Source organism: Peromyscus leucopus, chromosome 15 (genome assembly GCF_004664715.2).
Source record: "Peromyscus leucopus breed LL Stock chromosome 15, UCI_PerLeu_2.1, whole genome shotgun sequence".
Classification (NCBI taxonomy): domain Eukaryota; kingdom Metazoa; phylum Chordata; class Mammalia; order Rodentia; family Cricetidae; genus Peromyscus; species Peromyscus leucopus.
The window spans coordinates 83,784,854-83,856,942 of NC_051076.1; the positions used below are offsets into that span (position 1 = coordinate 83,784,854).

Consider the following 72,089-nt stretch of genomic DNA (forward strand, 5'->3'; position numbering starts at 1 on the left):
TCCAGGATAGGCACCAAAACTACACAGAGAAATCCTGTCTTGAAAGACAAAAAAAAAATAATTAAAAAGTTTCTGTTAAAGAGATAACCATTTGTAGAATGGTGTCAGCTTAAACTCTCTAGGAAGGTTTTGCACGGATCCCATTGAGCCATGGGCGGCAGCTCTCAGGTCCATCAGTAGATGGCAGCTGTGGTCTCATGAAAAAGAGGAGGGTGTGGTTGATGGATTGTATTTGTCAATCGTGTCTTAAATCCCCATGATAAAATAGTTTATGTGTAGTTTCAACTCGTTTATAAATCTCTATTAGAATTATACTATAATTTTCTTTTGATACTAATTAAATAGCTTCAGTTTGTCTTTTGATTTTTCAGTGTACCCAAAATTTGTTAAAGGATTCTTGGCTACCTGTTAGGGAAGCTGGCTGTCTTATTCATGTCTCCTTCTAGAACACTATCTGGAGTACAGTGGGACTCCATATTTAAAAGCATCTTTTTTCATTTTCAACAAATGGTGCTGGCATAACTGGATGTCAACATATAGAAGAATGCAAATAAATCCGTATCTGTCACCATACACAAAACTCAAGTCCAAGTGAATCAAAGACCTCAACATAAATCCAGCTACACTGAACCTGATAGAGGAGAAAGTGGGAAGTAGCCTTGAATACATTGGCACAGGAGACAACTTCCTAAATATCACACCAGTAGCACAGACACTGAGATTGACAATTAATAAATGGGACCTCTTGAAACTGAAAAGCTTCTGTAAGGCAAAGGACACTGTCAACAAGACAAAATGGCAGCCTACAGAATGGTAGATCTTCATCAACCCCACATCTGACAGAGGGCTGATCTCCAAAATATATAAAGAACTCAAGAAAATAAAAATCAAAATACCTAATAATCAAATTTTAAAAATGGGCTACAGAGCCAAACAGAGAATTCTCAACAGAAGAATTTCAAATGGCTCAAAGACATTTAAGGAATTTCTCAACATCCTTAGTCATCAGGGAAATGCAAATCAAAACGACTCTGAGATACCATCTTACACCTGTCAAAATGGCTAAGATCAAAAACACTGATGACAGCTTATGTTGGAGAGGATGTGGAGTAAGTGGAACACTCCTTCACTGCTGGTGGGAGTACAAACTTGTACAACTACTTTGGAAATCAGTATGGTGGTTTCTCAGAAAATTGGGAGTCAATCTACCTCAAGACCCAGCGATACCACCCAAAGGATGCTCAATAATATCACAAGGACAGTTGCTCAACTATGTTTATAGAGCATTATTCATAATATTTAGAACCTGGAAACAACCTAGATGCCCCTCAATAGAAAATGTGGTACATATACACAATGGAGTATTACTTAGTGGTAAAAATCAATGACATCATGAAATTTGCAGGTAAATGGATGGAACTAGAAAAAAAAAAACATCCTGAGTGAACTAACCCAGACACAGAAAGACAAACATGGTACGCACTCAATCATAAGTGGATATTAAATGTAAAGCAAAGGACAACCAGGCTAAAATCCACAACCCCAGAGAAACTAGGCAACAAGGAGAACCCTAAAAGGGACTCATCATTTGCTCTAGGAAATGAAATAGGTGAGATCTCCTAAGTAAACTGGGGGTGGGGTTGGTAGAGGGGAGGGAATGAAGGAACATGAAGTATCTAGATGGTTGAGTTGGGGGAGGGGTGGAGAGGGAGATCAACAAAAGAGATATCTTGATAGAGGGCGCCATTGTGGGGTTAGAGAAAAACCCGGGGCCAGAGAAACTCACAGGAATCCACAAGGATGAACCCAGCTAAGGCTCCTAGCAATAGTGGAGAGGGTACTGGAACTGTCCTTCTCCTATAATCAAATTGGTGACTACCCTAGTTGTCAACACAGAACCTTCATCCAGTAACTGATGGAAGCAGATGCAGAGATCCACAGCCAAGCACTGGGCTGAGCTCCAGGAGCCCAGTTGAAAAGAGGGAGGAGGGATTATATGAACAACAGGGGTCAAGACTGTGATGGGGAAATCCAGAGAGACAGCTGACTGGAGCTCATGGGAGCGAAGGACTCTAGACTGACAGCTAAAGAGCCTGCATGGGACTGACCTAGACCCTCTGCATGTGGTGACAGTTGTGTAGCTTGGTCTGTTTGTGGGGCCCCTAGCAGTGGGACTAGGATCTGTCCCTAGCCCATGAGTTAATGTTCTGGATCCTATTCCTCAAGGTGAGATGCCTCACTCAGCCTTGATGCAGAGGGGAAGAGCTTGGTCCTGCCTCAACTTGATATGCCATACTTTGTTGGCTCCCATGGGAGACCTTATCTTTTCTAAGGAGTGCATGGGGTTTGGGGGCAGAAAGGAGGTGGGGAGAGGAAATGGGAGGAGAGGAGGGAGGGGAAACTGGTTGGTATGCAAAATAAATAAAAATTTAATCAAAAGCATATTTTATTTTGAAGAATTTTAATCTTATATAAAGCCTTTTGAAAGTTACAGATATATATGCAGTACAATGTGGTGGACAGGTTCATGCAAACGTTGTGTAATGATCAAATAAACATATCCACAGCTTTAAATATTTATCATTTCTTGAAGGTGATAACATTCAAAATGTGCTAGTTTTGCTATTTTGAAGTGTACGATACTTTGTTATTTGGTATAGCCACAGAAGAAAAGAACTCATTCATTCTTCTTATGTAACTGAAACTTACTGGATTTACATGACATGTTTAAAACAATAGATTTTTTTAAAAATAGTATGACATGGAAATGATTTAGGACAATAACATAAAATTATGTTTAGTAAATAGGGAAACTGAGTAAATTACACGATCAAAACATATTATCAAGAAATAAAGAAATCAGAGGCTGAGTTGATGGTTCAGTATTCAATAACACTTGATGCTTCTCTTCACTAGGGTTTCTATTGCTGTGAGGAGATGCCATGACCACAGCAACTCTTGTAAAGGAAAACATCTAATTGGAATGGCTTACCATTCAGAGGTTCATTCCATTATCATCACAGCAGAGAGCATGAAAGTGTGCAGGCAGACATGGTGCTGGCTACATCTTGATCAGAAGGCAATAGGAAGTACACTGAGACACTGGGTGGTATCTTGAGCATATGAGACCTCACAGCCCACCTCCACTGTGACACACTTCCTTCAACAAGGTAACACTTACTCCAAGAAAGCCACATCTCCTAGTACTTCCACTTCGTTTGGGGGCATTTTCTTTCAAACCACCACATTCCACTCCCTAATCTCTAAAGACATATAGCCATATCATAATGCAAATATGCGTTCAGTCCAACTTCAAAAGTCCCCATATTCTATCATAGTCTCAACAATGTTTAAAGTCCAAAGTTCAAAATCTCTTCTGAGATTTATGCAATCTTTTAAATGTAACATCAAAATAAAAAAGCAGATCATATACTTTCAACATAAATAGCACAGGATATATATATATATATATATATATATATATATACACACACACACACACACACACACACACACACACACACACACACACACATATATATATATATATATATATATAGGGAAGGGAGCATAGTGAGACAATACTGGACCCAAGCAAGACTGAAAACCAGCTGAGCAAACCCCAAACTCTGCATCTCCATGTCTGATGTCAAAACATTCTTCAGATCTCCAACTCCTTTCAGCTTTGTTGACTGCAACATACTTCTTTCTCTTGGGCTGGTTCTACTCCCTGTTAGCAGCTTTCCTTGGCAGGTATCCCATGGCTTTGGCATCTCCAACATCTTGGGGTCTTCAAGGCAATCCAGGCTTCAACTTCACAGCTTCAATCAATGGCCTCCATGTAGGGATATCCTTGACATATGTCTGGCCTCAGAGGATTTCCTTAGGTACTGAGGCAAATTCCATAAACCTTTTTTTCTATCCTTAACTCTAAAGCCATAACTACATGATGAAAGCTGCCAAATTCTGTTTTCTGGGGCTGGAACATGGACCCCCTTGTTCAAGTATGTCTGTACCAGCATTCCATCCTTTACTGCCTAAGATTGCTGCCCTGAAACTTGCTCTGTAGAACAGACTGGCCCCAAACTCAGAGATCCATCAGCCTCTGCCTTCAGAGTGCTGGGCTTATTTCTAAGGCAGGTACCACCACACTTGGCTCTTAGCTTTTCTTTAATTCCTTTTCACAAGTTGGAAATTTAGCTGGATAGGATCTTGCCCTTTATTCCATTTTGTAATCTGTTTATCTCCTTGAATCTAGGACTTAGCTACATTCCACTTTCTGATGCTCCTCAAATATTTTTCTTTGTCCAGCTTTCTCCTTTTCATTTTAACTCTGTATAAGAGTGACCAGTAATAACCATACAACAGAGTCAATACTAGGCTGTTTCAAGATTTCCTCTGCCAATGGAATTAACCCAAATCTCTTCACATTAGCCTCAGGTAGAGTCTTCAGACAAAGGCAAAAAGCAACCACATTTTTCACCAAAATATCACAGGAACGATCTCTAGGCCACATACTAACATTCTTTTTCTCTGGAACCTCTTGATTCCCACAGTTCATCAAATCACACTCAGCACCACTGTCTTCCATGCTCCTACTAGAATGACACATTAAACAGCACTTAAAGCATTCAACTGTTTTTCTTTTTTCTTTTTGGTTTTTGGAGTCAACTGTTTTTCTAATCCACAGTCCAAGACCCATATTTCTTCAAACAAAAGCATGGTCTGGCCTATCACAGCAATACCCCAGTCCCTTAGTACCTTCTGTCTTAGTTAGGGTTTCTATTGTTGTGAAGAGACACCATGACTACAGCGACTCTGATAAAGGAAAAACATTCAGTTGGGATGGTGACTCATAGTTTCAGAGGTTTAGAGGTTTAGTTCATTTCATGATGGCAGGGAGCATGGGGGAGTGCAGGCAGACATGGTGCTGGCTACATCGTGATCAGAAGACAGAAGGAAGCGTGATGACATACTGGTTAGTATCTCGAGCATCTATGAGATCAAAGCCATAGTGACACACTTCCTCTAACAAGGCCACATCTACTCCAACCCAGTACCTCCTAGTACTGCCAATTCCTTTGGGGGCCATTTTCTTCCAAATTACCACACTATTATTGTAGATGACCTGAGTTTATTTCTTAGCATCCATGTTGAGCAGCTCACAACCTCCTGTAACTCAAGATCCAAAAGAGCTAACATCGTCCTTAGCTTCTATTGGTACCAGCATATGTGTGAACCTACAGACAAATCACACACACACACACACACACACACACACACACCCCAAATTCAAATATTTAAACAAATACATAAATCAGTGTAATCTCATGATAATACTGAATATAATGGAAATTGTGAGACTTGAAATAGCCACAGAGTTTTATATATACATATATATATATTTATATATATATTTATTTATATATGGATATTATAGGTGGAGCACATACATGTCATGGAGTTTCCAAGACTGTCTCAACCTATTATTACACTAATAGCTACATTCATTAGGTACTTAGTCTACATGAATTACTTTACATATTAATTATAATCACCTCAGCCTTAAAGTTACTAAAATTGCCCACATTTTTCAAACAAGTAAAGCAAGATGTAAAGCCATAGAATAACTTGTCCAAAGGCACATGGATTCAAGGTAAGAAGCTGGAATTTGAACCTATTATGACTCTAAAGGTTTTGGTACCACACAATAGCTCATGTTCTGTGATCACAAGCATTCTTCCCAGGAAATATGCACTGGTTTTTAGCTAAGAATATATAGTCTCTGTTATGAGTGTAAGATATTGATCTTTCTTCTGAGCTGCACATTTGTTATTTATTAGTGGCAAAAGTTGCCAGATGTTGCAAGCTTATCCTGATATCAGGAACTTGAGCCCCTTAATCTTTCAGGAACACCATATGAACTTGAGCTAATGACTGCCCAGGAAATGGATAAAACCTAGGCACCCAGTCTTAGTCCTGGGTAGAGGACCAGCTTGTCTCAATCATCTTCTCCTGGGTTCTGTTCTTCTGGCTCTCATTGCTGGTTTAACTTGTATTATTCCCTATGCCCTAGTACATATGGCTTGGGTGTGTGTAGGGACAGCCTTTAGAAACCTTTGCTTCTCTGGTTTGTTGGGTTTGCTTCCCATGATCAGTGGAAGGAGAAGTTATGTGACATCATACCTTGAGATAAACATCCTGTGGGGCAGGACAGGGAAGCCCATGTGGAGCCTCTTCTTAGTGTCCCTTCCATGAACATGATTTTCCTCTTAGTGAAGTCTGGGAAGGAGGAGGGACTTCATTCATTGCTGTCACTGCTGCTAGGTTCCTGTTGTCAACCTCTCCCTTGGGAGTTAAGCCAATGGGAAGTCTGGAGAATCTTCCCAGTGTCTTGGCAGAAGTGTGCAGGGAGGAGCAGAGAGTCTTAGGGAGAAGGAGGCAGGAGGAGCTGGAGCCAAGCAGTGAAGGTCCCAGAGCTGCAGTGGGAGGAGGTGAGTGGCACTCTTATGCATGCTGATTTATTTTAGGCTTCTAAATATGAGTGACTGGTGCTCAATAATCTGTATGTTATGAGCATTCATCTACTCTTCAAGTGACAGCTGAATGTCTAAGACCTGGCAGTCACACCCCATTACTTGGGTACAATTGTCCCCTTCACTCTTCTGAGGGGGTCTTAAGCTCCCCTACCCCAATCTCTGGGTTCTGTGGGGTTTGTGGTAGAATTAACTTCAGAATAACAGTGACAGTGGATGGCAATATCTATTACATTGATCAACACACCCTACATATAAGAAGCACCTTTATTCTTCACTTTGTAAGAAAAAGCCTACCATTGCTGCCTGGTATTCAAGTTTATAAAAGATGACATGCACAAGAAATGCAGTGAATATCCAAAGACCAGAGTCTGGGCTTTGGCAGGACTGAATAAATATCTGTGAATGAACAAATGAATGAAAGGTTATTTACAAGATACTCATTTCTACCTCCTTTTCTAAAGCAATGGTTTAAAAATCCTACCATACAAGTTACATGCCAACCCCAGGTCTAGAGGCCATAACACAATAATGGTAACTCCCTCAAAGGTCTGCTGAGTTAGATAGTCCCTGTTGAACATATTTTGCTTATTATAAAGATTCAGCAACTTTTGATGGTAAACTTGGGAACTTCTATTTAAAAACAAAGAGAAATGTTTTTCAGTTTTTAAACTCTCCAACAGGTCCAAAGCTGGGACAGTTGAGCTTTGAAATATTTCTATACTGTAACTGTCTTCTACAATTTATAGCCTCAACACCTCTGCTAGTGATTTTGCCCATGATGAAAAACAACTCAAAAGTGTTGTTTATGTGGAAAAAAGTTTTCTTTGTGTTTGTGAGGTTCTAATATTTGTGGTGATTAAGGCACCAATTTCAAGAAGAAACCTCTTACTTACTCATAATTGCATCTGAAAGATTTAGATTCCATGTTTGCAACAGGGTTTTCAATGTTAATACATGACTGGAGATGTTCATATTTAAGTCACATTAAATCCTCTATAGGAATCTAGTAAATCTATTCAATTATTCTTTAAAAAACAAGTGTGAATTCTTCAGTTTTTCTGAAGAGTGCTTTAGAGACCAGCAGATGGCAGACACAGGAAGAAGGCAACTCCACATCAGGAGATCACAGTGTCATCCCTGCTTGATGCGCAAAGCTAGCTTTAAGTTGAGTTTATTTCTGAGGAAACACAGATTTCCTAATTTGTTCTCTGAGAACAAAATGAAGTGTGTTTTCCTGTCTGAAGTTGGCTGTGCTGTCCCTGGATGTGCTAAGTGGAACATCACCAGAAGAGCCTAGCTTCCTAAGTCACACTTAGGTGTGAGCCCTGGAGCCTCATCAGTTTCCCTGGCTGGATAAGGGGTGACCACAGATGACACTGGTCATCAGAGCAGTCCAGAGAGGCTGGAGTGATGGGCACCAGGCAGGCAGGCCCCTCCCTCTTGCTTTGCCAGCCGCTGGCTTCCGTTCTCTTGCTGTATTCTGCTCGGAAGCCTTCTGCAAGCCTTCCTGTTCTCCAAGCACTTTACAGAAACTCTGCAATTGCTCCGTTTCTAACTGAGCAGATCACAGGCTACTGCAGGTGGGGAAGAACGCTGTCTTACTGTTTTCTTGGTACTGGTAGTGCTTTAAACTGGGGTATTAGGAGATTTAAGAGTTCTTGGTTTTCAGGAGCCTTTAATCCAGGCCACAGAAGCTTTAGATTTGTGTTTCCTTTTTTATGAAATGTGAAGCATTGTGCTGCGTTCTCCCATCTTCCCTGCTTTTAACTGTGATTTCCCTGTGAAAAGCTGAGAGAAACCTGGGGACTGCAGAAGGTATTCAAGGGACAGATTAGACTGATCCTAATTTCTTCTTCCTAGTTAAGTAAACCTATTACATCTGTGGAAAGTGGAGATCCTGAATGAGCTGAATGAAACTCACTAGCAAAAGCATGTGTCAGACAAGTGAAGGAGAAACTGTGCCTGACGAACAAGCCTGTAACTTGAAGACAGTTTGAAATGTCCATTAAACAGTTTACAACAATTATATCACTCTGTGAACAAAAGTTTAAGTTTCTCTCAATTATGCCATTAACTATTATTTGCTATCTATAATGAAAGGTGAAAACTAACAATAGTGTTCGTATATCAAGTTGGCCACCTGTATTCAGAGGTTCCACTCAGCCAGCAGCAAATCCAAAACATTCATGGAGAGAAACAAACCACACTGAAAACAAACATAACATTACTTTTCTTGACATTATTCCACAAAAATACAAAACAGCTATTATTTGCATTGTTTGTATTGTATTAGTTATAATAAGTGCTCTAAACATAATTTTCACTTTCAGAGAAGGACATGGGTAGATTACACACAAATCCTAAAGTGCTTTATGGAGGGGAGCTTGAACAGCTAAAGCTTTCCTAGAATCCATACCCTGTGGACTCGGTAGGACATTCATACATTTAAGGTTTTCACATGAGTGAACTTTTGAAATCTGAAAGTAGGATGCTTTTGTTCCCACATGTTATGTAACAAGAACACGCCTCAGGGGATACAAAGAGAAAACCAGAAATACGTTTCTCAGTGTGCTGTTTCTTGTTTTGATGACAAATCCTGAATTCTACTGTACGAGGTCACAAACAGCCATCATATTGCATGGTTGTGTGGAACGGTTATGAACCATAGGATCAAGTAGCTAACAGAGAATGAAACAAAATGCCACAAGATTCTTTCCTAGGGATGCTCTCTGCTTCATTGTAATACATAGGACCTAAGTGCATCCAGGTCCAAGGTTTTGCAGAAACTACCTCTTATTTTCTCCTTTTTATTGAAAATAGATTTTTCACATAATATATCCTGATTATAGTTTCCCCTCCCTCTGTTCCTCCCAGGCCCTCCTTACCTTCCCTCCCTTCTTGATTGTGTTACTGCTGATTAGCCCCATTTCCTTGGTTCCAACTAAGATCTCTTTGTGGCGTCTCATCCTGCCTTGTCAACGTTTGTCACTTGTCTGTCAGTCAATTTGGGCCTAGAATGTGTCATTGTCCTCTGGTATCTATAATATGGGTAAAGCCCAACCTCTCCTATGATGATGCTGAAAATATATCCAAATAATAAGTAGAGAGAAGAAAGGCTAGTAGACAAAGGTTTTAAATGACCAAACTGATTAATATAGTTCTACCATGGTTCATGCTCTTTGTGGAGGTGCTGGAGATTGAGCCTAGAGCCTTGAACAGTCTAGATAAGTGTGATGCCCCGTACCACACTTTTTAGTTTCACATACAATGCCAAACTGTCCATAGAATTTCCTAAATAAGAAGTGATATTGTGACATAAGAAAAACCATTTTTTCTCTCACCTCTTGAATTTTAGTATTTGTGTGATAATTCTGGATTCACTTGCCAAGATTTTTCAGGGTTTTTTGTTTGTTTCTTTGTTTTTGTTTTTGTTTTTCAAGACAGGTTTCCCTGTGTAGTTTTGGTGTCTATCCTGGATCTTGCTCTGTAGACCAGACCGGCCTTGAACTCACAGAGATCCACCTGGATCTACCTCCCTAGTGCTGGGATTTAAAGGTGTGCACCATCGCTGCCTGGCTGATTTTCCAGCTTCATTGAGTATGATTAATAAGCTGTTGTGGAAGCTAAAAACTGGAAGATACTGAAACATCTTAGAAATAAATGAGGGCCACTAGAAAATGGTAAAAGATTATGTATATTAAGGATCCAGCTCCACACACACACACACCTATATCACAAAGGAACAATAAAACCAACCAATCCCCCCTCCCCCCCCCCCCCCCCACACTCACATATTTGTTCTCTTAGCCTTCTGGAGCAACGAGATGGAAATGAAAGTGTCAGGAAGACTGCGGTGAGATCCTGGTTGGGTTTGCTTTCTCTTATAGCTTCTGCTCTGTCTTCTCTCTCTCTCTCTCTCTCTCTCTCTCTCTCTCTCTCTCTCTCTCTCTCTCGGGCATTAGCATTGGATTTAGGTACCACTTGAGTATTTCATGATGATCTTATTTCATATTATTAGTAAAATCTGCAAAAGCTCTGTTTGTAATGAGGCTGCTCAGACTTTGCACCCAAGCAGCCAGAAGGACAGAAGTGCCCTTTCCTGCAATGAGGAAAGCTGGGGGAGGAGGAGTGAATTGGGGAAATTTACAGATTTATGTTCAAATACAAGAAGTTTAAGATGCCTGTAAGACATCAAAGGCTTGAGCTTCTGTTCTTACTAGTTAGTTATTTGAATAATCTCAACATAAAATCATTTCATATTTAAGTCGGTCTAAATATCTTAATATTTAAAAATTAGCAAATAATCTGGTGTGTGTGTGAGAAGATATAAGAACATATTTGTTTCAAGATAATCCTGATGAGTCATGACCAGATTCTGTATGTGATGGGGTTTAAGTTTGTAAGATACTTGGCCTAAAGGAGGCTCACTGGTCCAAAATTTAAACAGTTAATGTTAAGGTCATATGGGAATATAAGGCACCCCTGAAAAGTACTTTAAATCTTAGAAACCCAGAGCAGGAGGGTGACATGACTTTAATGGTTTGCAGCCTCCAGTGTTGACTCTGCAGTTAGCAAAGCAGTCGCTGGCCACCAGGCAGCGTGCTGTTTCTTCTGCTTCAGCCCATCACTCTGCTGAACGTTCCAGAGACTTCCCTACAGGTCCATCCTTCTTAGTGCACACTTGTTATTTCACTAAGTTAAACAGTCAATGTGGGCCATTTTGAATCATCACATTTCACATGCTATGTTTTGGGAACTCCGTAAGTTAGGAACACATTCCAAGCTGTGGAACACACGAAAGAACAAGTCTGACCTGTGCTGCTAAGTAGGTCACAGCGCAGAACTGCACTGCAAGGGATTGCCGTCCAGTGGCTGTCCCACGTTATGAAAGCAGAAACTTACCATGCCACTGTGGGGTTTGAGCAAAGTGAAGACTGGCCATAGAACGAAGCTTAACCAGTTTTCAGGGAAAAAGAATGTGGACCCTGAGGAGTGTTGGTTGACCTGGTATCAGTCACTTACAGCCTTGCTTCTAGACATTTGAGGTAGAATGACACAGAGGTGCATGGAATGCTGGGAAATCCCCTCTAGTCGGCTGCCGAATTATTACTCTATTAGAGGGTTTTAAAGACAAACTTGGTTTCTGACTCAAAGGAAGCTGGCTGGTCAGTGTCCATTCTTTTCTGCCTTCTAAGCCACAGAGTAGCATGTCCACATTTTAATTACAAAAAGATTTTAGATTTATTACTTTTATTTTTCTCATTTGTTGTCATTGTGTGTGCATAATGTTTGTGTGTGAGAGTACAGGCAGGCACATGCCACTGCTGTGTGGGGCAAGAGGTCAACTTTCAGGAATCAGTTTTTTTCTCTTGCACTGGGGTTCTGGGGAGCTAACTCAGGTCATTTGGTTTACATGGCAAGGGCTAAGTGATCAAGCCAGTCCTTCATATTTTTAAATTAGCACAAAAGTATTATGTTTCATAGTGGATTTTCATACATGCTTTTGCTGCTATAATCCTGTTTCCTCCATCTCCACTGCAGTGGCCCCTCCCCATGCCTATCCATTCCTCCCACCATTAGCCCTCACTCCACTTTCATGTCACACATATCCTTTCTCCTTTCTTCTTCCCACTCTATACCCCCTGTGAGTGCCAGTGTTTATGTGGAGGAGGAGAGAAAACAACTTTTGAGAATTGAACTCAGTTCCTTAGGTCTGCTCAGGCAAACACATTTATCTGGTGAGTCATCATCTAAGTGTCCCCATCTCAACATTTTGCAGGATGAATCATATCCATCAGCGTTTCATTGTGCTATAGTGTTGGTCATCTGAAAAACTCCACAATGACACACTGGGCTATATCCAGTTTCCAGGGAACTTTGGATCTCCATATTCACCAATGCAGCAAAGCCTTTTGAATACTAATTGAACAATACTGTTTTTATACACTCAACTTTCATTCAGGTTTTAACCTTCCCCGTTGCATCCCAAGTGCCTTGCTATGGTCCCCACTCACCTATCCTGCCAAGGGACATGGATGTTTCTTGGTTTCTGTGTTCCCAGCACTACCCTTCCATCTTTGGGGGTCTCTGTGCAGCCCAACTAATTACTCCATTATTTCCCACGGCTTTCCTCCTAAGCTGGGTGGAACCACAGACCCTGCCTTTCTCTAGTCTCTGGTGTTTGTCCTGTGGTTTTGTCCCAGGGGAGTTCTGTATTTGTTCCTGGCACTCCCAACCATTGATTCAACTCTTCCATGAGCAGCTGACAAGCACCTCAGACTCAGACCCCCAGACCTTAGCAACCTCTGCAGAATTTCACATGTACCTTGTGAACATTTGTTTAGTTGTTAACTAAAATCCAAATAATACCTTCTTGTATTTTCTTCCCTTCCCCTCCCAAATCAAATCCATCCATTTACCCTGAAGGTAATATTTAACTGGTGACATTTCGGAATACATATGAACATACATATATGTGTGCAACAACAATTAATGAAAAAGGAGGCCATGGATTTGAAGTGAGCAAGGCAGGATATATGGGAAGATTTTGAGGGAGAAATGCTAAGGAAAAATAACGTAACTATATCATAATCTCAAAAATGAAAGAAATAATGTTTAAAAGATTCTCCTTCTGAAGTTTGGTCTCACTTTTCTGCATCTTACCGCTGCTCCTGCCCCTTACCTCTGTCACCTTGGGCTGGACTGTGGAAATCATCCTTTTTGTTTGGTTTCCCCTCTTGTCAATGTATAATCTACTCTATAGAGTAGCTAGAGTATTTTTTCACTGGACCCTCTGACCCTTTTGGATAAAGCCCAACTTTCTTAAATAAACTTATAGCTGGAGCCTCACTGGACAATCAAATAGCAATGGATAGCTTCCTTTTCTTTCTTCTTTCTAGGAAGCTCACTTCCCCTTCTGATCACCATCTACACACATTAGAGGTTTACTCTTACCTTTTAGACTTGATTTTCGATGCTTATTTCCTGTGAAAACCTCCCTTGACCATACAATCTAAATTAGTGATTCCCATCTCATTATCTTATTTCTAGGAGTCTGTGAGTTTCTCTTTACTACACTTAATAATTTATAGTGTAGATTTTACACGCATGTTTAATATGTTAAACGTAATTTGAGAACTTTCACACAGCTGAGAATAGCCTTTAACCTTTTGTGTAGAGGTTCAGTTAGGTGAATGAGTGGCTGCCGGCCTTTCATCAGGTGGATCTAAGTCAGGACAGATGTCTCTGATTCTTCTGTTCTTTCTGTTGGAATTCTCCCCAAAAGACAAGGAGTTTTCTCTATATCCCCAGCAGGCAGAAATGCCATCACCATCTCCTAACATTAAAAAATAAAACATAATGGGCACATAATAAAGGAGTCACAATTTTTTTAGAAGTTTCTTGGAAGCCTCTGTCCAGGAGCCTCTGTTTGCGTGACTCTTGGCTAGTCTCTAGAAACATGGTCCCTCCTGTCTGCACAGGAGATGAGAAATGGATTTTAATGGAAGAAGAATTATTCTCCCCCAAATTAATTTCACTTTGAATAAAGATGGACACTGAATATTGAGTAGATTATCCGAAAACTTGGCTACAGCATACATGTTAGTTTGATGCCTGTTTTCTTCATTATGTCCTAAGTTCCTTAAGGAAGAACTATACTTTCTCTCTCTGGAAATGAGAACAGTCAACAAATTGAACCTTTCTGGTAATCATAGGATAGCCTTTTCTCAGCAATCCAGGTGGGGATGCTACATCCAGGAGGCCAGGTTCCCCAGAAATCTAAACTTTCCATGCCATATTGACTTCTATCATTTTGTACCACATTTGTGGGTTCTTTTGAAATCACCACCTCCTGAACTTCCTCTGATTTCTCCATAGCTTACTTTTCATATTGACTTTCCCCTTCTGTCTGTGATGGTCTGTCCACGTCCTTAGCTCTCCTTCTTCTGCATGCAGCCACTCGGCAAATCTTTGATCCCCAGAGCTCAGAAGCATGGATTCTGCTAAAGCAAATGATAGCCTCCTGCTTCACTTGCTTTTCCTGTTGTTGTTGTCATAAAACTTAGGAAAGCAGCTTAAAGGTGAGAGGGTTCACTGAGGCTCACAGGTCCTGTTTAGTCCAGCATGGAGAAGCGTCAAGGAAGCAGGAGTTTGAAGCAGCTCCTCATCACATCCACAGTCAGGAAGCAGAGAAGGCCAAGCACACACACTGCTCAGCATCTCCACTTTAGTCTAAGGTCTGGCTAGGGATGGCACCACACATACCTGAAAGGTCTTGCCACCTCAATGCAATCAAGATAATCTTGCAGTGAAGAGCACAAGCAATTGGTTATCCAGTCCTGAATGGTCAGCCCTGAAAACATACACACAAGCAACATTATACAGACTGAGCAGTTATATTGAGGAATAGATATGTATATACATATTTGTCTAATAACAATTAGCGAAAGGAGGGGCTAAGCATTTGAAGGAAAGTAGTGAAGAGTATATGGGGAGGTTTGGAGGGAGGAAAGAGAAGGGAAACGTTGTAATTATATTAAATCTCAAAAATAAAATTAAAAAATTCATGAGAGAGAGAGAGGAGAAAGAGAAAGAGAGAGGAAGGGGGAGAGAGATCATCTCCCATAAGCATGCCTAGAAGTCTGTCTTCCCGGTGATTCTAGATTCTGTTGACAACACTAACCATCACAACTCTAGACTGTTGCTTTCATGAATATTAAATTTTCATAAAATCCTTGCATACATACACTAGCCATGCATACATTTGTATCTGACTTTGATATTTGGCTTTATAGTAAGAATCATTTTAATAATGTCATTTCATATTAGTTTAATACTATTTCTGATTTAAGCCAAGCAAATAGCACAGCTAATGCCAACCTCTCTTACAAACTTATTATTGGAAAATTCTAAGAAATCCAGATCTCATGTACAGATGGAAAGATATATATATATATATATATATATATATATATATGATTACATTCACATATATTTGATATGGCACACTAGATATTAAAAAAGATTTAGTGTTTCTGGTTTTAGGATGCCCTTTTGGACAACTGAGTAGATAGACGCATTTGTATTTTTTATATTCCATTTTTACTTACCTGAAAGGCATTATATCATAGACAATTACTGTTTTATTTTCTGTACTATTTTTAGTTCAAAATTTCTTCCTTCATTGTTAAGAGCCTCATGTATCCCATTGTTTGGACACATCACAGTTTATTCAAATGCCTCCTATACATTGAGGTTATTTATGGCACTTTGGATTTTTAAAATATTTAATTTTCTTTTATGTATATAAATGTTTTGCCTGAATGTATGTCTATGTACCATGTGTGTGCTCATACCTGGTGCACTGGTGCACACAAAGGCCAGAAGAGGGTGTTGGATCCCCTGGGATTGGAGTCACAGATGGTTGTGAGTTTTCATGTGGGTGCTAGGAATCAAACTCAGTTCCTCTGGAAGAGCAGAAAGTCCTCTCCTAACTACTGAATCTCCTCTCCACTTCTTATTTGTGATACTGTGTAATTACAAACAATAATAAGATGAATAATCTCATATATCAACATTTTTATATTGTCAGAAGTGCATCTTGATAGTCCCAGAGCTCTAATTGTTGGGTCCAGATGATTGCCTTTGCAGCTTTTTAAAAGATATTGCCAAAGTATGTAGTTTTCATCCTCTTATCAATGTCTTTAACAGAGTGAATCTTCTACATTTTAATGGAGTTTAATGGATCAGTTTTCTGTTTATGCACCATGTGTTTGGTGTATGCTTTAAAATCTGCTGGTCTAAATCATGAAAACATTCTGCTATGATTTATATTTCATATTTCAGATATAGATCTATGGTCTCTATTTTCCTAGTTTGTGCACACTATACAGGAGGTCATATTCAATTGTCTCATGACCATTTGCTGAACAGATAAACTTTCCACACTGAGTTGCCTTTGTATGTATTTCAGAACAGATCAGACATGAACTTGCCTCAAGGCTGGAGTGGTTTTCAGTGACTTCTGTGTCTTTCTCCGTCAGCAGGCCTTGAACTTGAACATGAGTTCTTCTAACTCTGTTATTGAAATCATTTTAGTCATTTGGTTGCCTTTCTACTTCATTTAAAATTTAGAATTATTTTATTCTATAAAAATCCTCAGTAATTACATTAAAATTCAGAAAATGTAGGGGACTTTACTTATTTTTAATGTATGAAAGATTTGCTTGTATGTGTGCACATGCATCGTGTGTGTGCCTGGCTGCAGAGGCCAGAAGAGGGCACGAGAACCCTTGTAATCAGAGTGACAGACAGGTGTGACCTACCATGTTGAGCAGTGGTAACAGAACCCAGGACCTCTGCAATAGCAACAAGCGCTCTCTCCAGCCTTTTAAAACATTTTTTACTAATTCTTTGAGAATTTCTTATATCCACAAAATGTATTTTGATCAAATCTTACTGTTGTATTCATGCAATGAAAAGCTATGACCAAGGCAATTTATAAAAGGAAGCATTCGATTTAGGGCTCCATTACAGTTTCAGAGGGAAGTTGACCTTGATTATCATGGTGGGGAGAGTGATGGTAGGCAAGCAGGCATGGCCCTGGAGCAGTAGCTGAGAGCTCATTTGACCCAAAGGTTACAGGCAGAGAGAGACAGAGACAGACAGAGACAGAGATACACACAGAGAGACAGACAGAGAGAGACAGAGACGCAGATGGGGACAGACAGAGACAGAGATACACAGAGAGAGACAGACACAGAGATATAGACAAAGACACACACACACACACACACACACACACACACACAGAGAGAGAGAGAGAGAGAGAGAGAGAGAGAGAGAGAGAGAGAGAGCAATTTCAAAGCCCACCCTCAGTGACACATGTTCTCCAACAACCCTATACTTTCCAATCCTTTCCAAGCAGTTCAACTAACTGGAGATCATGTATTCAATTTGTAGGGACCATTCTCATCCAAATCACCAGAGATCATATCTGCCCACTCCCCCTAACTACTCCCAAATCTATTTCCTACCCCTTACCCCTTCCAAACTTTCTGTTTTCTGGTTTTGTTTGTTTAATGACCACTTAGTCAGATTAGTGCTCCTGTGTCCTCATAGCTGTGGGACCATGCACTGGAGCAGGGTACACCTACCAGAGGTTGTATCCTTAAAAGACACCAGCTTTCCCTTCCCCAGAAGCCACCCCCCGCCCATGGATACTCAGTAGAGCCGGGGGCTCACGAGTCTCTTTGTTCTCTGTGCTGCAATGCGGCCTGACTGGAACTCGGGCAGGCCACCACAGCTGCTATAACTTCATGAGTGCAGACGTTCGTCGTGTTCAGGAACACTGCTGCACTCTGGTCCTCCATGCCCTCTGGCTCTTACAAGCTTTCTGCCCCCTCTTGAGGGAGTAGGTGTGATACAGATGTGCTCTTATAGCTGAGCATTCCAGACACTTATTCTGCACTTTCACTAGTGAGTTTCTGCATTAACCACCATCCTTCATCCCACTTAATTTTTATCTATTCCTCTTTTCTTTTTGCTTGTGTTGTGCTAACTCTCTTTCAAATTTCCTTCACTGGTTTTGAAACATGGGGATTTTTTAGACATTGAGTTGTATTGGGTGGCTTTATGTCAACTTGACACAAACAAGGATGATTTGAGAAGAGAGAATTTCAATTGAGAAAATGTCCCTATCAGATTGGCCTGTAGGCAAGCGTGTGGGGCATTTTCTTGATTGATAATTTATGTGAGAGGACCCAGATCACTGTGGGCAGTGCTGCCCTTGGGATGGTTGTTTTGGGTGTTTTAAGAAAGTATGCTGAGCAAGTTGTGAGGAACAAACCAGTAAGTAAAGTTCCTCCATGACTGCTTCAGTTTCTGCTCCAGGATTCCCACTGTGCTTGAGTTCCTGCCCTGACTTCCCTCAGTGATGGACTGTGGTGTGTGATGGGAAATAAACTCTTTTATCCCCAAGTTTCTTTTGGTTGGTTCTTTATTACAGCAACAGAAAACTCACCTAAGACAGAATTGGGGATTTGAAATAGGTTTTTGCTGTAAAAGCCTTGACCATGTGTTTTTGGGGAGGATTGTGGTGTCATTTGATCTTTGGGCTGGAAAACCCATTCAGTGCACATTGTTCCGTGGATTGTCCTGTGGGATTTTGGAAGATACAACTGTTGAGAGCAGTGCAGATGATAGAAGTCTGGCCTGTGAAGCTCAAGAGGGATGTTTGAGAGGTACCTAAAGGTTTTATCAGGGAATTTGATATTTTGAATTAAGAATCAGTGATTCTGATCAGTTGGGGCTAAAGAGTCAGCCATGATTAAGACCAGCATCACTGAGGTGAAGTCTTCTGGGAAGTGTTTCCTCAGAGTCAGCACACAGAAGCTGTGTTCCAGCGGCAGCCAAAGTTGTACATCATCTTGGAAGCCAAATTTGATAATGTGTAAGAGTTTACAAGGTGGTGCTGGTTTTGAAGGCAGGTGGTAGAAGCCCAGGATTGCAGTGTTCATGGGGAGAAGTTGAGGCTTGGCACCATGACCTCTGCTTCAGTTCCTGCCTCCAGGCTCCTGTTGTGACTTCCCTCAGGGATGGATGGTAATTTGTGAGGTGAAATAAACCCTTTGCTCAGTAAATAGGTTTTGGTCATGGTGTTTATTTATCACAGCAATAGAAGTCATAACTAAGGCAGGAATAATGTATTCTTCTAGCATTTTTCATTTTCCCTCTTTGTTTCTTTTCTGGAAGTCAGTCCAGTGATACAAACATTAGCCTGCTCATTGTTGTCTCATGAGTACTTGAAACACTGGTCATTTGAAAAAAATCAAAGGGGATATTTTGTTTCTCATCTGCTTAATTTAGAAAATACCTGTCGATTTTTCTTTAAGTTTACTAACTCTTCTTCCTGCTGTTTCAATATACTATTCTTCAGTGACATTGTATTTATTTTGTTTGTGGTGATTGTGTATATGGGATGGGGAATGTTCTCTTATTGTTCTTCATCGTATGTTTTGAGAAAGAGTCTCTCAGTTAACCCAGAGACCACTGATTCATCTAGGCTGGATGGCTGGGGAGTTTCGGGAATTCTCCTGCATCCACCTGCCAACCATTAGGCCTTTTACATGGATGGTAGATCTCTGACTGACTGAGTCTTTTCACAAGTCCTCAGTTTTGTTTTAATTTTTATTACATTTGATTCTAAATATTCAGTTTGGTTCTGTTTTCCACTTATTGTAGGAACATTTTAAATCATTTTTAAAACACTGTTTTTCTGTTATTACTGGTTCTTTCAATAAATAGATTTTTATTGTTCTTTCTTAATAATTTGTGTACAATTAGTCAATTCATTTCACTAACCATTAATTCCCTTAGACAAACTCCAGGGTAAGGGAAGCAGTGCTATCTAAATTAATTTTGCAGGGGTTAACTTTTCTGTGTTATAAATATAATTATATATGTAAACTTAAAGCATCCCTTCTCCATCTCCCACATATTTGTACTCAAGCAAAAAAGATTTTAAAGTCACACTTCAAGTGGGAGACTTTGAATAGAAGCTCTATGGTTATCACTGGAAGCTGGAATAAAACTCTTAATTGATATGAAAAATAGAAGCAAATAGATAAGCTAAATGTGTTGTTTGCATTGAACTTAGTCACTGGACTTGAAAGACTGATTCTTCCTGATAGATATAGAATAACACATTTATTTGGGAAGTTGAAATTCTAAAGTGGAAGGTAAACTTTTTCTTTTTAAGAAGCTTGAGTTGAATTTTATTTATGAAACTCTCATCATCAATCTGATTATAAATGTCAGCAGAACTAAGTTCAAGGAGAGAGGATGGTTAACAAGCAAAAGAGTGACTCAGTTGTTGGGCATTTGCATTTGTTGTTCGTTACTATTCATTATGGTTGTCACTATGACAACATGAGGAAATAACATGACACAAATAAATGAAAACCAATATGGCCTTCACTATTTGGGTTTCTGATAGAAGGAGATTAGAAGTCTCGACAATTGCATTCATTTAAATGTCTGAGAAGGATGTTATTTATCGCTGAGTGAAAGCTAAAGACTATTTGTTTCATAAGTAGAAGATAATGAGAAGAGCTTGGAAGACATAGAGCAAGAAGACACGGTAAATATTTACATAAAAACAAGATAAGTAGACTAGTTGAATTCATTTGTGCTCTGCCCTCAAAACAGTGACAAAAATGTACTAAGAAATAAAAATAGACAAAACATACAATCACTTAAAATGAATGTATCCCAGTACAACATGTAATTAAGCCTTGGAACTTGCTCCTACAGGATTTTATTCAAATAAATAGCTCAAATCAACTGAAAGGATATAGTAAACACGGTTTATATAAAAAAAATCTCAAAGCTTGGAATTTGGAACAAGTAATGTGTTAAGCAAACAAATGAAATACAAACAGCTTAATCTTCAAGGTAATGTGTTGGCATGTTTTATGATGTGCAGCGTATTTCCCTTAGTTTGAGTCATTTTTTTTCATTATTGTGCCTTATGTATTACTATCCACTTACCAGAGAGATTTTACACTGTCAGTCTAACTACAGTTTTTCTTTTATAAACATGTGGAACTGAACTCAGGACCTCATTCCTGCTTCAAGTCCTCTGCCCCCAAGCTATACACCCTGCCCCTCAACCTACCTATAGCTACAGCTGCAGTTGGAATGGAAACTCCTCTGGGAGAGGGGTGTCACATACATCATAGTGAGTGAGAATAATCTACTATAAAATTCAGGTCATTGTCATTTGTGTGGTCTCAAATGCGCTTGGAGGATGGCAAGGTCAATGGAAATTTGGGCCACAATTGTCTGGCAAGAGAGAATAATTGACATGACACTCCAGTTCTGTTCCCATGACTGAATTTTCTTCTTGGACTTATGTCACTTTGGGATTGGTTGGTTGTAAATAAATGGTTGCAGACACTGGAGTGAGGGGGATTTCTGAGTATAGTGGAGAAGAAAACAATCACAAGAAGATCTTTAATTAAGGTGGACTTGAAAATCCCGGGAGGATTTTTCAGTTGGCATGTCATTTGGGTCCCTGGCATTTAATTAACCTTCTAGTCACTTGTAACTTTATCTCTACAGTAGAGGCAGAAGACTAAGGATATAGGCTTAGAGGGGTTTGGAATCACTGTAGTCAATTATCACCTTCATTAGAAGAGAAAATAGGGAATCCATTCATAAGCTTTAACTTTTCCATCTTAACAGCAATCTCCATCAGAAAGTTTACTGCAACAGCTACTTCAAAAATTAGTTTTAATGATTATCCATGATTTTATTTATTTATTTATTTATTTTTGCTGTTACAGTGGTCATAACGCATCATGGAGGCAATCAATAGCTAGTTGGTTTTTAGCAAGCAAGCTCTCTTTCTTCACTGGAAAGAGGCAGACGTGAAGAAAATGAACAAACACCTCTATGGTGATGGTACTGTTTAATTCTGGTAGCCTTTTACAATAGAGGAGGGAGTCACTTTGCTGACATTAACTGTTCTTTGGAAGCCATCCAGATGGAAAATTTTGGACTATAGTCCTGTGTGTGGTAGGCTGTGGTGGTTATAACACAAAGCTCAGTGTTGTGATGGGAGATCCTGGAATGTTTGTGTGGTTTGTTCTGCAGGCAAAGGGGTGAGCAGTTGATTGGACACTTTTAGTACATCCCATCACTTTTCAGGGTACAAATCCTCCTCATTGAGCTCCAGCCCATAGGATGACAGGATAAATCTGGGTGGTGTGGTGTGGCTTTCCATTGCCAGTCAGGAGGGTGGAGGACAGGCTGGCACAATGACAAGAATGAACTACCTGAAGCTTTCTCAGTTCAGAGAAGAATCTGGAGAGGTCAAGTGCAATGATTAACTCCACAGATACTTCTCTGGAAAATTACAGGAAGGAGCAAGGGAGGGTGGAAAATGGTAGAAAAGGAAGCCAGACCAAGTTAGGGTACAGAAGAGTGTTTGAGTTTAATGAATGATAAAAACGCTGTGTTCAATTCTGTTTTAGATCATTACTTTAGGAAAATTTGCCTAAGTTATGAAAAATTGAGCCATAAGAGATCAATACCAAATTACAATAAAACTGAATATTAAATTTGGAATCACAGCTGTTTTCAATCTCGATATAGTCTTATAGAGGAGAATATTATGAGATGGGCTAATGAAGACTGTTGTCTTAATTTATTTGCAAGAGTATCTTTAACTATTTTACTATAAAGAGCAGAGATGGGAAAATTACCTTCTTAAATCTCACTCACATCCAAACTGAATGAACCACATAATGATCATCTTAGTCAGATACTATTTTGAAACCTCGTGGAAAGCTAAATGCTTGTTAACTTCTGTGGCGACAGTACTGTGCTCTGAGTCATGGAGGATCCACCCCAAAAGTGACATGAAAGCATCAGTAAGCAGGTCCATGGGAGACGGCATCTAGGGACAGCCCTAAGACCTAATTCTAATGTTTTTTTTTTTGAACAAATTGGACTAGGAATGCCTGCTTTGGCTCCTTAAATAGTGATAAGTGAGGTTCTCACTTTGGCCTCCGCTTCGTTCCAACGTGCATGACATGGACATTGAGTGCTGGAGAGCAGGGTGGGGATGTTTGCCTGTGAGTGAGTGTAATTATCATCACTGCTTCTGTGTGTAGGGATGCTCCTGCAAACACCTTGCTGTTTTTCATATTCAAATATGCCTCTCTTAGCCACTGTTGTGGGTGACAGCTGAGTTCACTGTTCACAGTCAGTTGTATATGATAGAGGCCATATGCAGAGTTCTAAAATCTGTCTAGGTTGTCTTCTTGGAAGTGGTAGTGCAGCTTGCGTTTCTAGCAGTTATTGTGCTTAGATTTGGGCTTGCAGAAGGAAACTCAGTCAGTCTCAGCCATAGGCTGTAGCTGTCAGTCCTCTCGGCTTCACTGTGCACCCTCTCATGACTTGTTTATCCTTAACTAGGATTCCAGTCCACCCTCTAACAGAACTTTGTATCAGAATTAGAATGCTAGTCAGCTGTATACATTGAGCTGTGGACCTACCATTGATGTATTTCCTTATTTTCTTGTAGAGGTTTTAAAAATTATGAACTGTAACTCAGAAACAAAGCTGCTCTTGATGTATTCACATAACTTCACAGAAAGAACATTTCCAGTGTTCCCAACACCTCTTTCTAAATTCTGTGCTCAAGAAAACCTCCCTCCCTCTCATGGGGACTAAGGTAACTATTTCCTCTGAATTGTGTGTTCACCCACGGGAGCATCCTTATACATATATCCTTCTTGGATTAGTCTTTGGTAGACTATTATACTGTATACATGTTTTGTGGTGAATATTTGATTTCTAAACCTCAATTCTGTAAGTACCACGGGAGCCCTTTGTCCTGATGAAGAGATTTTAGTCATCAAATGGTAGCATAATTGAAGGAACTAGAATATCCGGTGAGAATTGGGACTGTTCTGTGAGGAGCCTTGTTTGGAGATGTCCTAGATAAGTAGAGGTCGTGTGAGAAGAAGTGGATGAGTCTTTATAAAGGTCACCTTAGACTGAGCGAGTTCGGGATGCTGAGAACAGAAATCCTGGGGACACTGGGCTGAGGTGAGCATCTTCTCTGCACCTCAGCCACCTCTTCTTCCTGCTGTTTGTGCTGAACATTCAATCTCATCTGCCTTACCCTCTGCAGTCCTCTTGTGATTAAAATCCTTATGTACTTTAGTAAAATATTTAATAAAATATTAATTTGTATTATTATTTGATAAATAAAGAATTGAGCCACCAAAAAATCAAGTTGCTTGTTCAAGGGCACGGCTAGTTGGAGTTGCCCAGCTGGAACATAAGGCTGGACTTAGTAGTTTATTCTGTATTTTCTTTCCAGGTTACATATGGTGTAAGTAATGAGGAGTCCAAATGCTAGACCATGTGAAACAGCCGTCCACACTTGCCTCCACCTCCCACCTTTCCTCACACTTACTGCAACAACAGCACTCAGCTGCTTTGAACCATGTCTTGTTCTCCAGATACCCAACCAGCTTGCTAATGTCACTCATTTTTGCCTTCTGCTAATGATTATCTTTAGACATCCCTTCATATGAAAACATGGTATATGTTTTGAGTATTCTGCTCTTCACAACACTCCCTAAAATCCAACTGTCTTCCCTCTAGAGAAATATATCATACTTTTTATTTGCATGCAATATTTATCACAAGTCAGAGAAATTTATTCACAGATGCTCTAGACGTTGTCTTATGATATCTGTTTCACAGCACAATCTTTTTTATAATGGTAATGATGACCACTTTATCTTTTTCTATATGTTTGGTTTCTATTTTCTTCAGCGGTTTGTTTCTCTACTGATGAAGGTAGCTGTCTCTGTCCATAGGTTCAGTGTCCTGGTCTAAGAGGACATTCATTTAGAGAATCTTGAATGATCAAGATTATTCAATGTTAGTGTTAAGCCATACAATTATAATGAAGGCAATGCTAGAACTGGGGGAATAACATATGAGGTCAACTCAGAATCACTAATTTAACTACAAGCATGCTTCTCCGGAAAGAGTCAGCTCACTGTCTTCCTCACGTACAGTATTCCCTTGTCCAAACTTGCTAGTAAATGAGTCTTGTGGGGAGGCACTTTACTGTGTTTCCTGTTATCTGCTAAAATCAGAAGGGGAGAGGAAGAGAGAAGACAGCAATATCACAAATCAGCCACTGAACTTCATATGTAAAATGCCTTATGTACATGTTTAAAAAACACTGCTATAATAATAATATCAAATACATTCAATCTCATGAGAAAATATATATTCTGACAACTTTGAATTGAAGCCATAGTTAATCACAAATTTTCGCCACTTTGCTTTATAAAAGGCCTGAGCACAATTTCACCTAAGTAGATTATTTTTAAGCTATTGTGGTCATCATAGTAGGAAAAGGGGAGTGTCTGAGTCAGAGGCTTTATATTTCAGAGTAATGCAGGGAACTCTTTCAGACTCACCCAACCAGCTGCAACTTCCTCTATGAAGACAGTAAGGTAAATGCTCCAATGTCCACAGTGTAAAGTTGAGAGAGAGAGAGAGAGAGAGAGAGAGAGAGAGAGAGAGAGAGAGAGAGAGAGAGAGAGAGAGAATGAATCTTGGCTACTTTTCTGTATGTGAGACTTTAAATGCATCAAGGTTTCAAATGTGCTTCAGTTCTCTCTGGCTCATGGCTTCTCCTGACTGACTTTGACTAGCGTGGTGGAGAATGGTAATTGCCACAGTGTGCAAGATCAGCTATCAGTCAAAATTTTATGTTCAGTCTTTGAGTAGATAAATTGAGAATTACATATAAATCGAGATTTTGTATTTCCAGTGCTCCTACTTACATCACCATATGCTAGAATTTACCAGTTCTTTAAAATAGAATCAATCAAAAGGGAGAGAATCATAAATTTATCAAAGTTTAAAAATTTTAAATAAATGGAAAGATTTGAGAATACTTCTAGAGCAGCAATTGTCTTGTAATATAATATTTAGAGTACTGGTAAGAAATAAAAATTAAATTTGTTTAATAGTTATTCTGTTCTAATATATAATTTTAATTCAGTAATTATAAAAGCTTTCCTCCAATAATTAATTAATAAGACCAACTAATTTTTCTTGTATAATAAAAATTACTCTAAGATTACATATGCTTTTACTGTGCAGTTAAACCATGTATTTTATCAATCAGATGCGAGTATTGGACCATGAAACAGAATCATTCTAATTCCATGGTTTACTGAAGTTGTTTCATGCCTAGGTTTGCTTATGATTCATTTTAAAACCATTTTCTTGATAGTTTAACTAGATTATTAAAACAAAGCTGTACTTTTAGGGTTTTTGCTTTTGTTTTTTCATAAATAAGTTGACGCCAGAAGAGGGAAGGAAAACTTCGCCAGTTTTGAAACATTCCACAGATGACCAAGTAGCCTTCAGGTAGCAATGATTTTTGTCTGAAATTTGGGATTTAAGACATTACACGAGACATTTCTATTTTTTATTAACTTTAAAATTATGAACTATTTTTTATTATTTTGTAGTTTTATACTAAGCTGACATATATATGCAAGAAACACAAGATTGTGGTATTTGGGGGTTAAAAGAAAAAATCCTCTGCCTAGTCAAATTCTTTTATTATTGAAGTTTTTTTTTTGTCATTATACTATCTCAACAGCAGTGAGCTGGGTGATGATACTGCAGGGACACCTGTAACTCAGTGAGCTGGGTGATGATACTGCAGGGACACCTGTAACTCAGTGAGCTGGGTGATACTGCAGGGACACCTGTAACTCAGTGAGCTGGGTGATACAACAGGGACACCTTCTGTAGCTTGAACCTGGATTATTTTTCTTTACAGTTGCCTTGGTTATGTAACTAAGTGCCAAACATTTGCGACTCATTGGTGCTTTTCTTTTCATACACAGTTAATTTTATTGGCATTTTACATATTTATTTTTAAGTTACTACCAAGTTATTATAGGAGAAAGGAAAACTCTTTTTGATGCTAATTTTTACTCATGTCTCAGCATTTGGAACTTTGAGGCATAAAGTCACTGAATCAGTCTTAAGTTAAGTTGTCTGTCTGCCAGTGGAATTCAGGCTTCACCTATGAAAAGGAGGGAATTTTGCTTTCATTTCCCAAACATATGATGCATCTTAGATAGAGAAAGTTAATAAAATCAGTTATGCAAAGTAGAATTTTTCTGAATTTATCTTCAACATGTGTGAGCCTGTTTGCATGGGTTATTGAATGAATTTAGTGCTATCCATCATGCTAAAAGTTAGGGCTTCAGGATTTATTATTGTCTAGGAATGTCTTGGCTCATCTTTTTCCATAATAACTTTTTATCAGTATGATGTCTATGTCCTGAAATCTATCTTAGCTGATGAAAATAGTTACACTAATTTTTTTTAATGAGCAAATTTGTGCATTAGTTTTCTTTTCTTTTTGATATCATGACAATTTTATGAAACGTTACCATGTTGACTTAAAGTTTAGAAAATAAAAGCTTTTATTGTTTTGGAATGTAAAGAAGAATAATGTCGAAAAGTCAGAAATTATTTTTTAACCCAAAATGTAAATCAATAAGACACAATTTGTAAAGAAGTGGGCAGAATTGGGGTTTAACTTGTGATATCATTTTACTGGATAACCTCCATGGGCCTGAAAATCCCTTTAGTTTCATTTTAATGGTTCTAGCCTGTGCCGTGTCAGTGTGTTAAAACAGACGATGCACACAATTCCCCTGTGATATTTAAGACGGGTTACTGTGCTTTTTCCTAAGAGTGATTCCTTTCCTGTGCACCGAGTCTCTGCCACCCACACAGACTCTTCTGCAGAGAGAGGTTCTAAACACATCGTCCTTGTGGAAGTAATGAAATTCTGATGCCTCTAAGCTTAATGAAAAACATCAGTGTGTGTTCCATTTTTGCTTCATGTTTTTATTCATTTGGTTCCTAATTTTTCAAGCTATAGATGTAATCCTCTTTTCCACAGCCAAAATACAATTGAGTCTCTAAAGGTTTGGGGACCATAGACACTGTCAGTGTCACGCAGTGAGCAAAGGTGGCCTGCACTACTGAATCCATCCAGAGCCCTGACTTGTATTTTTCTTTTTATGTTTTGCTGGAATCTTTTATTTGTAGTATTAATGGCAGTCACCAGTGCTCTTTGTCCTGTATTAGTTGGATATGATATGAAAATAATTTCATAGTTTTCTGGGTAGTTTTTATCTGATTTTGATTTTGACATTGCTAGAGAACCCAGAGCCTTGTGTATTCTGGGCTACTGAATTTCACTTTCAGCTCTAAATTACATTTTCTCTTCCTTCTCTAAACTACACTTTGTTGTGCTTTTTTTCTGTTTTTTGTTTGTTTGTTTGTTTTGAGATAGGGACTCACTGTGTATCCCTGGCTGCTCTGGAGTTCACTGCGTAGACCAGGGTGGACTTGAATTCATAGAGGTCTCCACCTCTGGAGTCCTGGGATTAAAGGCCTGAGCCACTACATCCAGCCTCCTAAATAATTTACAAAAAGAACATAGGTATTCTTTCTTGGAATAAAGTGTGTGTTCAGTGTGACTGATTTTCTTATTCTATGTTCCTGGAATATAACTTGTAAAAATTGGCAATTTTAGAATATACCTTTGTGCTATTTGTATCTTCTTCCTGGAGATCATCGTTATCTCTCATACTTCTGCTTCTCCAACCTGATGACTGATATAAAAATTTTCTCCTTTTATAGAGTAAGGGGCAGAAGGATGCATGATTTTTTGTTGCATATCATTACTGTAGTTCCAATAAAAGATCATCTCATGGAATAAGCTAAAAGTTAGATTAGAAGAGTGAAAAACTTGCTCCAGTTCATGTAACTATTAACAACATGTGTTGGACCTCCTGAATAGCTGCCGTGGTATCAGATGAAATAGTAAGGAGAGTAGTTTGGAGCATCCATTCAAATTCACTTCATCAGAGCCAGGTCCCCTGTGACATTGGACTTACTAAACTGGGGAGAAAATCTTCAAAGAAACGCTGAGTCGGTAACTGGGGAATTCCAGGGTGGGATCACTGCCCTGTATTGCAGCAACAATGCCATGGGGATTCTAAGACAATTTTATCCTTGATTATGTATTTGCTACTGTAGCCTAACTGACTTTTCTAGAAAAATTTAGACCTCTGTGCTGCAAAGTCTTAGGGATGGTCATGATACCTGTAACAATAACTACATTTTCTATTTAAAAATATCAGACATGGTCTTTCAAAAGGCAAATATATTTACAAAACCAAAGATGAACCGTGTTTAAAATGAAGATGGTCTGACAAAAATCATAGTGAACAATGGTTCCATGGGTATGTATAGAGACCATAAAGGAGACAGTGTGAAGAAATGATGTGGTAAAAGTAAGGGTGGTTTAGGAAACGTGGCTGTGCTGAGCAGACTGTGTTATGGTGGAGTACTCCTCGCAGTCAGTCATAGTTTTGATCTACCCCACTTTACAAATGTTAGGCTAAATGAGAATGAGTAAGTACATGAGTTGCATCTTGAAAACAGGTCAGCAAGGACCATTGAGGATAGAGTACTCCAAGGAAAATCAGGACTATGCTCACAATGTGAATAGGAGAGCTCAGTTTTCCTGATATGTCAGGCTGAGAAAAATGAATGTGTTCTGTATTGTAGAACCAAGAGGACAGGACCTAACGAATCATCTCTTTCTGTGCCAAGTTATTTGATGATTGCACACAAGGGTGAAGAAATGAAGCATTGAATTAATAATAGTAAACAAACATACAAACAAACAAATGTGCTCTGAGATAATTTAACTCTTTGTTGACCTCTAGGCAACACTTGGTTTCACAATGGCCTCCCTTGCTGCAGCAAATGCAGAATTTGGCTTCGACTTATTCAGAGAGATGGATAGCAGTCAAGGAAATGGAAATGTATTCTTCTCTTCCCTGAGCATCTTCACTGCCCTGACTCTAATCCGTCTGGGTGCTCGAGGTGACTGTGCACGTCAAATTGACAAGGTCAGTGTTGGATTTTCCAATCATTCATAGGAGTAAACTGTCTTCTCCAAGAGAATAGTCCATGCTAAACACGGGTCTTCACCTCCAGGCCTTGGTTTTCAGTTGGGAAAAAGAAGAAATAGATCTCAGATGATTTTACTTAACACACTGCTTCTGAAAGTTTTTTACTTTTATAGTAGCAGCAGCAGCACCTGGACAGCTTGGCGGGGATGTAAATTCTTAGGCTGAATCTGAAACTCTAAGTGGGGGAATGGGTCAGCTATCTGGGTTTTAGCAAGCTCTCTAATGTTTGAGCACCACTGAATGAGGTTGAGGTACCATAGAACTTGACAGAGCATCCCAGTTTTGTTTTGTTTTGTTTTGTTTGTGGTGCTGGATATGGAACCTCTATACTTGCTTGACAGGTGTTCAACCACAGTCTGATGTCCTAGTTTAAACACTGGTTACCTGGACACAAATGACAGTGATATACACCAGACAATAGGAGGCTACCTAAGCAGTGTTTGTAACCACCACCTCCTTTACCGCCTTCAGAAAGTGCAGCTCTGCGGCACAATGGTCAAGGTTTACGTCCCATCTCCTAGGAAATCATCACAAACATTCAGCCACTCACCAGCAGCTGCCATGCCAGGTCCAGCTGTTCCCAGAGACTCAGAACCACCCCCCTTTCTGGTCCCATTTGTGCCTATTGTTTTAATTCAGTGCTGTTGAAGATTGTCTGCATATGCCATTTAAACTGCAGTGATTCTTATCTTTCTCTACATAACTCAATGAGTCTGAAGCTAGTGGGCCGCTAGTGAAGTACTGGCAGTTCATTAGGAGTCAGAGAAATTTACAGCCAAGTCCACAGAGGGCCACACAAGGTGACAGCAGTGTTAACTACCTGTTGATGACATCATCAGATACAATGTCTGGGACAATCCCCAAAAATAGAATTTTATTTGGTACTCTCATTAGCATGCGGAAGTGGCATTATTATCTTGATATTATGGTGAGATTACCATGCCGACTGTGTGGTGATGAATGTCAGGCCTATGATTCAAACTCTGCATAGCCTTTTAAAGTAAGGTTTCTCAACTGTGTCCTAGTGAGTCGAAAAAGCCACTGTCCAGCCGGAGTCTTCTCACTGATATCCATAGCCTCATTGTTCACTCTCATAGATGACTTTCCAGAGCTGCTGCTGTCATCCCATCCCACAAGAAACACGAGATGAAAACATCAGCTACAGTCCTAAAGGCATTTATAGTTTAGTCGTGCCAAGTTTTAGTGCTTTGTAGCATGCTGATTCAGTCCTTCCCCAGTTAGCTTCTCTTACAGCATATTCCCATTGGCACTATGGATCACATGTTTACATTTCAGGGAAGCTCAGGGTCAATCAATGGAGTTACAGTTTATAACTTTCTTGTCTGTGTCTCTGAAAAGCACTGCCAAACAACCAATGGTCATTATTCTTTTGATGCTCAAAGTATCACAGTTTGGTTTTGTTCACTTTTATTATTTTATTTAATATTTTTTTGAAATCTTTGTCTTGGGTGTGTTCATGTATGCAGTGCTGGTTCACATGAGCCCTGGTGTGCATGTGGAGGTAGGAGATAACTTGAGGTACTGGTCCTTACTTCCGACTTCTTTGAGTTGTCTCTTGCTTATTCCCACCATGTCATGCCAGGTCAGCTGGCCGAGCTTCCTCAGCTTCTCCTGCCTCCACTTCCCAGCATGCTGGAGAAGTGCTGGCTCTGTAGACTAGCAAGTCTCTGCACCCCAGTTTTACATGGGTTCTGGGCATTTACGTTCAAGTTCTCATGTTTGTGTGGCAAGTGCTTTATCCAGTGAGCCATCTCCCTAGCCCAGCACTGCCTCTGTCTGTCACAGCAGAAACACCTTCAGTCAAACCTGTAGTGCCAGGCAGTCTTTCCCCAAACCCTAAAACTTCTTTGCTTTCTGACACGCCGTGTTGAGACGGACAGTCTTGGCTCATGGGAGGGCTCTGCTGCTCTTTAACGAGGCCAGGCTTTTTACAGGACTAAAGTCAAGAATCAGCACCCTTGTGGGTTAAATGCTCTGAAGGCTGCTGCCATTCTATGAGAAAGACAGAAAAGTATAATTATTTACAGAGTTGTGTATCTTGCCTCATGCTTTTCACTTAGCTCTGATTTTGTTGACCTTTCCTATCTATCCCAATACAGAAGGGCAGACATTTCTCTTCCCCTTTGCCTGATGTTGCTTTTTCCTCTCACAAGTTGCGTTATCCATTATAATAATAATAATATCCATTATTATTATGATATCCATTATATTATTAATATGCCAGATTTGTATCTACCTTAACCCATAAATTTGGGTTATAATATTATTTACAAATTGTGTTTTCTAAGATCTATTTGAGGTTTCCCAAAAGCATTTAAAATAACCATTGTAGTATATATTCTATTCTATACCATGTAAGAAGAGTGGCTGTTTCTTGATTGGCATGAGTACTCAGGTGGGAGCTGAGAGAAACCGTATCCACCACTCCCTCTTTATCTAAAGCTTAATTCAGGGATCCAGAAACTGACAAGGCAGAGCTTTCAGTCCTAGCTGAATGAACTTGGTAACTAGTTACTAAAACTAAAAAGAATCTTTGATTTCCCTTCATGTTCACAAGAGGCCATTGCTGTGGGATGGTCTGTATGTCAAATTGCTCTGATTGGTCAATAAATAAAACACTGATTGGCCAGTGGCCAGGCAGGAAGTAGGTGGGACAAGGAGAGAGGAGAATTCTGGGGAGTGGAAGGCTGAGGTGGGGAGACACTGCCAGCTGCCGCCATGACAAGCAGCATGTGAAGACACCGGTAAGCCACCAGCCACGTGGCAAGGTATAGATTTATGGAAATGGATTAATTTAAGCTATAAGAACAGTTAGCAAGAAGCCTGCCACGGCCATACAGTTTGTAAGCAATGTAAGTCTCTGTGTTTACTTGGTTGGGTCTGAGCGGCTGTGGGACTGGCGGGTGACAAAGATTTGTCCTGACTGTGGGCAAGGCAGGAAAACTCTAGCTACAGGCCATGGCAGCATAAACTAGTATTTCAGGTGGGAAAACAATGATTCTGATGGAAAAGTGAAGAAGTAGACTTATGATAAAGACTTTGGAAATTCAATATTTCTCCTTATTAATCATTTTGCCCCTCTAGCCAAGGTAGAAATACTGTTGAACCAACAAATTCCTATGTTCAGATAAAAAGGCTGGGTATCCAGTCAGAATTAACAGTGTTCCGGTTTCCACATGCTAACTATGTCTGTCAGATCAACTATCAGTGCAAAAATGCAAATAACCACATTAAACATAGTCAATTGCTAAACTCTGTTTAAAAAATTAAGGGGAATATCTTCTGAATATAATTTTCTATAATTTAGCTTCATGTCATAAGTTTATTAGTAGCAATTTGAGTCTTGACATTTCACCATGGAATTTTATATTTTTCTTACATGTGCATATTTTCAAATAACAGTCTACTCACACTGGCTTAAGGGACTATATATATATACACGGGTCCCGGAAAAGTGTATTTTGCATTGTGCGATTCTTGTAGTGAGCACCAGGGTGGCACTTCAGTGGACTGCATTGAAAACTGTTGAGTTTCACTCTGTGCACGTGTGTCAGTAACTTTCTGTTGCTGTGACAAGACACCAGAAAACACTGACCTTTAAGAAGCAGGGCATGTTTAGGCTCACAGTTTTAGAGGTTTCCACCCGTGGTTGCTCAGCTGTCACTCACCTCACTGCAGTGAGAGACCAAACTGAGAAAGCTGTCTCTTGCAATAATTTCCTTTCCCAAGAATCCATGAAACCAGGAATCCAGAACTATTTAAGCCACTGAGGAAGGTCAGCCCTCTAATACTTCAACCCCTTTTGAAATTTCTGCCTCAGATCAAAGCACTGGAGACTAAGACTGCAGCACATGAATTCTGGGGACTTTTAAGACAAAATATGGCAATAATAAAAATAGGTGCAGTGAATGAACATATTTGTAGGAAACAACATCACTGTGCTTTTTACTGAAATAATACAAATCCCTAAGTAAGTCAGTGTGTGGAGCAGGAAGAAAATGTCATAAAGATGAAAACTAGAAGCCATTTCTTGGTCTCGCCGTTGACATTCATCTGGAGTCATGAGGAGAGCAGGTTCTCAGACACTGGTGAAATTGAAGGGACACCTGAGGAGCATTTTTGGAAATAAGTTTTTATTTCAAAACCTCTTGCTAACTGATCCCTCCACATGTCCTAATTCTGACAGTATTTTGTATCATGTTTGCAGGCACTTTACTTTAATACCCCATCAAGACAAGGAGACTCCTCTAACAACCAGGTAAAGAAAAAACCAATTAGAAATTAAATTGAAGAAAAACCCTCTTTTGAATATGTGTTAGTGCTTTCTATCTCGTTAAAACAAAGAAATCAATTTTAAACTCCCAAATTTCAAATAAAATTATATAAATTATCAAATAGAATTTTGATAATTTAATAATTAAATTATCATTTTTTTGCTTACCAGGTTGTAGTAAAATATTGATGATCAGCCTTTATCTTCTGTCCTTTACAGTTAAGTGACTTTGGCAAATTAATGTATTTAATTAATTAATAAATGAATATAACCAATTATTAGCTAATTAATTAACTAATATGGATCTTGAGCTAATTGATAGTTTCTTATTGATAACTTTATTGCACTAAATTTTTCAGTTTGATCGCAGATGAGGAAGGGTAAAGGCACTGAGATGTGTGAAGTTTTGCTTACTGTTTCTGTAGCAATATTTTCCCATTCTTATATAGAATAATACACTTGATTTATTTCATGTGTAAGTGATATTATGCATCTTTGCAGTATGAGATTAAATTTCTGTCCCTCTGTTTGATAACAGCCAGGACTGCAGCATCAACTGAAAAGTGTTCTTGCTGACATAAACTCATCTCATAAGGATTATGAACTCAGCATTGCCAATGGACTTTTTGCAGAAAAAGTGTTTGACTTTCATAAGGTGGGTAAAACTGCTTGTCTCAGAAGGTTGCATCCACTCTAAACCTGAATCTTGTTCCATCCACTATATGAATAATGCCTTCTACCTTCCTATGAGACAGGAAAAAAAAGTTATTTTATTTATTTATTTTTTTTGCTGCTACTGTGGTCTTCAATATATTACCTTTCAATCTAGTGTACCCACATATTCAGGGTGGCCCAACTGATGGACTTCAGATATAGAGGCCATTGGCAGTAGCACTGATGTTGAGTGGTCACGGGAAGTGCTATGGGGGATATGTGGGGGAGTCCATGGACTCAGAGACGAACCACTTGAGACGATGAACAATTCCCAGTGAGTTGTCTCTCCTCACCATTTTTTTCAGCTATGCTCCTCATTTTTCCTTCTAGTTGTTTGTTCTCAATGAGATTGTACAAGAGTTCTTGCCAAGGAGGTGTAGCCAGATGAGGCAACCTTTACAGAGTGGACAGAGGAGAAGCTTAGACTCAACAAGAGTTAGAAATAGGTCAGTTGACTAATATTTCTGCATGGCATTGGTAATCAGTGCACCATCACAGCGTCCTGCCTGCTGAAGGCCAAGAGGTCCAGACTGCACTCTCTAAGCTACTGCACTCATGCCACTTTGAAACCTTCGTTGAGTGACTGCCAGAAGCTGGCCACTTGGTTAGGACTATTAAGCAACCACGTGTCTGTATCTCCCTGGGACGTTATCCCCCTTCTACTTATTCACTCCTCAAACAACCATCCATAAAACCCTGTTAGTGACATCACCAGGCTAATCAACTGCATCTTTGCCAACTCTCTGTGTTCCACCCAATCATTACTGTTCCCTCCAATTGTCACCCACTCAAATTCTTTGCCCCTCCCCAGCACCACTCCCAAATCTTTTGGGATCCTGCCAATGAGGAAGTATTGGGCCACTTTTTGTTTTGCCACCATCTGAAGAGATTTTTTTTTAATGAAGTTTTAAGAGAGACATTCTGTGTGCATCGTATTTAATTTTCCTAGTCTCACACAAATTGCTAACTTATTCCTAAGGGAATGCTAAATCATTCAACTTGGAGTTGGTTTGTCTGCTGTGCTGTTATATACAGCAGATCCTCATGTTCTTCCTTTTCCTGACACTCATGGGATAAAAACACTGCAGTAAGAAGCACAGGAAGCACAGCATAGGCAAGACTTGATCAAGAACATGGAAAACGGAGAGATAACTCTTTTTAATCAAAATGTAATTATGTCACATACCTCCCTCAATTTCCTCCATTTGGCCCCTCCCAGGCCCCTCCCTTCAACCCTCTTCCATCTTCCCACTCTCAAGTTGATAGCCTCTTTCTCTGGCTATTATAGTTACACAGGTACACATATACATGTGTGTTGTTTGTGTGGATATGGTTTCAGGGCTGACCTCTGTGCACTGGACAACCATAAGGGGGATAATCTGTGGAAGAGGCTCATTGTCCTCCTCTCAGAAACCATTAATTGCTTATAGTTCTTTGTCTAGGGGTGAGACCCTTTAGAATTTCCCCCTTTCCAAGTTAACATACCCATCAACATTGCCATTGTTCCAGTCTTTTTATGTAGTCATTTCTAAAAGAGACTATTTCACAAAATACTTCTTGGTATTTTGGCCCTTACAGTCTTTCCACCCATTCTTTCTAGATGTTCCCTAAGCCATAGATACAGGAGCTGTTACATAGATGTTTATCTTGGGTCAGGGCTTCCTTGGTCTGTTGAGCTCTGTATTAATCCAGTTGTTTCTGTGATGATCTTCATTTGCTGTAAAGAAAAGCTTCTTTGATGATAGCTGGTAGTTGCACTTATTGTGTGTATAAGGATAATATTTATAATGTAGTTTGGAATTATTTTGATGAGGATTGGTAGTTACACTTATTGTGGGTGTAAGGATAATGTTGACAATGTAGTTTGGAATTATGCTGGTCTAGCAAAGCGGTGGTAATAGATTCTTTTCTAATGTCCATGAACTTACTAGCCCTGGGAAGCTGGCTGTGTTTTCACTACTGGGCATGATTTCACTCCTGCTGAGGGGTAATTAAGTCTAAGTAGGAAGCTCTCGGCTGCCATCACTTACTGCACCTTTGTTGCTTTGCTAGTCACTAGTTTTGTTCATAGTTGTTGCAGCCTTGTCAGACTGTTTAATTTTTTCCCTTCCTTTAGCAACTTGCATAGTATTTTCTGGATTGAAGAAGACTGTAGGAAAGAGGCTTTCCATTCCAATCTAGCTCAAATCATCTGAGTCCTGTGTCCTAAGTTTGGGGTGTCTTTAGCAATAGCAACCCACCCTCAACCCCTGAAAGACAAGCAAAGACTACATCAATAGTTTATATTATTTTAGGAATCACTTGGACTGCTGTGACCAACCATTCAAAAGGCAGTTTCTCATGCCTGGTACTGGGATTTCTGTTAGTTCATAGTTTTTGTGGGGGGCATTGTCAACTCAAGTGACTTAACCACCTTTAATATATAAATATATATATATATATATGCATATATTATACACATATTATGTATAATTTTAGGTAAATACAAAGTAACATGATTCCTTGAGGCTTTATCAAGCAACTTTGGTATTATTTGTCCTCTCAAATATCTATAAACATAGTTGGTTATTCTTACTTTCTCTTTTCTTTTTAATGATGTGGATCTTTCTGGAGCTATGTGCACATGAGTGCATTTGCCCAAGGAGGCCAGAAGAGATCATGGGATTCCCTAGAGCTGTAGTTACAGGGTTAGGGTTCACTCAGCATGGGCGTTAGGAACTGAACTTGAGTTCTTTGGAAGAGCACCAACAGGTAATCATGAATTCTGAGCAATTGGTCCAACCCCCAAAGTTAGTGATTCTGAAAAATATTTTTGAACTTAAAAATAACAAATTTAATTATTAGCTCAAAGATAGAGAATTTCTAAATTTTTGTTTTATTAATATTCTTTTTATTGACATTTGAATATGGATAAAATATTTATCTGGTAATAAAAATATAAATTATCTGTATAAAGAATATAGAATTTTAAAATATAAAATCATTACTCTGATTCTTTGCCTTCCTAATTTTTCCTATGTCTTGGGTCAGATTTCTGTAAACAACATTCCATATTCCCTTGATTATGCTATGATTTGGATATCTTCAGTATTACTGTGGATTGGGACCTTCTATCCGAGTTGATGATCTTCCCTCATGTCTCTGTACAGGTTATCAACTTTTTCTCCATGCTGTTTTAGTAATTAAATCACCAAATCATACTTGAAACTCAAGAACATGCAAAGCTATTTTCCTTTTGAAATTTACAATATCAGGTTGCTATCTTCAGATTACAGAAGTCCATGCTTCCTATTCTTTTAACACCTCCATTAATTCTTCAGCTCTTGAAGTATTCAATCATTTGACTTTTTCCCTTTCTCAAATGTATTCATTGTTATAACTCACTCCTCATGGATCTGTTCTTTAACCAATCTTTAAACAATGTCATCTTCTCCAAGCAGTCTTGTAAAACCAGTCACTGCTGCAGACTTCCTCAGTGACTGTGTCAAGGCTACTAAATGATAACTATAGAGGACTTTAAATATACAGTCATTAATACACCAACCTCGTCACCAGTCTCCAGTCTCAGATAGGCCTTCACTTGTGATCTATTCTGAATAGTTAATACACTTCCTAGAACTTTTCCCTTCCATTTTTTTTGAAATAGATGCTTTCTTCTGATTTTTCATTCTTTCAGATTGCTTTATATTTGTTTTCTTATATATCATTGTTTTCAATGATCCTTGAAATTGAAGTTGTTAAGGATTCTAATTTTATTGCATTTATTTTCAATCTACTATCTTTATACAGAGAGAAGTGATGTACTCATGTAATTTCTATGTCCCCAATGTAGTCCTTCAAATCTTTGTGTTTTTTCTATAGCTGTGTGATGGATCATCCTTCCTCTCAGTGCCAAGCTCAACTTTACACAGTATAATCCCTCAAGTGAGCATCATGCTTTATGCTTCTAGATGTTCTCTTCTTCTTTGCTCTCTTGTAATGAGCAATACCAATAGGCATTAGGTCATCTTTGATGCCTCATTTTCCCCACATTCATATTCCATCACTAAATGTGATCTGTTAAGTCTTTTTTCTACTTGTCACCCTATTTTTAAAAAATAGGAGGACAAAAAATGAAACTAAGAAGGGAGAGATTGGGAAGGATATGGGACTCAGAGGGAGTGGGAGAGATACAAGAGGGTAATTAAGTGAATATTGTCACAACATATTGTATATACATGTTAAACTGTAAAAAGAAAATTCAAATTTGAAATAGCTCCAGATGTAACAAACATTTTCCCCCAAACCAAGAAGTAAAGAAAGAAATTAAAAATATGTTGAAACAAATGAAAAATACAATACACTAAAGCTTATGGGCTACAAGAAGAAAATTTTAAGAAATAAATTTGTAGCAGTAAATACCTACTTTAAAAAAGGAAAAAATCAAAACCAGATATTAAATCTAAATAAACAAGAAAAAGATGAACAGACTAACCATGTATAGAAGGAAGTAAACAAGAATAATAGAGTATGTAGAAATTAAATAGACGAAAGAAGAACAATTGCAAACAACCGTGAGCTGAAGATCAGGGAATTTTTTGGTAGTGAAAAGCAAATTTGACAAATGTTTAAGTAGATCAGCGAGAAAAGCAGACCCGATACCAGAAGCGAAGAAGACAGTGCACCTGACATCGCAGGCCAGAGAGTGGGGTCCACTAGGAAAGTGAGAGAGTGCTTGGAAATATACAACTCATAATTGCTGGATCAAAAGAGCAGGAAACTTGAACAGAATCACAATGAATAATGTTGATTTGTAAATAAAAAGTCTCTTTTCCAAGGAAAGCTCGGGACTCCTGAAGTCACTAGATAATTACAGGACTGTCAATCTTGATGAAACTCTTCCAAAAAACCTGAAGGGTAAACACTTCAAACTCGTGTTAGAAGGCCAGTGCCGCCGCGCCTGCACAACAGCGCCTGCACCACAGCGCCTACACAACAGAGCCTGCACAACAGCGCCTGCACCACAGCGCCTGCACAACAGCGCCTGCACAACAGCGCCTGCACAACAGCGCCTGCACAACAGCGCCTGCACAACAGCGCCTGCACAACAGCGCCTGCACAATGGCGCCGCCGCGCTGCACAGGAACCCTGTTAAAAAACAACATTAAAGCCTGAGTCCTTTAGAATATGGACTTTAAAATTCTGTAATAAACTATTAGAAAATAAAATTCAGCAGCATATTAAAAGAATCATTTACCATGGCCCAAGAGGATTTAGATCTGGGATATAAAGATGGTCAGTACATGGAAATCGATAAATATAATATGTCACATGGATGAGATGAAGGGTTAAAACATATGATCACCTCAATATATGCAGAAAAAGTATTCAAAAAACTAAATGTGCACAGTAAGAATTCTCAGTGAATTATGGAGAGAAAGGATGTACATTATTGTCACAAGTAAATATACTCAAAGAAAATTGAAAGAATGTTGTCTGAAATCAGTAACAAGATAATGATGGCCACTCTTGTCACTTACATTTAACATATTAAATACAGAAATAAAAGTTATAAAAGATATTCAAATGAGAAAGGAAGCTGAACTGTCCAAAAGGATGGTGTTCTATCATGTGTATATATCAATCATCTATCTATCTATCTATCTATCTATCTATCTATCTATCTATCTATCTATCTATCATCTATTATTTATCTATCTATCATCTATCTATCTATCTACCTATTATCTATCTATCTATTATCTATCATCTATCTTATCTGTCATCAATCAATGTATAATCTATGTATCATCTATCAATTATCTATCAACTATATATGTAATATCTATTTGTCATCTAGCTATCTATCTCTAAAGGATCCATCAAAATCTATTAGAACTCCTAAACACAATAAGTAAAATTACAGTTTTGAAAGTTAACTTACCAAAAGTAGCATTCCTAAACACTCCCCACAACTATCTGGAAAAGGAATCCTCAAAGCAGTCCCATTTATAAATAGTTACCAAATGCAACATTTAGGAATAAGTATTATCCTTGATCTCTGCATTAGTATTCCATTTTTGTGAAGAGACACCATGACCAAGGCAATTATAGTGAGAAAACATTTAATTGGGGGCTTGATTACAGTTTCAGTGATTTCAGCTTCAGAGTTCTAGTCCACTGTCATCATGACAGGGAGCATGGCGGTGTGCAGGCAGATGTGGTGCTGGAGAAGGAACTGGGAGCTCTACATCCAGATCCACAGGAAGCAGGAAGAGATAGTCACTGTGCCTACCTTGGGCTTCTAGAACCTCAAAGCCCACCCTAGCAACCACACTTCCTCAACAAGGCCACACCTCCTAATCCTTCCCAAGTAGTGCCACGTCCTAAAGACTAAGCATGCAAACATATGTGCCTCTGGGTGCTATTCTTATTCAAACTACCACAGTCTGTATACGGAAAACTATAAAACCTTAATCAAGGAAATAGAAAATAAAAGAAAGTTTATGATCAGATTTTCTTAATTTTTTTTTTTTGGATAATAAGAAGTGTGAGAATTCTGTTGTCTCTGGAAAGAATGTGACAGAAGAGTTGGGAAAGACAAGGAGAAAATATGTGAATGTCATTCTAGTGAGTTCTTCAGCCAGGGTTCTCTAGAGGATAGAAATAACAGTCTACAGAGAGATTTGCTATAAGGACTTGACTCAGTTGACTGTGGAGGCAGAGAAGTCCTAAAAGCTATAACTGGCGAGTCAGATGGCCTAGAGGCCCTAGGTAAAAAGCTGTCAGTGTCCAGATTCAAGAAAAGCCCATGTTTTAGTTGTTGAGCGAAGGTCAAATTGTCATCGTCCCAGCTGCAGCAGGCAAGCTGCATGATCCCCTCTCACATTGCTCCTACTTGTGCTTTCACTGATGGGAGCTGGTTGGAGGAGGCCACCTGCAATGGGGCAGACATCTGTCATCCGTCTGATGCTTCAATTCCACACACCCTCCCAGATATACGCTAAGTAAAATTTGTCATGTTGACACATGAAGTCAGCCACCACCGAAAAGGTTAGTGATAGGAAGTTTCTCCTGGGAAACAGATGGGATACTTCTGTTTCCAAGACAAGGGAAATAATCTGGAATGATTTGTGTCACAGACAAATCTAACACCATTAGCTCACAATGATAGATGTAGAAGAGTTTGGGACCTGGACAAAAAGATTAATCTGTTTGGACAACTAATATTTCCTTTTTAAAATGCAGTACTCTTGAAAAGAGATTGGTACAACATGTGAGTTGAACTTAAAGAAAAATGTATAAACACACAACAGCCTGTAATGCTCCCAGGGCTGCCTGGAAGTGGTAGACTACGGTAGTGTCTATGCAGTTCTCCAGCCCTGCCCCTCTTAGCCTTTTTTTTTTTTTTTGAAGGCTTATGTTTATGATATTAACTTCTCTGAGTGTGGATGGAGTTTTAAAACTAATCTTTGTAATTAGTGTCTGTGAGTGGATAGGTAGAAGGGTAGATGAATGGATGGATAGGCAGATGGAAGTTAAATAATAAATGAAGAGTCTGATCCATAAGCAGATATTCTCATCCTGTAGATAGACAAGAGATTGCTAGTCAATCCTTACCATTAGTGCAGAAAGTTCCATAAAATTTGCTGAGATAATAACTAGTAAATGTAGATCAATATAAGTTGTATTGAATATTTTTCTAACAAATACAAAAATTTTTGTTCCAAAAAATTATGGATGTGTTTGCTATATTTCTATAATACTGGTAAATTGGGTAACTATTTTCTTTTTATTAAAAATAAGTACTTTTGAACACTGATTAGGTAGAAGTAAGTGTGTTTTGTGCTAGGAAAGGTAATAAACAAAGCATGTGTGGTCTCAGCTTCACAGGATTTGGTGTCTTATGGAGGAATTGGAATATCTCAAATGCAAGCAAAATGTATTATGATATCTGTGATTACATTTGAATAGATAGTGGTGCTTATAACCAGGATTTGGTAATTATATGTTAAATATATGTATGAAATTATCATAATGTCCTCCCTACAGGTGTATTTTTTAAATTAATTCTTCATTTCCACTGCCTCCAAAGTGAGAAAATATGACCAGAGTTATAGCAACAGGCTAGTAGTGAACTTGATGTTGAATATTGATTTTACCTTGTCTGGATTGGGTTAGGAGATGATGGTTAAAGCTTACTGCCTTGGCTTTAGCCCTGCCTTCTCATCACAAGTATTTCTGTGTCCCATTATCTCCCTTCCAGCTAAAAGCCTTTCAAGGCCACTTATCATACATAAGCGAAGGCCCTGAACTCTGAACAGAGCCGGAAAGGTTTTGCACCTCATTTTCCTAGTTTCTGTTTTTTTCCCCTCTTCACAGTATGTGCTCTTGTCACCCCAGATCCTTTTAATTCCTCTAGAGTATCATCTGTGCACCTGCCTGATTTCAAACCTTAGGTATTCAGACACTCATTTGCCTTTAAAATGAAAAATGAAAGTGAAGACGTTGTTATGAGCCGCAGGAGGGACCTGGGAAGGATGTCTCTCAAGGAGAGACAGTAAGTAATGCTTGGAACACCAGTGGGACAGTTGCTGACAATAAGGAACATTAGAGTGGAAGAGGCATTGTTCAAAGGTTTGGAATTAATTTAAAAAATACATTTATTTTGTACTTGGTTGTGCTATTTACAAATACAAAATCTATATTCTTATTTGCAGAATTATATTGACTGTGCTGAAAAGTTATACAATGCCAAAGTAGACAGAGTTGACTTCACAAATGATATAGAAGAAACCAGATATAAAATTAATAAATGGATTGAAAATGAGACACATGGCAAGTAAAATATTTTATTTTCTACACTGTTTGTCAGTTGTATGTAAATATTAAGATCAGTGTACTTGAAAGATGGGAATTTTTATGCATATAAAATATAGTCCTTCCTAATCCAAAGCAATTATTGCTGTTATTTAAGACTATTTGCTTGGTTGATTTAAATATTTTTAAAATACTCTTTAGCAAGATAACATATTTGGCAAAGGTAGTACCTTCAGAGAACTGCAACTCTTTATGCTACTTTTAACAACTAAAATCTGAATTCTCGACAATGTTCTCCTCTAACACAAAACAAACATAGGAATCCATTCATCTTTTGTGTCGCTAATCAACTGATTCCAAAGCTAATATTGCCCATTACCTAGTGCTGGGTTCTGATTTGTACTGTGAATATTATTTATGTAATTATGTTTTGCTCTACCTCAGAACTATGAGCCATGTGACTCACACTCCATTTAGCAGCATACAAGTACTCCTTGGAAGAAGAAAATGATTTCTCCATTTCCTTTGCTCATTCACCATTACATTATTACCACGTCTTTGCTCACTACCCATTACAAGCCTCAAATGTACCACTTTTTAATACTTATCAATCAAAAGAAATGACATAACTTGGTTTTTGGAATAACAGAGTGGCATTCTGTACAACAATATTCAAGAACATTTGATTGGTCCCTCCCATGTGCAACACTTACAGAGTTCTCATCCTCCTTTTGACATGCAAATATGTGCATCCAGTGCATAAACTATACTTATGATCTAAGAAGACTATGCTCAGTACTTCAAATTGTCTCCATTATTCCAGGTATTATTTCCCACTTCCTTTATGTGATGCAATAGTCACACTTTATAATGACAAGTTGGATCATTTATCACTATGTCCTTCCTTTTACATTGAAACCCAATAAACGATTCTCTATCATATTCAGGATAATCCAAAAGTCTTACAAAGAATCAAACTTTCTCATATTCTGGGTCTTGCTTCACACCTTTCCAATCTCAATCTAGTTGATATACTCTAATGGGGCACATTTCTTTATATGTATTTTTCTTTTCCACATTCCTAGATTTTTGAATAGTCTCTGCTTTGTGGGCTATCTTTCTGCTCCCTAAATTCTTGCAGCTTAAGCAGATAGCTCTATTCAATTTTTCCTAATCTGTGTTCTTTTAGCACACATACTTCTACATTGCTGCAACACTGTATACCAGAGTGGCTTTCTTGGTTCTTGATGCTATTGTGCTATAGTTGTAGAAGATTGTGGTGATATATCGTGTACCCTAATAAACTTGCCTGGAGATGAGGAAACAGAACAAGCCACTAGATTAAACATAGAAGCCAGGCAGTGGGAGCACACACCTTTAATCCTAGCACTTGGGAGATGGAGATCTGTCTGGATCTCTGTGAGTTCAAAGCCACCCTGGACTACCTGAGATTGACTCAGTCTAGGAGAGAAACAGAGTCAGGCAGTGGTGGCACACACCTTTATTCCTAATACTTGGGGTCACATGCCTTTAATCCTAGTACGAGGAAAATTGGGACAGGAAATGATATGGGTGGGCAGAGAAAGGTATATAAGGTGTGAGGAGACAGAAACTAAAGCCTTTTGGCTGAGGAAAGCTTTTCAGGCTGAGGAGTCCTAGAGGTAAGAGGTGGCTTGTTCCTTTTTCTCTCTGATCTTTCAGCATCTACCCCAATATCTGGTTTCAGGGTTGTTTTTTTTTTTTTTAAATTAAAGGGCCATTTAGCAATTGGAGTTACAGAAGATCATTTAATATTACCTCCATATAATGTGGCTAGCCAGCTAAGTGATTTAACTCCTGTTGAAATAGCAATAATTGTTGTGGCTGGTGTAAGCAGAATTGGGTGTTTACATCTAAATCCACAGTGAATATGTGGTAATCTCAGGCAATAAATCCTAGAAAGCCAACAGATACTATAGCTAATATTATGACTATATAGACAAAGAATTCTTTTTATGGGGGAGGTCCAAGATGGCATAGACTACAGCTTTCATTGCTACAATTTAAGCATCTAGAATAAAGGATATAACTAACAAAAGTCTCATTAATGTGAATTGGGAGGAATCAACTTTTTTAATGGAATGGAATTAATTCTACTTGGAGTGACACAGTTTCAGAGGGGTCCGGTCAATGCCACACAGTGGCCCCGGGAAGCCAGGTAGGAGTCATGTTGTCATTGTTTTTTGTTTCTTCAGTGATATTCCCATTTATTTTTACTTTCAGAAATATATTTTTATCTCTCACACATGACTGGGTCCAATTTTGTGTTTAAAACTATGTCATAAATAGATAAATTGATTTATTGGTCTAAGTAAAGTGACCAAGTACCTTAATCTTAAGATCTCCACATATTTTGGTCTTATCACTTTTGCTGATCAACAATTGATTGATTGATAATAATAATTGATTATTTCTGGGAAACACTGAGTTGTTTCCATTCATCACATAGTTGTGACATCTGATGCTATCAGGAGTTTAAAATGATAAATCATCATTTCCAGTGCAACTGCAGCTGATAGTGTTTCTGGGAAGTCCATCCATCAAGACTTGCCTGTCATTGTTGGCCAATGAGTCCTGCTCTGGCTGTCAGGGTTTCACTCTTCTGAGAACCATATTTTTGAAATCTCATTGTGATTTTTGGAATCACTTGAAAGTTTTTCTGTAAGCAGTGCTGAGAACAAGGGCCCTCTTCAGGTTTCCCTTTTCTTGTGAGGTCTTTTACCACATCAAAAAGTAGGTTTTTATAAGTTTATTACAAGGAACTTTTCAAACTTTCTTCTCATCTGGTGTTTGTGTGGCCATATTCTTTCAGTATAGTTATCAATCATATTTTCTGATATCCAAGTTTCTATTTTGCTCTGGAAATGCAATTCCCTGGACTTGACTTGAGTTTCTTCTGTAAGGCTTGATTTCTTCATTGCAGGATTGTCCATTTCACAGCTGTATGAAGCTGAGTCCACAGCGCTGTGGTCTCCAGGGCCACAGTGATGACTGCAGTTGCTTTCTTGTTAAGTAACTGTATTGATAATCTAATGTCTTTGTGCTTCAGTTCCCTTACCAGGAAACCGAAACAACAGCAGCACAGATTTCATGAAGACTTTATGAGGGTTAAACAAATACTGTCCTTGAAGGGTTCAGAAAACACCAGGCATATTCCTTACTAAGATGTTAGTAATAATTTCATAATTTGATATATAATAATGATCTAGGAAAAAATCATATTGATTAACCAGTGTGAGCATATTTAAAAATTGTTTCAGTATAGATGAGCATTATTCCCTTCAACTTATTTTCAAAAGGAAAAATCAAGAAGGTGTTAAGTGGAAGCAGCCTCAGCTCATCGGCTGTCATGGTGCTGGTGAATGCTGTTTACTTCAAAGGCAAATGGAAATCTGCCTTCACCAAGAGTGAGACCCTCAACTGCCATTTCAGGTCTCCCACGGTATGTACATATTGTTAAGGGATTTCCCCCCAATCATATTGTCCAATGTGGTAAGATCCATCTCTTGCTTTATAGAAGTGGCATTATTGTCTTGGACAAGTCTAAATGTTGTTGAACTCCCCACAACTTGAAGTGATTAAGTTAGATAATATCTAAAATTCATTTTAATCACTCATTATTTTTTGTTAAATGCAGAGAAACAGTGGTGAGTAGATTTAAATTTAAGCCTTAGTTTTATTTGTTACATATAACAAAAACAGACTGAAATTATCCTTATACATGAAGAATCTTAGTACTGATCATCATCAGCAGTGTCTTGACTTTGGTACCTACAGGGCAATCCCTATGTGAAGTCAAAGCTAATGGAGAAAGCTCCTGGTTTAAGTGTCTCTGTGAGGCAGAAAGAGATGAGCACAGAAACATTCTGGAAATTGTGCTTGGACAACAAGAAAATACAATAAATCATAGTAAAACACAACTTAGACTTGGACTCTCTTGTACTTTCAGTACAAAACATATTCCAGAGGTCTTGTTAGTGCTTCCGTGGCTGAGGTGGTCAGGATTCTGAAGTGAAATTTTGTCCTGTATTTCTTCCATCCACTTTTCAACTCACAGATTGTATGGGTTGCCTCCCTTTTAATAATGACACAGTAAGCAGCATTCGTGCCTACTGGATTGTCTTTGGAGTCTATTTAAAGAATGTATTACCATATAGCAGCCTCTTTTTAAGAAGCTTTCCTGCTGGTCCACATACCCTTGTGTCAGCTTTATAATAGGGTAGGCTCTGCAGTCTTGATTGCTGATGTCACAGTTGATGCTAATAGTTTAAAAGTTAGTTAAAGAAGAGGGATTTTTAAAAAGGAAAGGGACAGGGGTCATGTGGGTCTTTTAATTTTTTTTTTTTTAACACACAGAGACTCTGCTTGCCATGAGACTCTGCTTGCCATGTGATCAGATTAAGGGTGTGTGCCACCACCACCTGACTTCTGTTTATGGCTTGCTATGACCTCTTATCTCCAGGCAAACTTTATTTATTAACATACAAATAAAATATCACATTTCGGCACAAATAAAATATCATCACAAGGAATACTAGAACATGCATAATAAAAATAAAAAACAACCCAAAAGTTAGTGAAATACCTGTAAGATACATGACTCTTTTGCTGTGTCCATACAGAAACAGCATTCTGTGGCTGAGCCTTCCTAGTTCCTACTTGGAACAAGCCCACTCTGACTTCTTTGTATGGGTACACATATTATTTGTTGCTCCGTGTGCTCTTTCTGAAGCACAAAAGAACAAACTAGAAGGAGAGATCTTTGGTTCAAGGACACAGAACTAACTGTCCCTCCATGTGGAAATTTTGCCCTAAAAAAGGATATTACAGAAATGTTGACAATTTTGTCTGTTTTAATATCAAAAGGAAAAAGAACTTGTTATACTTGTGTGGTATTTCTAAATCTATGAATGGTATCTTCAAGATAAGAATTAAAATGTTCCTTAAGTTAATGAGGTATAATCTACCACTTTACAGGAATTTTAAATTTTTCTAAGACATCATTCTGAAATTACATGATTTTGATAGGTCTAGTCTGTATTTTGCTTCTGATGTGAGGATAAAGCTAAGAAATTCACTCTTCGTTTATAGAGATTTCATAATCACTCATTATTTACTAGAGTCATTTCAGCTAAAACACGAAGTACAAGGCAATTTTCTGCCTAGTAGCTATATTAACCCACAGAATCCTCCACTACCCAGTGCAGTGGGGGGAGGGGGGGGGCTGTTGAGATTTCTATCATATAGATGAGGATCTGGAAGTAGAAATGTGAGGTACCTTACCCAAAGTTACCTAGCAGAAATGTTTCAACTAAAGGACTAACTCAAAGTCTCAACCTTTATAATTAAGATGAATACATCTTACAACCAACACTTGCAACATATCAGAAAAATCTCAAAGGTATATTGACCAAACCCATATTTTTATGTGTACTTGGCCAATGAGTGTGATGATATGGGATTGTAAACACCTCTTTGTGATCTGACTTCCAGTGTCCTGACAAAGCAGTTGCTATGATGCATCAAGAACGGAGGTTCAACTTGTCTACAATTCAGGACCCACCCATGCAGGTTCTTGAGCTCCAATATCATGGTGGTATAAGCATGTACATCATGCTGCCCAAGAATGACCTGTCCCAGGTAAGCTACCATTGTCCTTTTCCTACAGGGAATATTATACACAGAATACTCTTGGTTATTTTATTTTCGTGTGTGTGTGTGTGTGTGTGTGTGTGTGTGTGTGTGTGTGTGTGCGCGCGCGCGCATGTATGTATGCATGTGTGTTACATTGTGAGGAAGTTGACACTACAGAAGGCTAGAATCAAGGAGAAAAACTTAAATTCAGAATAAGAAGTTATAGATCATTTATGAACTAGATTATTTAAACACAGAAATTTTCAGTGAACTAAATTGGACTATGTAAATTCAGGTCTTTTATAAAAATATAAGTTTGATGCATTTGAAAATTATTTAGAATCTAGGGCATCTGAATTTAAGAGGTATCCATATGTAGAATTTGTACTATTTATGAAAAATCTTTTCCATTATAAAGCAGGCCAGTTTGTTTGTGAACCTTTTGAAGCGGCCAGATGTTGGAGAGAAGTGCTTACTCCAGGTGTGCAGTCGAGTCTGCTCACTTTGCACCCAGGGGCAGCTCCCATTATCCTCTGAGATTAAGAGGAAGGGAGAGATCTTCACCCTATTCCCCAGAGCTGGGATCCTGGGTCTCTTGCCTTAGGCCACCTAGGTTTGCTTGTTATTTTATTTTTAAATTTTATTTTATGTCTGTGGGTGTTTTGCCTGCGTGCATGTCTATGCACCAAATGCAGGCCTGTTGTCCTTGGGGCACGAAGGAAGGCATCAGATTCCCTGCTCTGGAGTTAGAGATGGCTGTAAGCCACATGTGGGTGCTGAGCATTAAACTGCTGAGTCAACTATCCAGCCTCCACTGGTTTATTTTTTAAGCTATTCAAACATTTATACTTTGTGTCTTTCATGATAGGAAAATGCTAAGCTCTGTTTTCCTCTGATGAGCCCTCATTTCCATATTCTTTTTTATGTCTACTCCTATTTTATTACAGTAACTTTAAAATACTTCACAGAAATATTAACTCTAATTCTATTTTTAAAAGATTTTTCTTTTTATAAATTTTAATTATTTTTGAAACTTTTGAGAGTATAGTATAATTACAGCATTTCCCCTTTCCTTTTCCTTCCACTAACCCCCTCCCACCCCTTGCACATACCCCTCTTGGTTCTGTTTTGCCCTCCATTATTCTACATTGCCTCTGTTTTTTTCCATTGTGGGCTGAGATCACACAAGTCATCACACATAAATCACATATCACACATCACACGTTAAGTCATGGCTTGTCATGGCACAATGAGTTAAACAGGCAACTTATTTAAAAGTACTTGAACTATTCTGTTTTTAAACTATTCTTTTCAATCATTTTCTCTTTGAGATTCTTTCCATATCTAATTCATGTACTTAAATACAAAAACCCAGAAGGGTGTCATTAAAGAAAACCATGTGTTACTATGGTTCCTGTTTCATCCTTTTTCTAACAATATGTTTCTAAACTTTTAAAAAATTTCTACAGATTGAAAGCAAGCTGAGCTTTCGGAATCTAATGAACTGGACCAATAGGAGGAAAATGAAATCTCAGTATGTGGAGGTGTTTCTTCCTCAGTTCAAGATAGAGAAGAATTATGAAATGAGGCGCCATTTGAGATCCCTCGGGTTGGAAGATATTTTTGATGAGTCCAGAGCAGATCTCTCTGGAATTGCTTCTGGAGGCCGTCTCTACGTATCAAAGCTGATGCACAAGTCATTCATAGAGGTCACAGAGGAGGGCACCGAAGCCACTGCTGCCACAGAAAATAACATTGTTGAAAAGCAGCTCCCTGAATCCACAGTGTTCAGAGCTGACCATCCCTTTCTGTTTGTCATCAGGAAGAATGGTATCATCTTATTTATGGGTAAAGTCTCTTGCCCTTGAAAATCCCATTGGGTTCCCATAGAGTAGCAGGGGTCAAATAACATCTTCAGTGGATAGAATTTTAATTGGAAGTGCATGGCTTTATTTTATTTTGTTTCAGTTTATCGATGCTCAGCAAATGATAGTGGTAATTTGACCCTTTTCAAATACCTGGTTGATAGTCTCAACCCCTGCTTTCATCATTTCTACTTCTGTTTACTTCCCTCTGTCTAATTCCATTGGCTTTCTACCCACAATCTCCACTACCATTATGTCCAAAGGCACATCTGAAAACATAGGTTCTGCTCCACTAGCAATGAGAATGCAGAAGCTACCTGGAGGGTCTTCTGTTTAAATGCTTCAGGTGTCAGAGATATCCCTGCTTCATGATACAGTGATCTGAGAAGTAAGCCCATTTGTTTCCTAGAAATCAGTATAAAGGATAACTTGTCCTTGCTGAATAAAAGACACTGGAATTTGCTTTAGTACACTTGACTTCCAATCACTGTATAATTCAGAGGCTCAAAAATGCAGAATTGAGATTGATAAGCAACCAAAATGTTTCCTTAATAACCTTACATTTATAGCCTTTGGCTTTCCTTGATGTGACTTAATATATGTACATAGTTTTCAAATATTAAATACTTTTTAAATGTTGGCTGTTGTTATTTACAGCGTATTATTTCATATGCTTTCAAGTTTATGATTTTTTCCATATTTATCATAATAAAGATGTACAACACCGACACAGTGTGACTGTTCTACTCTGAACAATTTTGAGTCTTTCAGCTTTTTATTTTCCAGACCATGGAAGGAAGCAGTGAAGGAAAAAGATGCTTTTGCAACACAAGATTAATTTGACTCAATGTTGTTTATTTATGACACATAATATTACTTTTACACACACACTAATGAGATAATTGTATTAGAATTTAAAGTTATAAGTGAGAGACACAGATAAATCCAATTAGGCCACCTATGCTTTCACTCCTCTCTTCCTCCATCCCATTCTGGTCACCTTGGTCAGTTGGCTCCTTTGTATAGAGACTTCCCTGTTCCCAACCCTCCTTGTTACCAAAAACGCTGTAGCCACCTCAAGAGGGTGTTACAGATCTTGGTAGTCTACCCTTACTGTTCTTCCTTTCCTCCTTCATCCCAGTTGTCCCAGACCCAGCCGCTTGTTGGGATAGGCCCCTTCCCTGAGGCCCTCTCTCTCTTCCTTAGGATATTGCTTGACTCCAGTCCCACTTACTACCAGTGACTCTGTAGCCACCACACATGGCACAGACCCAAGTAGGCTACTTTCACTTTATTCTCCTTGTTCTCCACTTCAATTGTCTGTGCCAAATCCAACCTCCATTCCTTGCCTAGGTCTTACAACCCTGCCAACGTCCAGTCTTGTAAGTTTACTGAGCTCTAGCTCCCTTGAAACCTTTTCAATCTCTATAGCTAGCCTGAATAGAATACTCTGTGTACCTCCCCAGTATGATCAGTCTTACTCAAGCCCTTCCCAACACCCAGGGTTTCCCCCATCTACTATCCTGTAGGTCAGCTCAATCAGGTGAGTCCCTCAGACCCTAGCCTACCTGTAACATATCCAGCCTCCAGATGTAGCCCAGGTTATACACCTATGCACAGATCCAGCTTGGTGAGTCCCTGGAAACTTAACATCCTGCACCATGTACCACTCTCAAGCCTTGTCTTAGCTACATAGCCTGAATGGCTTTCTAGAAAGATACACAAAAATCCACAAGAAAACTTCTAGAAGTGACCAGCAAATCAGCAAATTGGAAGAACACAAAATCAACTTTAAAAATTAGTAGCCTTTCTATATACCAAAAATTAACATGTTGAGAAAGAGATCATAGGAACACTCCCATTTACAATAATGCATATACATGCATGCACACATGAATATCCCTAACAAAAGAAGTAAAAGATATCTATGATAAAAACATTAAATTTGTGAAGAAATAGATAAAAGAAGACATTAAAATGGAAAAAATCCTCATGTTCATTCATGTTTCAGTAGAATTAATTGTGCCCAAATGGCACTACTACCAAAATTTATATACAGATTAAATGCAATTCCAATTTTTAAATCCCCATAATATTCGTCACATAAATAGAAAAAAATCATAAAATTCATATGGAACCACAAAAGACTGAGTACAGCCAAAGCAATCTCTCTAAGCTACCAGAACAATGTTGAAGGGATTACCATTCTAGATTTCAAGATATATTACAGAGCTATAGCAATAAAAACAGCATGGTATTGACATAAAGCAGACATGTAGACCAATGGAACAGAATTGAAGACCCAAACATCAGTGCATATAACTTAAGCCATTTAATATTTGACAAAGCTGCTAAATACATACATTGGAAAAACGGCATCTTGATTAATGGTACTAGGAACACTGGAAGTCCACACATAGAAGAATGTAATTAGATGAATATCTATCATCCTGTACAAAAATCAACTCCAAATGGATCAAAGACTTCAATGTAAACCTGAAACACTGAAACTGCTGGAAGAAAATAGGCTGCACTTTACACAAAAGAGGTATGGAAAAGGACTTCCTGAAAAGGATCACTTTCTCTCAGGATCTAACTCCAACAATTGAAAAGTGGGACCTCATAATACCAAAAAGCTTTTGAACAGATGAGAAAGTAATCAATTGAGTGAAGAGTAAGCCTACAGAGTGGAAAAGAATCTTTTTCAGCTATACATCTCATAGACGCCTGGCATCTAGAGTATGTAAAGAAATCAAAAAATAAACAGTTAAGAAAACAAAATGACCCAAATAAAAATGGGCTATGAATCTGAATAGAATTTTCAAAAGAAGAAATAAAAGTAGCTAAGAAATGTCTCAAAATATGGTCCAAAAACTGGCCCTCGTGGGATCATCAATGTTCATCGCTGAATGCTATAAACAAATCTTGGGCTCAGTGGTAACAAAGGCATAGCTGTTGAGTTCTGCTCTCTCTGTTGGCTTTCATGCTTATAGGAGCAGCATCTGAGTGGCTCACCACTGGATCCCACATCTCTAGAGTGATATGCACTGGGAGCATCTGAGTATGGCTCACCACTGGATCCCACACTGCTAGAATGACAAGGCACTAGAAAACACTTAATGTGCATTTACAAGGAAATAGTTGTCAGTCCTGGGGATATATATATAGGAAGATAGGGCCTATGAGGCCAAGAGATGAGCCAACCTGGAGTCTGCCTGAGGGTTTAGCAACAGGCACTGTCAGAGGTCCTGATTGTGCCTAGCCAATGAGGGGCAATTATGCAATGTCACAGAATCAGGATGCAGCCTGGGTGCTTGGAGGAGGGTATATAAGGCTCTCCCCATGGATTAATGAATGAGTCTGCTGTTTGCCTTTTACTTGACCCCTGGTGTCTGTGCCATTGACATTGCGCCACACCTTCTCACCCCCTTCCCTGAGGGAGCCATTAGGACCCAGCAACATCTGGGTGAACTGAACAGATTCTGGTCATCTCCCTCACCTCACATGGTACTGGACAGCACCTCCAAGATGGTGTGTTTTGGTGAGAAGACTCCTCAATGTTGTGTTTTCAGGCCCTTCAGCAGGTAAGTGTTGGGACCCCCATTTCTTTCCTTCTTTTGTGTTGCCTCTCATGCTTGTCTGCCTGTCCAGTTAGGAAGGCACATTTTTCTGTTTTGGTTCATCTGGTGCCTTCACATAAGGGCTGACCCCCAGCCCCACCCCCGGGAGGCAGAACCAAGATTCAGCTCCTGAATGCTGGCCCTGTTCTGGAGACATCATGTGGGCATAACGGCTGTGGCATAAGAAAGCATGGAAGTCCCCCATTAAGCATAAAACATAAAGGTCCAACACAATTTTCCATCTTCTCTCTGACTATTGCTCACCTGATGTCTCCCTCTGCAAAATGAGTAACCTCTCCATCACCTCCACCACTTCCACATCTGATCTCTCTATGATATCCAACGATGAGATGGCAGACAGTCCAGGCCCCACAAAACCTCCCGAGGAGCGCACGGCCACAGTTAGGACCATGTATGCCATCCCCAGTCAGCCCCACTCCCACAGTAGGAGGCTACACCTCCGCTGTGGTACCCTTGGAGTGAAGTCTAATGAAGTCAGTCCCAGATTTACCTCACTTCAAACAAGTCCTCACTCAATGGGCAATGCAACTACAGACTTACTTTGATTGGTATGGTCTGTTCAAAGCTGTGCTGGAGCCAGTTGCCTTTCTTAGTTGGAAATTGGCTTACAATGATTAAGCAGAAGCTCAAGTGTTGCTGGGTTCCTCCTCCTAGCAATCAGGCTGTGTCCTAATTTGGTGACATTGCCTGGTCATTCCTCATTGGCTGGACTTGAACAGGAGCTCTGATAGCAATCTGGTGACATTGAGTGGGAACAGGAGCTCTGATAGCAATCTGGTGACATTGAGTGGTCACCCTTCATTAGCTGGGCATCATCAGGACAGTGTCTGTTGCTAGGTCCTCAGACAGACTCTGCATGATTGGGAACTCTGACAGCACCTGTTACTCAGGCCCTCAAGCAGACGCCAGGTTGGCTCATAAGGAAGTACATTATGTGAATGCCTTGGCTACTGGTTTCAGCCAATTTCCTCAACTCTATAAGCCTGTGCTACTATGAGCAAACCTCTTAATTAACATTCCAGTGACCCTTGACATGCTAGCTGGATGAGGTGACTTTGTCCAGCCCATCCATCAAGCACAGATTGACCATAAAGCTTACTACCAGCAGGTTTCTGACCTGGCCTTCAAAGCTCTTAAGGCATGCACCCTGTGGGACTCTTTAGCTTACTTCTGCAATCTTATTCAACAGCCAGGGGAACTTTTTACTGATTTTCTGGCATGTGTAAATGAGGCAGTGGAGCAGAGAGTAGGCCCAGGCCCTATTAGGAAAATGTTGATCAACAATTGGTTTTGGAAGGGCTTAATGCCCCACCCACAATGTGGTTGCAGCAGTCCACAATGAGGACATTCACAAGTGAGTACTGGCCACAAGAGATTTTAACCCCCATAAGAGTATTCCATCACTGCCCTTACCACTTCCCTGGATGCCTTCCTTGGAGACCAGCAGCATACCAACAACACACCCAAAGGCCCGCAATAGACAGATCTTGCTGGGGATGTGGCAAGCCAAGCCATTTACAGCATGACTGCCCCCAGACAAAGCCTAGGACCTGATGCCCCAGATTCAATAAGGTATTTCACTGGGCAAAGGATTGCAGGTCACAGCCTGCTGAAGCACCAACCCCTTTACACTCCAGGTGGGGCACTCCTCAGGCCCTCCAGTAAGACGAGGCTCTGGTAATCCAAAAATCTATTGGACAATGCTCATTTTTCCTCACTCCCCAATGCTGACCATATATCTTGATGGACAAGCTGTTAATCCTAAAGAAATTAGTTACAGAACAGCTAAGGATGGAACACATAGATCTGACCATAATTAATATAATATATATTATTTACCCCTGTATTTATTATTCCCAAGAGATTGGGATGCAACCTACTGCATCCTACAGGATCTTCATGCTATTAACGGTCAAATGGAAAAAATGGGCTCCACACAACCAGATCTCCCCCACCCTAGTGCTATTCCTCCATCTTATTATATTTTAGTTTTAGATATTAAGGATTGCCTCTTTCAAATTTCCCTGGCACCACAGTATCAAGACCACTTTGCCTTTACAGAATGGGAACCTAATATGCATAAGACAGCCAAGAGGTATCAATGGACTATTTTACCCCAAGGAATGAAGAATAGCCCCACAATCTTCCAGTTATATGTTTCTCAGGCCTTGATAGATATCCCCAAGGATGTCCTTTTAATCCTTTACATAAATGATCTCCTTCTGGCACATCCAGATGCCAAAGGGCTGCTGAAGGAGTGTTAATCTTGAGTCATTACATCTGATGGCAGTGTCAGATAAGGTTGAAATGATACCCTCCCCTTGCCTTTTTGGCAAGCAGACATTGCTAAGCAGGTTTGCCCCTTTCCTTTAAATTGGAAATGAAGGAATTATACTCACTCTCAGAATTACAACAGTTATGTGGCAGGGTTAATTGGCTTAAACCCTTTGTGCCCATCCTTGACCAAAAGATGAGACACCTCTTTTAATTGTTGGAGGGCTCCATCTGTCCTTCCACTAAGGTTAGGCTTACCTAAGAAGCTAAAGATTTGCTACAAAAGGATTTGACCATTTTAACCACCACCAGCCTGCAATGCCATCATCCCCAAAGGCCCTTATTGGCAAGTGTTCTCTGGACAGCCAGGGAATTCTTGGGAGTATTATGGCAATCTGGGCATCTTCTATGGATACACCAAGCACATGCTGACCTGCACAAAGTCACCTCTAAGTATGACCAATCCTTCTAACTAGGCCTTAAGGCATGAATGCTGGCACAGAGAACTATGGACGAGAACCAGATAAGCTTGTCTTCCCCTTTTCTCTAAAGAATATGCAGTCCCTCTAGGTGGATTCTATCTCATTCTGGAAAATTGTTGGAGGATTCACAGGCACTATTGACAATCATTTGCCAAAAAATAGGATCTTAGTAGAGCTCCCCACACTTCTAATAAAGATGCAATTCCATGCAGTCCCCTCCTTCACTCTCATGCCTTCTTCCACCTGGCCTTTTCAGATTCCAGCAAAAACAGACAAAGTGTTCTTATCCAGTGTCCTGGATCCAAAGATGTTACACATGTTATCCCTAACCCTGGTTCTATTCAATTGGGTGAGCTATTGGCCCTCCTAAAGGCTCTAATGGAGTGCCAGACAAAGACTATTAATATTTTTCTGATGTAGCTAGGTGGTGGTGGTACATGCCTTTAATTCCAGTACTCAGGAGACAGAGCCAGGATCTCTTTCTGTGAGTTCAAGGCCAGTCTGGTCTACAGAGCAAGATCCAGGACAGGCACTAAAACAACACAGAGAAACCATGTCTCAAAAAAAAACAAAACAAAAAATTTTTTTTCTGACAGCCAGTATGCTGTACAGGCAGTTTGTGTGCTGGCTTTTCCTTGAGTCAAAGACCCATTGACTCCCATTGTCAGCACTATGCTGCTCATACAGGATGTCTTAAATCAGAGGACTGAGCCCTGGTACCTACTACATATTAGATCCTACTCCAAATTGCCAGGAATATTGGCTCAAGGAAATGAGGTTACAGATGCCATCATATTAACAGCTAGTATAGACCTCCTAGAACAAGCCAGGGTTCTTCAACAGCAATTTCACCTGTCTCCACAGAAACTTCATAGGCTTCTCCCTGAGCTGCCAACATTCTAGTGCAAGCATTTGTCTCAGTCCTGTGTCACCTGCACCCCTCTTGCCCCTTTGGGGCCACTTCAATGTGCAGGAGTCAACCTCCGTGGCTTATTGCTCAATGACATTTGGCAAATGGACATTATGCATTATGTTCCTTTTGGCAATGTTAGATATGGTCATGTGATAATAAATACATGTTCCTCACTTGTATATGCTCTTGCCCTTTCTGGGGAAAAAAGACTGTTAATGATTTTAAAGCCCTTAAATTGGCCATGTTGGTTATGGGGGTGCCTTGGACTATAAAGACTGACAGTGGCCCTGCCCACACCTCTCAACAGTTTAATGACTTCCTGGGATCCTGGCAGATCTTTCATACCACTGGCATCCCCTAAAATCCTCAAGGACAAGCCATTGTGGAAAGAGCCAACAGAACTCTTAAAGAATTATTGGCCAAGACCATCTCACCAGAGGCAAAAAGGGACCCCCATATGGCCCCAACTGAAGTCCTTTTCCATATAAATATTCTCAGCTTTGATGAGGTGTGACTCAGTCCAGCATATAAACATTGGTTATTCCTGCCCCAGTGCACACCTCTGCCCCTAGTAAGATGGAAAGACACTATCTCCCTCTAATAGTAGTCACCAGCCCCACTGCTGACCTGTGGGAGAGGGTATGTTTGTGTTTTTCCTCAGAGTTCAACTATGCCAACATGGGGCCCAACAAGAGATGTGCATCTCACCATGGACTAGCCCCCTTCCACCAAAGAAGAACTGGCCACGGATGGGTAATATACATACTCACCACCATTACCCCTTTTATTCCCACAAAAGCAGATGATGTATGGGCTCTGGTTGCCTTGCCTCCCATTCTGTTACCAGTGACAATTAACTCCCCTGCTTTCTCTATGATATTTACCACCAACTCTTTCCTAGGCCTGCCCTTTATAGACCTGGTACTGACCACCAAAAAATTGTAGGGTGCCTGGTCTGTGAAGGAAGCCCTTTTCTTTACCCTTTCTTTTTTCTTTGTCTTGTCCAATATCTAAGAAATAGAGCTAGTAAGAAACATGTCTCTACTGGCCTGTGATACACGCTTACAATCAATTTACCTCACCCCTTAACTAGTCCATCCTACTCCTGGAACAAATATCCCTTCTTAATATAACCAGAGTCCTGGCGATGTCTTTGGACACAGATTTTTAAATAAGGTCTGTGACAACTTTAAAAGGCTATTTGATCCATCCTGGATGCTCACTTATGCTTTGATTGGCAGGGTGATACTGTTAATCCTTATTCTCTTTATATGCCTCCTTCAGCACATCCGACAGCATTGGGCAGTGACTAAGGCGACTCTTCACATTTTAATTGCTCTTAGATATCCTGCTCATAACCCTCCACAGGAGGTTATGCATGTCTGGTTCTCTAAAATTCAAAAGGCCTAATCCTCTCTATCCAAGTGGCTCCGCAGGAATGGACACTCTTCCAGGGCTGGTAGTCAATGACAGGTAAGAGCTTGCTAGGTAAGCCAACCTAAGTGCTTGTTAGGCAAGCCAGCCTAATACAGGCACAGTCCAGTTGCTGAGGCCTCCTGAGGCAGGGTCTGAGCAAAGAACTCTGGCTCTTGCTGAGCACCCATGCAATAAATAAAAAGGGGTGGATATGTAGGAAGATAAGGCCTAGAGGCCAAGAGACGAGCCAACCCGGAGTTTGCCTAAGGGCTTAGCAATAGGTGCTGTTAGTCGAATCAATGGGACAAAATGGACAGACAGAACACGAAACAAAGGACTACTGATTCTTGCCAAAACAAGTGTGGTTATGAAATATAAGTTTCTTCTAGATGTTTTGTTTTTTGAGACAGGGTTTCTTTGTGTAGCCTTGGCTGTTCTAGAACTTGCTCTTGGACCAGGCTGGTCTTGGACTCACAGAGATCTGCCTGCCTCTGCCTCAAAGTGCTGAGATTAAAGGTGTGCACTACCACCACTTGGCTTTTCTAGACATTTTAAAAACCTTTTTTAAAGTACTAATTAATTTCCAAGTGCGACTCCTCAGACAAGACTGTCAACACTGGTGCCTGATACTTAGGTTCCATTTCTATGGGTGAAGAAGCATTATTAGACTATCAGTGAGGTTCAAGTGATATAGAAGCATGAAGTAGACGTTTATAAATCAGTAGCAAGATTGTGAAGAATTCCTGTGGGAAGAAATGCTTTAGGTCAGAGTTAGAGCAATGAGCAATTATCATGCCACATAATACAGCTTGTAGAAAATACAAACAGTACAAGGTAGACTGGAGCTAGAGGACAAGCTGACTGTACAGGACCTTGTGTACCCTGGGGCTTGCCTCTGTTGTAAGGTTAATACAAATGTATTAGAAGGCTATAAGCAGGTGAGTGACTCTTAAGTTGTGAATTCTTGAATGATTGTGATAATTTGTGTGGTAGACTCTCTCTCTCTCTCTCTCTCTCTCTCTCTCTCTCTCTCTCTCTCACACACACACACACACACACACATATTCCTAAATATATAAATACAACCTACTCAGTAGGGATAATGTTGCTTGTATGTGTGTTTTCAGGGACCACCATTTGATATTGGGTAACCACCACTGGTGTACTCTTCCCTGGGGAAGACTTTCCCCCCACCTTCAGCACTCCTTAATTACTTGTAGGGTTGAGACCTCGTGTTCTTTCCCTCACCCAGACCACTTTGGCATGTCTATCATTGTCCTTGTTCAGCTCATGTTAGGTAGTCATGTTGGTGAGAATTTACAGGTGTAGCTTATGACATTACTAGGAGACTCTCACAAGAAACTCCCTGATATTCTGGTTCTTACAATCTTCCCACACCCTCTTCTGAAATAGTCCCTGAGCTTTAGGTGTGAGAGTTGTTTTGAGGATTTATCTGTTTGTGCTGGGCCCCAGAACTCTGCATTTTGATTAGTTGTTGTTTATTGTAATGTGTCCCATCTGTTGCAAAGGGAAGTTTCCTTGATGAGGGGTGGGGCCTGCACTTTTCTGTGGGTATAAAGACAAATACTTAGGATATAGTTTGGGAATATGCTGGTTTAGTAAGGTGAAAATCAGTTTCAAGAGTATCCAGAAATACACACATATAAAAATTTATGTAGATAATTAAGAAGCTTGAAAATCTCCTGAACCCCATGTATCTTTAGATGTTTACTATTTACTTCAGACAACCCTCATTAAACTCATTGGTTTACAGACACACACAGAAAAAAAGAGAAGAAAAAGGAAAGTAAAAGAAAACAGCATAGAAGAATGGAAAAGAAATGAAAGAATACAGGAGACTAGCTGAGAAGAGGAAAGGAACTGGAGAGGTCAGTGTGAAGGGATCAGTAGAGGATGATGGGGAGCTGAATATTACCAAATAGACCATGCACAGCAATTAGAACTATATCCAGGATTTATAATTAATATTTACTAATAAAACATTTTAAAAATCACTAGAATGTATACATTAGGGCATTGTAAGTGGAAGTCATCCACTGGAATGTGAATAGAATGAAATGTAATGGCTCGAGACCATGAGATGAGTACAAACTCTTTGGAACCAGTCATAGGGTTACAATATGCATTGTCATGCACCATTAAACCTCTCAGACAGTTTCAAAGACATACCCACTCACTCTTAGCCATTAATTAAGGTTTACAGATAATAGACCTCACTCCTATCTCTTAATGTCTTTCTAGACAATAAACATAGGCAAGGGAAACTGGTAAAATGTTCTTATGTGAAGACTGTTGTCATATGGATAGGGAAATTTCAAAGGTGTCATCTAAATGAAGAGCTATGGGCAATCACTGCCTGCTGAGTGAGAACTAGTCCTCTTCAGGGATAGCTCCTGATGTATTATCTAAGCCCAAGTGGTCAGCTCTAAAACATACATACAAGTAACATTATACAGACTGAGCAGGTTGTATTTAGGTATACATATTTAGGTGTGTGTGTGTGTGTGTGTGTGTGTGTGTGTGTGTGTGTGTGTGTGTGTTAAGGTATGTATGTGTATATGCATGTCCATGTAACAACAATAAATAGCATAAGGAGCCGTGAATTTAAAAGAGAGCTGGAGGTGGGGTGGTTTTGGGATTGTTTGGAAGGAGAAATGAATGGGAATGGGGAAATAATCTCAGAAAACAATAAACATGGACATACGAAATGAATAAGTAAAAGGAATAGCATGAGAATCATATCCAAAAAGTTTGTAATTGTATTTTTAGGTGTTATTCAATGCAATAAAATGAATGACCTTCTTGCAAAGACCATTAATTATGTATCACTAACAACACCAGCCCATGTTTTTACTGAAAACCCCTTCTTTCTGTCAGCAGCTGTCTAGTTCAGTATGAGCTTATGAAGAGGTTTCTGTTCCTTGGATCTTGGAAAGCACCTCTGAGTGAAGCAGATGGAGTCCATTTTTCAAAATCAGCTCCTCTGCTCTCCCCATTTCCATGAACCCAAATCGTTTGTATTAGTGGACAAGGTGATTGAAACTATGCTTCCCTGCGAACTTGAGATTTTAAGAAATTCATCTTCAGGGATCATGAAACTATGTGGAAGAGGAGGCAAAAAGATTGTGAGAGCCAATGGGGATGGAAAACACCAAGCAAATGAGGCCTTTTAGACACAACAGTACTGCTGCACCTGTGAACTCACATGTGGCAGCCTGCACAAGGCCTGCACTGGTCTAAGCCAGATGGGGTCCTGGAGCTAAGAAGGAAGTGGAAACAAGTCCCCATCACTAACCCAGAAGCTATCTCCAATTGATAATTGCTCACAAAGGAAATATCCGCTTTCTCCAACAGTCTCACTGCATGCAGGAACCACACTTAGGAGCAGGCCCCATGCCCAGCAGTAGATGACCAACACAAAACAAACTCAATGATATTCTTAGAGCTTTTTGTTTGTTTGTTTTTGCCTCATAAAGTTTTGTCTGGGCATTTTGTAAAAACTCTACAGGTCTTATGTTCATATGTTATGCATTCCAATTTTGTGTCTTTGTGGGATTTCACTGTGTGTAAACATGTGTCTCTGAATCCCTATGTATTACTCATGCTTTTTCTTTGGCTCTTTTTTGTTGTTGTTCTTTTTTTTTTTTATTCTATTCAGGTTTGTTTTTATTTTATCTTCTTCTTATTATACATTATTACTATTTTTAGATGCTTATTCATTTTCTAAAAAGAGAGAGAGCAAGAAAAGGTGTGTATTTGGGTGGGGGAGAAGGTGAGGAGGATCTGGGAGAGGTTGGGGAGGAGAAGCCATAATCAGAATATATTGTATATAATTTTTTATTTTCAGTTAAGAACAAATGAGAATTTCTTAGGCTTAGGGGGAAAAATCACCATTTCCTGTTTCATAGAGTGTTTAAGTTGTTATGTTTCTTGTTTATTATCCATTGGCTTCTTCATTCTTTTCAAAATGCTCTCATTAGTGTGGTGGACTCACATTCTTCACAATACTGTGATTGAGCTAACAAGGAATGATGAGTTCTGTAGACACTTTTCACATTGAGCAATTGTGACAGCAGAAACACAACAATCTTGCTCCTTAGAGGTTCTTTGTGATGGCTCTAGCAAGAGAGGAAAAGGACCTCTTTAAAAACAGACAGAATGAGTTAAAATCCTGAATGTGATTAAACAAATTATGAGTTCCTTCATTCTGAATTAGCCTATCTGTTTTCAATCCCGAGCCTTGCTTTCTTGTTTTCAACTTAGCAATTGTTCACGATTTACTGAACCCTTTTCCGGTTTCAGTGAGAGTGTAGCTAGAGGCTGCATTGTATGGGGAATCTGAATGAAGAGAAATTGGCCCAGGATGTCTGCCAGTGCACAGTGTATGCAACCACAAGTGAGGAGTTAAGGCTTGGGGTCATGAGACTTGAGGACAAGACCCTCCCTTTCCCCTCCCCCTTATAAGCTCTGTGATCCTAGGTAGAAGATCTCTCTTCTAACTCAGTGTCTTCATTTGAAAAGTAGGATTATCTTATACTGAATCTGAAAGAGTTGCAGATAAAAATGATAAAACACATGTAAAAAGTCTGATAAGTTCTAACTGCCCAATAAAGAGTATCTATACTGTGATTTTCACCGAGTAAAACTGCCTGTGTCACAGAATAGAGTAATGGATGCCCGTGCACTGAAATGAATGTGTTTTTCTTGTATATTACAATGCAAGACCATTCTTCATTTTAGTTTAATTTGTTTTTATTCTCATGTAAATATGTATTGGATGTTCACAATATTTGAAAATAATAAAGCTTACTCTTATTTTTGTTTAAAGAAGGAAATCCATTCTTTCTGAAGTTTCATGCCATTATCACTTTTCCCTAGCTGGACTTTTCCTACACAGTCCTCATACTCAGCAGACGACACCCTGTTTCTCCCCTGTGGTGGTATTGTGTATTCTAATAAATTTATCTGGGGTCAGAGAACAGACAGCCACTAGATACAAAGGCTAGAAAATGGTGGCACTCACACCTTTAATCCTAGCATTCCAGAGATAGAAATCCCTCTGGATCTCTGTGAGTTCAAGGCCACATTGGAAATAGCCAAGCATGGTGACACGCCTTTAATCCCAGAAAGCCAGCCTTTAATCCCAGGGCGTGGTGGTAGAAAACTGAAAGATATATAAGGCGTGAGAACCAGAAACTAGGGGCATTTGGCTGGTTAAGCATGTGGCTGGTTAAGCATTCAGGCTTTTGAGCAGTAATTCAGCTGAGACCCATTCCGGATGAGGACTCAGAGGCCTCCAGTCTGAGGAGACAAGACCAGCTGAGGATCCGGTAAGGTGAGATAGCTGTGGCTTGTTCTGTCTCTCTGATCTACCAGCATGGACCCCAATAACTCACCTCGGGTTGATTTTATTAATAAGAACTTTTAAGATTCCTGCCACACTCCCCTGCCTTGAGAGCTGTTCTAGAAGTAGTTCTTCCCGGTGTGCTTCTGTAGGCTGCATTGGGGAACTGGATGAGCTAGTTTTCCTTGAGAACACAGTCCGTCCCTCCTGGGTGTCTGTCCTTGACATCATACATGAGGACTTGTATCACTTTTTGTGGAAAATCTGAGAATCCAGCAGCGTCATCTTTCTTCAACTTCTGTGCCATTTCTCTTCCATAAGTCTTAGGGGAAGTCAAAGGCTGCCAAACGGTCTTAGAGGTGGGCACCTTTTCTCACTTCTAACCTGGGAAAATCACAATCCAAGCATTTACTCTCATGGTTAGCCTGATTGCATAAGCCCACGATTATTTCAGTATAGAGCATGTATAGAGGACTATTGACGGTTTCCTGTTCAACTGTATTTTTCTGCTGTATATTTCTGTATATATCTCATAGGACATTTTATGAAAATATAAAGCCCCTTTGGTTCTTATGCTTGAAGCTTTTTCTCCTTTCCTCTCTCTTTGTGGCTTGAACACCTGAGCTGGAATTCAACTATGTCCAACTGGTGTTACCTAATGCTTTGTTGGAGGAGATTCTTCATTAAAAATGACAAAATGTATCTTTATTAGTTGAAAAATGAAGGCACAGTACTTAAATCTATAGTAATAAATGAAAAATTCAAGTTCTCAGGAAATCCATATGAAATGAATTAACTATACCACAGTTAATAGAAACACAGAGATAAGATTTCTGAGAGTTAAATGAACAAAACCACAAAATTATTGTCATAGAAACTGCATCCATGTACTAAAATTGCTTAAGAAAACAACCCATTCTAGTTTACATGCTACATGAAATTGTGTGCTCAGTGCTCAGACTCTTCTTTAAACACATGAGAAAACTTCGCTGTAGCAGTGTTTTATAGCCATTGGGTGGGATCTTTTAGAGTGTTCTAAAAGTTATTTAGTGACTTTCCACAAATAGTTAGTTACATTTTTATTTACTTAGTACACGTTTATGTGTGTGTGTGTGTGTGTGTGTGTGTGTGTGTGTGTGTGTGTGTGTGTGTTTGGGGAGGCACACACATGCTAAAGTGTTGCATGTGGTGGCCAGAGGACAAATTGGGGTAGGGTCAGTTCTCCCTTTCTATACATGGCTCTCAGAGACAGAATTCAAGTTGTCAGGCTTAGGGAGCAGATACCTTCAGGTGCTGATCATTTGCTAGCCCAGTATTTATCTTCAAAATTAAAGAAAAGAAGGAAAAGAAGAAAGGCCACACCATTTGTAGAAATAATGGCTTGCTTTATGAAAATCTTCCTGTATATATATATATATATATATATATATATGTATGTATATATGTATATATACGTATATATGTATGTATATATGTATATATATGTATATATGTATATGTATATATATATTCTGGATTACAGCTGGCAATCTCTGAAGGCATGCTTTCCGAGGCCCCTCAGACATTACTGTCTACGATAGTGTCTTTGTTTCTCTCAGAGTTTGCACTACAGTTAGTGTAAAGGTCTCTTTGAAGGGAATGTTTCCCAGGATGCTTCTTCATTAGTTCATCATGCTCAAACTAGGATTAGGTTCCTAAAATACAGTTCTGCCTTCCTGTCTTTTAAATGTGAATTATATGCTGCAATAGATAAAGAGAGTGCAGAATGTGTTTACAGATGCAAATTATATTTAATTTTTTAAATATTGAGTATATGTTGTAATTGTAAAATAACATTCCATTATTTGAGTAGAATTTTGTTTTTCTGTGTCTCTTAGATATACTCAACAAAATGGTTTCTTCTATTGCCCTTCTCAGCTGGCCCCTTGCTAGTCTTTTGTATAAGTACTTAAAATAACGTCACAGTCCAGGAATACGTGACCTGTGAGTTCTTAGAGGACAGTAGAGGAGCAAATGTCAGCTGCTGAGTCCAGCTGTTCCTGGAATTAAGGACACAGCTTTGGCCTGACCAAGCAGATTGCTTGATAAATTGAGATGAAGAAAATCTGAAAATATTGACTGCCCTCTTGACATGGTTTTGCAACTGACAGTGTGGTTGTGGCTCACAGACAGCTGTGGCAAAATATGTATCCAAAGCAGAAGGCGCACGAAAGGCACAAGGGTATGGAGATGGCAAGGGGAAGGAGGCTCAGCCTCCCAATAAGGCAGAGTGGTTCTCCTCCCAAGTACGGCTACTGAGTAAGCTTCTCAAAGATGGCTTCAGGTGTCACAGAGAGCTGTGCTACCAGTGCCTTTATTCCTAGATTAAAGCAAGGGTTTTACAAGGGCAGAACTAAGGCCAGCTGAATAACTTGTAAGTACCAAAGCACATAAAACCGTGGAGGAATTGTACCAACCCTGCTCTGTCTAGGTCAGGTCTTTATCCAGTAGATTAGGAAGAATGATGCTTGGGTGGTGAATTAGGAAATTTGGGTTTTAATTCTGATTTGGGCTTTAATTCTAGATGTCTATACCCCAACAACTCAGTAGGCCTGCCAATAACTAATGCCACCTCAGTCTCCCCATTTGTAGAATGAACATAGGGAGATATACTTTGCTTATCAAGTCTGTGAATCTTGCTTGAGTTAAATTCGTATTTCTCAGGAGGGTGGGTGTGGATAGCATTTTGAAAATGTTTTCGATTGGGAGACTTCATATTTGCTGTCACATTTACCACACATGACTACTGTGTAAAGACTCTTTTATACACTCAGGAAGTAGAAGTAAAGTAATTTACTATCTGCAAAATCTAGGGTTCATATTAGAACTCACGCCATCTGACTTAAAAGTGATCTGCTATAAAGTCACTGCCAACCATTTCACCTGAGTGCCTCCTTAGCAAAACAGAGGCGTTCCTCCTAGCCTGTGGATGCAACTGGAATGAGCTGAAGTGCTCAGTGGTGGTCTTCAGTTGTCTGACTGTTTAGTAATGGAACAGGCTTCCTGGACAGCCGAGTGAGGATCCTTATCTCACAAATTCTCATAAATACATTTTTTTATTTCTAGGCATCCTTACATTTCCTTATCTGGTCTTGTGCTGTCAATCTTGTCAGACCCCTGAGTGAGGTAATCCAGGCTAGACAGACAAATATGGTATGTATTCACTTATATGTGGATATTAGCTGTTAAGTCAAAGATAACAAAGCTATAATTTGTAGAAACACAGAGATTAGATAGAGAGATAGGGACTAAAGTGTACCTTAGTCCTCATTAGAAAAGGGAAATAGAATAGATAGTTATGGATGGACAGGGTGGGGCTGCTGCGAAGAGAAAATCAAGTGGGGATGAGGAGGAAATATTGAGAGGGACAGCTAAAATCAAGCACCATTTCAGGTATACATACAGTAGAAGCTTCCTAAAATATATACATATATGATAGTGATCTAAATGAAATTGCCATGTAACAGGGGACACAGAGCCCCACTTGGACATCTTGTGACACCAAATGAAGCTTCTAGTACTGGGATTGGGTTACATTTAATTGAGTTGTTGGCCGAAGTCCCTATAAAAACCACCAAATAACCCAGTTTGTTACTAAGACTCTAAGTTGCTCTCCACAAACTGACAACAAGTCTCCGTTGCTGAGGATGACATCTACACAAATCATTGAACATGGAGAAATTGAACTGGTGCCTACATAGAGCCTTTACCCCCTACTGCCTAGTGTCTTTGGTACAGGAAGGCACTCTTCATGCTACCAAAGGAGGAACATAAACAGCAAGTCAGCCACAATCCTTTGATCTACAGTGGTGTCCTGCCTGAGAGATATGCTAGTGCAATGGTGGCAAAAAGGCTGCGGGAGTCACCAGCCAATATCTGGTTTGACTTAAGGCCCACCCCACAGATGGAACCCAATCCTAACACTGCCTGGGTGAACAAGAACTTAGACCAAATAGCTCAGAGACCTAGGGTAAAACCAAATACTACTAATCTAAGAACACAAATAAACAAACAAAACATAGTAATAAATGACTTCTAATGGTATTCTGCTATAGTCATATATCAGTGCATTGTTCAGCCATCATCAGAGAAGCTTCCTCCTGCAGCAGATGGTAACAAATACAGAGACTGTTGGCCAGACATTAAGCAGAGAGTGAGAACTTGGAACATTCAGCTCTAAACAGGATGTCTCTCTCAAATCCCTCCCCTCAAATCTCAGGGAATCCTGGAAGAGGAGGTGGAAAGAGTGTAAGAGTGAGAGAGGATGGAGGAAACCAAGAAAACAAGGCCTCTCAATCAAAATGATCAATGCACATATGAACTCAGAGACTGCAGCAGCATGCACAGGACCTGCAGAGTCTGCAGCAGATGGGGGCCTAGAGCTCAAAGGGGAAGCAGACATATCCCTAACCCAGAAGCCATCTTCTATTGATAACCACTTGTAAATGGAAATTCAGTTTTCCCCAAGGGAGTCTCACTGGGGAAACAAGCGACTCTTCAGAGCAGGCTGTATGCTCACAGTAGATGATCGACAGAAAACCAACTCAGCTGCGTCTTCAGAGGTTCCGTGCCTTATCTTTCAGGAAAGGAACCTCCAAATTTTTTTATCTTACATTTTATTTTTTATCTTATAAAATTTTTATCTTGTATTTTATTTTTTATTTCATATATATATATATATATATATATATATATATATATATATATAATGACTTGCAGTTTATTGCTCTCATGAGATTCCTGAGTGTGTTAGAGGGTTGAGACTCTGTATCTATACCTGTTTTATGCGCCTTTTCTTGGGCTCATTTCCTTCTGTTTGGTTTTTTTTTTCCTATTCTAATGAATTAATTTTTATTTCATTTTATTAAATTTTATTTTATTATCATCTCCTAGAAGTGTATTCTATTTCTGATGAGAAACAGAAATAGGGTTTGATCCAGATGGGAGGAGAGGGGAGGAGGAACTGGGAGGGATAGAGGAGGAGGAAGCCATAATCAGAGTTATAATTGGAATATTAAATTGTCTTTAAATAAAAAAAAAAAACAGAGCCTTTAAATAAAATACTGAAAGCCAGATATTGAAGTAAATGCTGGAAGATCAGAGGAAACAAGTCACAGCCGACCTCACCTCTCTAACTCCTCAGCCGATCCCGTCTCCACAAAACTTCTGACTAAAAGCCTCTGAGTCCTCAGCCAAAATGCTTCCTCAGCTGAAAGGGCTGTAGTTCCTGTCTCTGCATGCCTCACACCTTTCTTCACCCAGCCATATCACTCCCTTCCCAGTGCTGGGATTAATGGCATGTGTGCTTCCCAAATACTGGTAGCAAAGACATGATATCTCAAGTGCTGGGATTAAAGGCGTGTGACTCCCAAGTACTAGGATTAAAGGTGTATGCCACCACTGCCTGACTCTGTTTCTTTCCTACACTGAGTCAACCTAATGAAGTCCAGTGTGGCTTTGAACTCACAGAGATCTAGACTGATCTCTGGCTCCCGAGTGCTAGGATTAAAGGTGTGTGCTGTGACCACCTGGCTTCTGCATTTAATCTAGTGGCTGGCTCTGTCCTCTGATCCTCTGGCAAGCTTTATTTGATACACAATATATCATCACACAGGATATATTATGTGAAGGGGAAAATGTTATTTTCAATAGGGGGAAAATAAAAAATCAGTAATTTTTTTAAAATTACCAACTGTATGGCAGGCTTCTTGCTAGATAGCTCTTTCATCCTAACCCATTTTTATTAATCTGTGTATCTGCACGTGTTCCGTGGTTTTATCTGCGTCCCATGACATGTTGCTCCTTGGATGGCCGTTTGGCGTCTCCCCCTTACTCTCCTTTCTCCTCTCACTCTCTCTCTTGGATTTTCCCACCTGGCTCCATCCTGCCCTGCCATAGGCCAATGCAGCTTTATTTATCAACCAATCAGAGTAACACATATTCACAGTGTACAGAAAGATGTCCCAAAACAAAGGAAGAAAGTTCTCATGAGTCCCAGCTGTATACAATCACAAGGACATGTCACACATGGCAAAAACATGTTTTCCATAGGGACACAAACATTTATTTGAATAACAGCATCAAGCAATAATGAATAATCTTAAGTAGACTCATTCCTACCCTTTACACCTGGGAGGAGCACAGAAATACATTCCAAGAATAATTCCCTGTTTTGAAGAAAGTGAGTTCATAAGACTCTTTACTGTATTCTTGGAGTGTACTCAAATACTTAGAATCCTCCTCACATGACTCCATTCCAGAACTTTGTTCTGACAAGCATGAGCTTATGCAAAACCTACTGATCCCAAACTTCCTCTTTTTTTTTTTTTTTTTTTCTGAATGCCGTTTATTAAAGGAGGGAGGAGGTCTTAAATACAGGCTTACAGCACAATGGGAGAACTCCAGAGGGCAGAAGTTCGCTACCGAAGTTTTACAATCTTGCATCTAA

At 39.4% G+C, this 72,089-nt stretch overlaps 1 protein-coding gene across 2 annotated transcripts; it reads left to right on the forward strand.

The window, feature by feature from the left end:
• Positions 1-6,271: 6,271 nt before the first annotated feature.
• On the forward strand, positions 6,272-52,151 carry Serpinb7 (serpin family B member 7). Of its 2 annotated transcripts, none has more exons than XM_037211025.1 (8): positions 6,272-6,494; positions 29,918-30,103; positions 34,395-34,445; positions 34,999-35,115; positions 43,874-43,991; positions 47,312-47,454; positions 49,506-49,652; positions 51,116-52,151. In XM_037211025.1, the coding sequence occupies exons 2-8, from the start codon at positions 29,936-29,938 to the stop codon at positions 51,512-51,514; spliced, it is 1,143 nt and encodes a 380-aa protein (XP_037066920.1). In that variant the 5' UTR covers positions 6,272-6,494; positions 29,918-29,935; the 3' UTR covers positions 51,515-52,151. The 2 variants fall into 2 exon arrangements, with proteins under 2 accessions (XP_037066920.1, XP_037066921.1); XM_037211026.1 differs by lacking the exon at positions 6,272-6,494 and adding an exon at positions 25,547-25,591.
• Positions 52,152-72,089: the final 19,938 nt, after the last annotated feature.

Excerpts from the sequence above, each read along its gene's own strand:
- Serpinb7 (XM_037211025.1), top strand. The coding sequence starts at position 29,936 with ATGGCCTCCCTTGCTGCAGCAAATGCAGAATTTGGCTTCGACTTATTC. Across the intron at positions 35,116-43,873 it reads AAGTGTTTGACTTTCATAAG|AATTATATTGACTGTGCTGA; the intron begins GTGGGTAAAACT and ends TCTTATTTGCAG. Across the intron at positions 49,653-51,115 it reads CCAAGAATGACCTGTCCCAG|ATTGAAAGCAAGCTGAGCTT; the intron begins GTAAGCTACCAT and ends AAATTTCTACAG.